The sequence below is a fragment of the Aulostomus chinensis genome, chromosome 14, assembly GCF_037954235.1.
Source record: "Aulostomus chinensis isolate RoL2024-O1b breed Wild chromosome 14, RoL_Achi_v1.0, whole genome shotgun sequence".
In the NCBI taxonomy this organism is placed as follows: domain Eukaryota; kingdom Metazoa; phylum Chordata; class Actinopteri; order Syngnathiformes; family Aulostomidae; genus Aulostomus; species Aulostomus chinensis.
The window spans coordinates 21,714,584-21,784,806 of record NC_141333.1 but is presented as its reverse complement, the minus strand read 5'-3'; the positions used below and the strand labels follow the sequence as shown (position 1 = coordinate 21,784,806).

General features: G+C 48.8%; 4 protein-coding genes across 9 annotated transcripts in view; 2 read left to right on the top strand and 2 right to left on the bottom strand.

Moving 5' to 3' along the window:
- dab1a (DAB adaptor protein 1a) overlaps positions 1 to 9,016 on the top strand; it is a 74,523-nt gene extending 65,507 nt beyond the window's left edge. For 5 of the 6 annotated variants that reach the window (XM_086224459.1, XM_086224456.1, XM_086224458.1 and 2 more), the window contains 7 exons: positions 210 to 272; positions 359 to 455; positions 1,458 to 1,864; positions 2,453 to 2,648; positions 2,728 to 2,876; positions 3,855 to 3,951; positions 6,696 to 9,016. In XM_086224459.1, the coding sequence (XP_086080585.1) occupies positions 210 to 272; positions 359 to 455; positions 1,458 to 1,864; positions 2,453 to 2,648; positions 2,728 to 2,876; positions 3,855 to 3,935 (993 nt within the window). In that variant the 3' untranslated portion in view covers positions 3,936 to 3,951; positions 6,696 to 9,016. The remainder of the gene's footprint in view (positions 1 to 209; positions 273 to 358; positions 456 to 1,457; positions 1,865 to 2,452; positions 2,649 to 2,727; positions 2,877 to 3,854; positions 3,952 to 6,695) is intronic. The other variant, XM_086224455.1, reaches the window with a different exon arrangement.
- Positions 9,017 to 25,040: 16,024 nt separating this feature from the next.
- LOC147250166 (flavin-containing monooxygenase 5-like) lies at positions 25,041 to 30,897 on the bottom strand. The gene is made up of 11 exons (XM_086224460.1): positions 30,183 to 30,897; positions 29,159 to 29,297; positions 28,871 to 29,059; positions 28,179 to 28,344; positions 27,922 to 28,064; positions 27,642 to 27,841; positions 27,357 to 27,492; positions 27,062 to 27,281; positions 26,631 to 26,703; positions 26,182 to 26,434; positions 25,041 to 26,054 (listed from the first exon to the last, which is right to left on the bottom strand). The coding sequence occupies exons 2-11, from the start codon at positions 29,288 to 29,290 to the stop codon at positions 25,905 to 25,907; spliced, it is 1,662 nt and encodes a 553-aa protein (XP_086080586.1). The 5' UTR covers positions 29,291 to 29,297; positions 30,183 to 30,897; the 3' UTR covers positions 25,041 to 25,904.
- A 1,655-nt stretch (positions 30,898 to 32,552) lies between these two features.
- Positions 32,553 to 38,053, bottom strand: plpp6 (phospholipid phosphatase 6). Its single transcript, XM_086224441.1, has 2 exons — positions 37,312 to 38,053; positions 32,553 to 35,054 (listed from the first exon to the last, which is right to left on the bottom strand). Exons 1-2 carry the CDS (start codon positions 37,805 to 37,807, stop codon positions 34,693 to 34,695), a joined length of 858 nt encoding a protein of 285 aa, XP_086080567.1. The 5' UTR covers positions 37,808 to 38,053; the 3' UTR covers positions 32,553 to 34,692.
- Positions 38,054 to 39,044: 991 nt separating this feature from the next.
- Positions 39,045 to 43,974, top strand: prdx6 (peroxiredoxin 6). Its single transcript, XM_086224442.1, has 5 exons — positions 39,045 to 39,223; positions 40,654 to 40,810; positions 41,718 to 41,861; positions 42,973 to 43,119; positions 43,665 to 43,974. The coding sequence occupies exons 1-5, from the start codon at positions 39,132 to 39,134 to the stop codon at positions 43,788 to 43,790; spliced, it is 666 nt and encodes a 221-aa protein (XP_086080568.1). The 5' UTR covers positions 39,045 to 39,131; the 3' UTR covers positions 43,791 to 43,974.
- The last annotated feature ends 26,249 nt before the right edge of the window (positions 43,975 to 70,223 follow it).

The window sequence follows — 70,223 nt, the reverse complement described above, 5'->3', positions numbered from 1 at the left end:
CGTTTCATCTCATTATCCCCTCTCTCCTCACCTCTGTTCCCCCTCTGTGTTGCTGCCACGGAACTCGGGTAGGTGCCGCCCAGCTGGTTCCCTGTTGCATGCGGTTGCGATGCATGTTGCACGGGAATGTGAACTGTCTGAGATCGTGTCAGGTTGCACGCCGGCGCCACCTTCCCTAACTGCAGCTGTATGTTGTCTGTGATTCACAGAATATCAACCAGTTAGAGATTTTTGGAGACATGTCCACACCTCCTGACATAACCTCTCCATCGGTGAGTACCTGCCACAGTTTGTCATTTACACTTAGAGCAGTGCTTCCACACCTTTCATCACTGAGCTCTGTTCACCACCTTTGCAGACCCCCGCCTCCCCCGCAAACACCCTTGACCCGTCGCAGGGCCTGCAGCCTCCCACCGAACTGTTTGCTCCCTTCAATCCTGCATCTGTGCCCTCAGGTAGGAGATTCACAGTCTGAGATGTTGTGCCATTGTTGGCCCTCTTGTTCTGGGGGGGTGGGGGATGGGTTGGGGGGGGGGGGGTAAACTGTCTGTACATCACACCAGAAGCTGACGCTGTTGCTTTCAACCACTTCAACTGCAGAAGCAGTCAAGTCTTATGATATCTGAAGGTCATAAACATGGTTCAGCAGTGATTTGTCTCAGTGTTTGGAGGACAAACTGTACCGACCCACTGCTTGAGCCTGCTTGGGCCTGCCTGAACCAGCTTGAGCCAGCTCGGGCCTGGTTGAGCCTGCTTGGGCCTGCCTGAACCAGCTTGAGCCTGCTCGGGCCTGGTTGAGCCTGCTTGGTTTCCTTCATTGTATGCACACATCTGGGCCTCTTGGAGACGGTGTAGAGACAAAGGCCAGAGGAGAGAGAGGGAAAGGTGGGGCTGTGATCAATCAAGAGGGATGGAATAGAAATGAAATGCTGATGAGGGGAGGGGAGAGAGGAGAAAGGTGGCATTGCTTGTGTGCTGAGTATGAAACTATCTGTGGCTCGCCGCCTCGGATGCTGAGGCGACTGTGGCGGTCAGAGGAAACTCTGGATGAGAGGACTGAGCGACTCCTCAGTATAGCGGGCGCTGGGGTCAACGTCCTGCTGCAGGAAACAAGCGGAGAGCAGAAGCGAAGCCCAGCGAGTGTGTAATAGAAAGAGCTTCCACTGATGAGTTTGAGTGATTTTAATGAGTGTGTGTGTCGAGCTCTGCCTTTCCATAATGACTCTGCCTCATTCTGGAGGTAATTATGAGAGTTCACCATGACTATTAAGAGACAGCACATTAGCTGCAGGCGGAGGTAGGGCAGCACTCTGGTGATGCATGGCTCTTCCCGCGCACGCACGCGTGTGTGTATATATGTGTGTGTGTGTGTGTGTGTGTGTGTGCCCTCACCTGCTCACATTAACATCAAATCTACGTATTAACAGCTGTTTGCTCTCCTCCCTAACCACATGCAGGTTATGTGACGATGGGAGCAGTTCCCTCTGGACACTGGTCCCAGCAGGCCTTTGCAGCTCAAACGCCGCTGGCCTTCGGGGTCCAGTCTCCTCTAGGTCCAGTGGCCCAGGTGCTGCCAGGGGGCCAGCCTCTCATCTGGGGTCAGGCCAATATCTTCCCTGCTACCCAGCAGCAGTGGGCCGCCATGGCAGCAGGAGCCTTCCCCCCCGCAGCCTACCTCCCTGCCCAGCCTGTGGGCACCCTGCCCGCCGCCATGTTCCAGACCCTCACTCCCGTCACGACTGTGACTCCGGCTGGCGAGACCCATTCAGCGGCTGGAGCCGGCGCTTCAGCTGCCTCTCCCTCAGCATCATCAAGTCCGCAGCACGGCGAGCGGGCGAAGAAGATGAACAAGGAGATGTTCAAGGTAGGAGGCTAGCAGTGTTGGCTACACGTGGTAACTCCAGATTCAATGAATCCAGACGGCTGCCAGCAGCCGCTGTCAATGGCACAAACGGTAGAATGGTTAGATCCACCACGCAGTCCGATGACGCTCAGGTGTTTCACCTGTCGGCAGCTGTCACGGCGCTCTGCCAGGGATCCTGACTGCTCTGCTCCAGGAACTCATCCCAGATTTTCACGTTTTGTTTTCAGGTGTTATTAAGATTCATTGACCTCACATAAACTTTTCGCTGCAGTTGTTCAAACATTTGAAACGGTTACACGGGGGCGACCTTTGTCCGTGCCATCATGTGACCCCCGTATGAGGAGAAGCAACTTGATAAAACATCTGGAACATCTGGAGTCCAGGAACAGAAGTCTCGTTGCTGGACTTGTGACCAGGTTCAGGACCTGAAGTCCCATCTGGGTTCCCTAGTGATGATGAATGTTATATTACTGATATGAATAATAAAGAGTAGGCTATCATCTGAAAAGCTCCATTGTAGCAGAGTGCTGAAGTCCTGGCCAGTAGTGGTTGTCTCTGACTAACCCCCACCCTCACCCCCACCCCCAGGATTTTCAGCTGGCGAAGCCTCCAGCTATGCCATCAAAGAAGGGTGAGCAGCCCAGCCTAGCAGGAACCTCAGAGGCATTCAGCACTTACTTCAGCCGTGTGGGCACCGCCCAGGACACGGACGACTGTGACGACTTTGACATTTCCCAAATGAATCTGACACCCGTCACCTCCACAACACCATCCACCAACTCACGTAAGCTCCACACCAGGCTTTTACACGCCGCCAGTCCGCCTTCTAGCTGCCTGTGACTCAGCTTCTCCTCCCCCGGCAGCTCCCACTCCGGCTCCCAGACAGAGCTCTCCCTCCAAGTCCTCCGCCTCCCATGTCAGCGACCCTCCCACAGATGCCACGGACCCCCCCACCGACGACTCCTTCGGGGAGGCAGAGGGCAGCCCGAGTCGCAGCGGGGAGGAAGACGCGGTGAGTTTGCCTCTTTGATGAGTCACTGCAGAGGTGTGCTGATGAAGGTGTCACTGCGTTAGCACGCCGGGCCTGGGGAGGGCCTTTAGTGCATATTTGTGTGTGGTGGTCAGCACCTGGTGGAATCCTCAGAAACATCATAGCGCTGCTGTTCCCGCCAGCAGGGCAGCATCCATCCATCACTTCTGTGCTGAGGTAGAGGAGCCGCCTGTTCTTCCTCCAGCTGTAATTAATATTTATTTTTAATTTTAGGAAGAAATGATGAAGAGATTTCTAGTGGGGGGGGGGGTCTCATCTCGTTTTTGCCAGCTCTTTGAAGAATAAGTGACCTTCCTAGACGCTTCTCCCAATTTCCCCTCCGTCTTTGTTTCTCTCAAGCTCGCCTTCGTGGTCTCTTCTCCCTGCGTCTCACTCTCCAGCCGTGAAACATTAGTTTTATGCCTCCATTCCAGCTATTATTGAAAAAAAAAGGCCCTGCTGAAAATGTCACCGGGCCTGAATAACACTCAGAGGCCTTATGCAACCCAGAGAGATGAACGTAGGTGGCGGCGCCGAGTGACTGACTGTGCTGAAAAGGTTACGGAGACAGAAGGAAGGATGGATTGGAGGCAAGAACACAGCCTCTCACAACAAGAAGTGGAAAACAAGCAGCGGATCAGACTTCAGTAAAGGAACACTGTAGATGTGTGTGTGTGTGTGTGTGTGTGTGTGTGTGTATGTGTGTGTGTGTGTGTGTGTGTGTGTGTGTGTTTATGCTTACATGTGTTTGCTACTGAGTTGAGCTGAGATCAGCTGGAGGTCTGAGGTGGGGCTCGGATGTCCCGGCTCCTCCTGCTGAGAACTGACTCTTTTTCTGCCTCTGCTTCCTACTGCTCTTGTAGTCCTGACCAGTCCTCCTTTCCTCCGCCCTTATTTCCTTCCCTATCACTTTTCTCTACGCCATCCTCTCCTCCTTCCTTCCCTTCTGCCCTTCTCTAGGCGTGTGGTTCTGGGTCGCCCTGCCCCAGTGAGACAGCTGAGCCCAGCCCAGACCAGACCAGTCCCGAGGCTGGGAGCTAGATAGCAGCAGGGCAAGGTTGGTATCGCTGCCTGCCCCCCCACTCCTCCTCCTTCACCTCCCTGCCTTCATCTGTTCTTGTCCTCCCAGTGACGCTCCATCTTCTTTCATCTGCTCCTTCTCTGGCTCCTGTGACTGCTGCAGCTCATTCCTCCTCCCGTGCGCCATGCATGCTCCAAAGACGGCATGAGTTCCACTGGTTTGACTGGGAGTGCACTGGTTTGTGTGTCATTTTTGTCAGCTGGTGATTTGTGTATTTTTCCCGCAGCCATACCTGGACTTCAGTAAGTAGACCAGGTGTCCCTGCATGTGTGAACGTCTGAACCGTCCATCACACATGACCACACCCACCATGGCGCTCTGTGCCCTCCGTGCCGCTCCCACACGTCTCACCACCACGCCAGTAGTGTCACAGCCCATCAGAAACTGAACACTTCAGCGCTTCCTTCCAGAATTTGCCAGTTTTGTGGGAAATATGCTGATGTTGGATGCTGAGTTTAATATAAACACGACGCGTGATGTCATCTTCTGCCTTTGGAGTTCTCATGTAACTCATAATGTGAACATCATTGTTCGGGGATCAGCCGACTGACACAAGCAGCTTTTATCAAACTGATGACGTTCAATTTTTCTACTTTTTCATCCTGCACTCAAACTTTCAGAAAGCTGAAGTGTGTTTGAAGCAGCACAGCAGTGAGGCGGGGGGGGGGGGGGGGCTCGCATCCACACCAACACGGCACCACAGAGCCAATTTGATCCGTGCCCCCCCACCCACTGTCCTCACCCACATGATTCCCCACAGTGGCTCCTTAATGGTGGCTGCTGGCTCTCACACGGGGAAAATGGAATGGTTTTGTTTTCATCAGCTAATACTGGGCTGCCAAGATTAATGACTGCTCCCACATAATTGGCATTAATTAAAACACAAGAAGGCTTTGAGTTCCTCCCCACTCCAGGAGGGGTGGGGGGGGGGGTGGCAGAGCGGCTCCCCCTCGCTGTTGGCCAGGATCCTCACAGTCAGTCAGAGAGCTACAGGGCAGCAGGTGCATGGCGGCCTTAAGTGGGAGGGTGGATTAGGGACCAGTGAGCGGTGGATCTGGCTGGAACTGGCTGTTTTGGCCAGAGGCTCTGAGTTTTTCCTCTGTAGTGGGTGGACGGCTTTGGTCCTGGTCCAATCACGCCGCTCCCATATGGTGTTTACCTGCCCAATCAAATCGACTGTAGACGTCTTCCCAAACACTTCTGCACCTGTCCATCCGGCCGTTTATTCCCCTGACAGGCACACCTGTGATCGATATTGTGACCAGCTGTGCTCGTATTATGGCCAAGAATGTGTGTGTGTGTGTGTGTGCGTGCGTGCGTGTGTGTGTGTGTGTGTGTGCGTGCGTGCGTGTGTGTGTGTGCACGTGTGTGTGAGTGTGTGTGTGTGTGTGCGCGCGCGCTCCTGGCCTCGGCCACCTGTCCTCCCTCTCCCACTGTGTGGCTCTGACAGACACATGTTCCGGCCAGTGAGAGTGTAAGTGTTTTTCTGGAGTGATCTCATCGTGTCCAGAGAGCGCTCCCCATCTCAGCCGTGAAATGGCCTGCTTCCACGGTTCACTGAGCAGTCTCACGTCGCCCCTCCTGCCTAGGCTCCATCACTCACTCCCCTGCTCATAAACGTCCACACGCTGGAGCCGGCCGATGCCGCACTGGCACATTCTTCATACCTTCCTTCTCTGGTGCTGGCGTGATGGAGCTGAAGGCGGTGCCCTGTTGGTTGCATGGCTCGGATGATGCGAGGTGACACTGCAGGGCCGGGGCTCTGCGGCAGCGGTTGAGCAGTGCGTCTTGCTGTCGCTGCTCGTCTCAGCCTCTCTGTCACCTCTCTCAGCGCCGCCGGCAGCTTCATTCTGCTGACTGTCTGGCCTCAGCAGCGTGAGTCCTCGCTCTGCCATCGAGAGCGTTCCTCCCAGGCCGGGTACGGCGTGGGCCGGGCCTCACATTCTGCTACGGCTCCATGGAACTCAATACCAACTGCCTCAGGTTTTATCCCATCATGCCGCTCCTCTTTTCGGCCAGTGCGGTTTCCAAGTGGGGAAGACAGAGAATGTCTCACCTCTCCAATCAAGGTTTCATCAGATGATATTCAGCAGGCGTAGGAGTGAAGGGTGGAGCCCAAACTCCACTCGCTTCTCTTCACTAAGTCCTCCAGAATCCAGCAGCAGGCAGCCGTCTCAGATCAAGCTGTCTGCATGGCAGATTGAGTGGCTGACTGTGATGATGTGCGCAATAATAACAGGCCCATTGTGAGCGACGGCAGCAGGCCTGCTGCTCTGACTGCAGGGTGTTCCATCATCCGCTGCTGTCCCCCGGCTCGGGTGGAGAGAAATACATACATGATGACTCATAACTGGTCTTTCAAGGCGCTAGTTTATATCTCTGATTCATACTGGTCCTGGAGGGATCAGACCTGCCCTGGGAGAGGATGTGCATGTGCAGTGGCAACAATAACTCAGTCACACACAAACACACACATGCAAGGGCTTCTTTAATGCTCTGAATGAGCTGAAAGGAGAAATGATCTCCAGCTGCTCAGTGTGCTACTGCCCTCTGGTGGTGGTGGAGGCGCCGGTGCGGGCGTGGTTGGCGTCAGTGTGCAGTCCGGTGGTGTTCAGCTGCTTACGTGAGAATCCATCAGGAAGTCGGGGGCTTTCTAATTATGTAACAGGCAGATGAAGAGAAGAGAGAGTGACTGCTGTGTTTGTGTCTCCTGGGAACAGAAGGAGAAGGACCCTCTCTACGCCCAGATCAACAAAGGGAAGAAATAGAGACACACAGGAAGACAGACCTGAGCAGCACTGAGAGAACAGGAGGAGAACAGAGGAGTGTGTGTGTGTGTGTGTGTGTGTGTGTGTGTGTGTGTGTGTGTGTGTGTGTGTGTGTGTGTGTGTGTGTGTGTGTGTGTGTCTGGCACATCGTCTTGCCCTGCCGAGCCTTTCTTCTTCTTCTCCTCCGGCTAACAACCTCCCAGGAGGTGCGTCCACTCCCCTTCTGTCCTCCTCCTCCTCCTTCTCCTCCCCTCGTGCTCCTCCTCCTCCTCCTCTCTGCAGTCTTTTCTCCTCTTGAGAGGAGAGAGAGAGCCCTCTCGGTCATTCACCCCAGGCAGGAGGGATATCAATCACTGAGACGGATCCAGTTCTCCCTCTACTGCACTGTCTCCTCCTCTCCTCTCTTCTCCCTGTGGCAACTCACATCCAGCCTTACAAACATAACCTGCTCCTCCCCTCTCTCCCTCTCATCCTCCCTCCCTTCTTTTCTCCATCTTTGCTTTCGCACTCTTCCCTCTGCCTCCTGTGTCTGGCCAGAGACTGTGCTGCTAAAGAGGGACTGAATCAAGCAGTGCCTCCCTGTCTCCGACAACACACGCACGCTTATCTGGATTAGAATGACCATCTTGTGTTTCAATGGAAAGAATCTGTATCAAGAAGATCCCACAGGTGGCGCCAGACTCTAATGGGCTATCAGGTACGGCCCGTTAGTGGGATCCTGGTGGGTTGGTTGGTTCCCCTCATTCTTGTGAGTGTCTGCTGGATCACTATGCAGAAACAGACTCTACTGGAGCTCCTCACTCACCAACTACACACACACACACACACACACACACACACACACACACACACAGTATACTCAGCAATCAGCCTACACACACACCCCTCTCACCCTCTCTAACATGCATACACTGTTGCCAAATGTCTCTCCTCGCAGGCAGACTCATTCAAAGGACCAGACAAACGAGGGGCGGACCCGGAGAGGGAGGTGTTGCAAGTCAGACAGATTCTGTGATTGAACTGTTCATTCTCTATAGCTTTTGTACAATACCAGTTAAGAAAAAAAGAACAAATTGAAAATTTTAATTTTAATTTTATAAGTCAATCAAGCCGCTGGGGTCAGCTCTATAGGACTTATAGAGTCAACATGGCTTTAAGGCATCTGATCGTTGGTTTGCCAAACTCATTTTGTAAATAATGATGACTACCATTTCCTCCACCGGACTTCTGGGCCATAAAATAGGAAGGCTTCCGTTATGCAAACTCGTGACATGAACCCAAGCAATAGTCGCATACGGACGGGTGACAGATTAAAGGAAAACTTGAATGGAACAGTACAGGAATGTCACGAATGCGGATCCGAGCGTTCAAGCCAGCTGATTGTTAGAGATTTCTGACCTCCACCGTCGAAGCGCCAAGTGGGGGACTGGGCAAGGACGGCGTCATCAGCTGTAGAATGTATGTCAATACGCACGCCGTCGGCCCAGTGCCTCGTGGCGGCCCTACACCTCCCTACCACACCTGCTGTCAGTTTTCCTTCAACTCGTCACCCGTCTACATGTTTCCTTTCTCCTGTTTTCCAGCCACGTTTTGTTGCCCTCTTTCTCGCTGTGATGTTCCTCTGTTCTTGTGCATGGATGTTCTAGGTCTCTGTCTTAGCCTCACTTACTAACCCTGCTGCCGACATCGCTCCACGCCCCCGCCCGTCCACCCGCCATCACAACCGATTGATGCTCCTCTTACCAATTAATAGTTTCTCTTAACCAATGCTGTTTGTCACAGCGTTGTTCTCCTGTGCCACAAACCTTAATGTCTGGATAACAACTCAGACAGCCGAGCCCCCCCCCCCCCCCCCCCAACAGCCTGACAGCTCAAGCTCCATCCGTCCGTCCGTCCGTCTGTCCGTCCGTCTGTTGGTCAGGTGAGCGTCTTGTGTGGCCTGCAGCCTCCTCTGCTTCAACTACACCAACTGTGATGCCAGTGACTCCTATTTTATGGCCAGAGTCCCCAGAGAACTCTCTCGGACGATTACGTTCGACAGCGAGGCCATGACACAAGACACTGAATAAAAGGGAAACGTTGCTGTTTGAGTACATAACATTTCTAGGCCTATTTTAACTTTACCTCAGCTAACAGTTTCTTAATGTAAATTGGCATATTATTTTTATCTTTATGAATATGACATTCTACAGTGAGTTTTTAGATGATTTTTTTGTTCTACTCTTAATTTACGTATCCCACCATGTATTACTGTTCCAAATAAACACATCCCAAATGACTGTGTGTTTGTGTGTGGATCATAATTTGGTTGTTTGTGTGTTCAGCACAAGTGAGGGAGCCTAATGGCGTGCGCCCAGCAGAGGTGACCCCCAGTGCGTCTCGGTATTTGGTTGTAATTTGATGCAGCTTTAATGGCCTGTCAGACGCGGCTTCGCTGCCAGCCTCTAATGCAAGCTGTCATGAGCTTTATTAGCAACAAAATGAAAATCAGCCCTGCGCTTGTGCTTGGTGTCCCCCTCCTTCACTTTGAAACAATCCAGGCTTCAGAAGTTCATCGCACCTTGTTAATTTCATAGTTTTTCAAATGCAATTAATTTTTAAAGAACTACTTCACCTAAATATCACCAGTGGTGGAATAAATAATTAGAAATACACAGAAAAAATACTACTAGGAGACGTCTCTATTCACAATTCCATTTAAAAAAACTACACAAGTATTTAACGTTGCATGAGCATCAAAAGTTCACATTCTACGTCAGGGTAGTGAGCGTTCAGTCCTGGAGCCACTGACCTCTGGAGGCGGCGTGTTACTGTGATTATCTGCCCCCGGCGCTGGCAGGTGTCCCGTTTGATATAAAATCATCAGGTTTTTCTGGGTAAAATCTAGTAGCTGATGGTTCAGATTAATTTAATAGAGTAACAAAAAGAACATCCATCCATCCATCTACTTCTGCTTATCCAGGGTCAGGTCATGGGGGCAGCAGCCCAAACAGAAAAAAACAGACTTCCTGCTCCCCGGCGTCTCCGTCAAGAGGCGTTCCCAGGCCTGCTGAGAGACATGGTCTCAATACTGGTTGTCTTCTCTGGAGCCTTCGGGCTTCCCCACATCCCTGATCCCTGACTGCTGCTGCTGCTGGAGGAGGCTCCAGACCTGAAGAGGCTCCAGCTGCCACCTGTAGCTCCACCTGCTCACGTCCTCGTCTGTCCATCAGTCTCTCCTCCTGTCTCCCTCTTTCCTTCTGTCTCTCTGTCCTCCTCCATTCTCTGTCTTTGTCTTCGTCTCTCTCCTGCTCTCTCTCCCCACTGATCCTGGATCTGCTCCACCTTCCTGCTGGTAAAGGAAGGTTCTGGTGGCTGCTGTTGCAGGATGTGCTTGCTGATGGAGAATTTGATGGGTGGAGGTTCATTGAAGGAGGGAGGTGCTGGACCTGCTCTACTTGGAAAGAGTCAGGACAGAACTTTGGTTTGGGTTTGGCGCCGTATAAATAAAACTGACTTGAAGTGTCCTGGGTCATCCCCGCGGCCTCCTACCGCTTGGACGAGCCTGGAACACCTCCACAGGGAGGCGTCCTCACCAGAGGCCTGAGCCACCTCATCTGACTCCTCTGGATGTGGAGGAGCAGCGGCTCTACTCTAAGCTCCTCCCGGATGACGGCGCTTCTCACCCTGTTTCTAAGGTAGAGCCCAGCACAGGAAACTCATACTGGCCGCTTTTACTCGCAATCTTGTCCTTTGTGACCCAGAGCTCATGACCGTCGGTGAGGGTAGGAACATAGATCGAGCGGCAAATTGAGAGCTTTGCCTTTCAGCTCAGCTCCCTCTCCCCCACGGCCGACCGATGCAGAGTCCGCATCACTGTAGATGCCGCACCAGTCCACCTGTCAATCCAACAATCCATCTTTTCCTCACTCGTGAGCATGACCCCAGGTACTTGAACTCCTCCACCTGGAGCAGGGTCTCATCCCCAACCTGAAGATGGCACTCCACCCCGTCCTGGGTGAGAACCATGGACTTGGACTTGCTGATTGTCATCCTGGCCGCTTTACGCTCAGCTCAGAACCGATCCAGTGAGAGCTGAAGGTCACGGTGTGATGAAGCCAGCAGGACCACATCGTCCGCAAAGAGCAGAGACCCGATCCAGCAGCCACCAAACAGAATCAACACCCCGGCTGCACCCAGAGATAAAAGTTATGAACAGAATCGGTGGCAAAGGGCAGCCCTGGTGGAGTCCAACCCTCACTGGAAACGAGTCCGACTCACTGCCGGCAACGAGGACCAAGCTCTGGCACCGGCCTGGCCGGGAGCAAACCACCCGAATCAGGTGGCCCTTTGAAATATGTAAAGTAAAAATACAAAGCATCCTGAAGTATAAATACTCGAGTAAAGTACAGATACCTTCAGACGTTACTTATTTAGATATTCAACCAAAGAACATAAAATTGTGCTGAATGTTATTAAAAGTGATGAAGCATGTGACGCTGAAGTTGTACTTACCACACCTGTCAACCCCACCCTGGTCGCTGGTGGGTGTCCCTGCCGCCGCCGGCCAACAGGAGGCACCGAGAGGCTTCACCTCTTCAGGTCGAACTCTGGAAACAGTGCTGGTGGAGAAGGAGCTTGAGCTCCAGCTAGGACCAGAACGCAGGTTTGACCAGCAGCTTCTTATTTTACAGGCCTCATCACCATGACTACCCATCATTCCCAACGTCTCTTTTTCTGGTCTGAGCCCTTTCCAGCATTTATTTAGGACCTTAAATTAAACTGTTAGTAAAACAATATTATATAGAATTAAAGTTGCAAGAGAAAACAACCAACAAAGCAAAGTAATTAAAATAAAATAAAAAAAATACAGAGTGAAAAAATGTATAGTTGTGAAATAATTTTAAATAATTGTTCATCAGGTCCAACATGTTGCTAATATTTAGATTCCAAGCGGTTGAGGGTCTCTGAGCCAGCAGCGTGAACAGGCTGGTACCAGGTGTGTCTGTGTGATGTCACCAACCAGGAGCTGCAGGTGTTGATTCACCAGAGAGACGTCAGAGAAACGTGAGGCTTCTTTCTGGTCTCAAATAGTGTTGGACCAACAAAGCAGCAAGACGAGGGTCAACACTGGTTCAGCAGCTCTATGCTGGTCTGAGCTGGAGGACCAGAGGGGCTGGACAGCCTTGCTGAGGGGGCCACTTTGTGATGGAGAGCTAAGCTAACGGTTGCTAACAAACAATGGCAATTGTTCAGTTGCTCAAGTTTCATTGTTTTGGCCTGACCTGTGCCACAAGGTTCGCATCTAGAACTTTAAATGACAAAAATCGAGCGTTAGCGTTAGTTCTGTCAGGCCATGGTAGTCAAGCGCCATTGGCTTCCCGTCTATCAATCAAACTGACCAATCAGCTGATCTACAGTTGCCCCGCATCAGCTGAGCAAATCCTTGCTTCTGATTGGCCCCTCTCAACTTAAATGTCACCCGGCCTCAAATCCTGTCCTGCTAGCTCTGGCTATGCTGCTCTGCCTGCTGTCATCGCTGCTATCGCTGCTATCGCTGCTATCGCTGCTATCTGCTGTTATTTGCTATCTGCTGCTGCTATCCGCTGCTATCTACTGCAGCCTGCTGCTGCTGCTGCTACCTGCTGCTATCTGCTGCAGCCTGCTGCTGCTGCCGCTATCTGCTGCTATCTACTGCAGCCTGCTGCTATCCGCTGCTATCTACTGCAGCCTGCTGCTGCTGCTGCTACCTGCTGCTATCTGCTGCAGCCTGCTGCTGCTGCCGCTATCTGCTGCTATCTACTGCAGCCTGCTGCTATCCGCTGCTATCTACTGCAGCCTGCTGCTGCTGCTGCTACCTGCTGCTATCTGCTGCAGCCTGCTGCTGCTGCCGCTATCTGCTGCTATCTACTGCAGCCTGCTGCTATCTGCTGCTATCTACTGCAGCCTGCTGCTGCTGCTGCTACCTGCTGCTATCTGCTGCAGCCTGCTGCTGCTGCCGCTATCTGCTGCAGCCTGCTGCTGCTGCTGTGCTGCTATTTGCTGTATAGTTGCTCCTGCTCGCAACTTGCTACCCTCCACCTCCCCTGCTCCACCTTGTCCTGTATACATGGCATAGTTCGTTCCATGTCATGTGCTGCTCTGTTCACGGGGGTATGTTTGCTCTTCCAGTCTTAAACTGGGAGAACCTTCCCTCACGCTGCTGGTCCCCTGTTTCATGGTGCTCATGAAAAATCATCAGGGGACTCCTCTGAACAGAGCCATACCACCAATTTGTTCTATAATAAACAAATCAAGCTCATTATCATCTCTTGTGTTTCTTGACATGAATGGACCTGACAGAAATGCAAATAATCCAAAAATGTATCGGATCTTTGTTTTTGTCAGTTAACGATACCTGATTTTAGATTTTCATGGTGCAGTCAGTTCTCTCAACCTACATTTCTATCTGTTTTAGACTTGGAAAATCCAAAACAGGACATCTTTGGAAGCCAAACTTGTGAACTCCTGTCTTAGAAAGACTGATTTCCTTGAAGTTGTTCTGTCACAGCTGAGGAAGAGGCAGGAAACAGGAAGGTGTAACCGGGCAGGGGGACGTGGCCCTGACAAGGACAGGCAGAGCTTAAATACAAACTCTAATGATGGCAGGCGGGGGGGACGCTGGTGGGGTCAGAGACGGGAGCAGGACAGCAACTGACGAGGACGGATTCGAGACGGATGAGACTCAGGAAGTAAAAACGAGATAAACTTCAAAATAAAACAGGAACTCACAAGTGACAAAAAAGGCAAGGAGCAAAACCATAACACAAAAGTGACAAAGTCCAAACTGAGTCCATGTCTCCAAGTCTGTCTTCGGGTGGACAAAGTCCTGACTGGGCCGTGACAGGTATTATTATTTTTATGATTATTATTATTATCATAATTTCAACTTAGTGGAGGCGGAGCAATGCAGTGTCGAAAATTCTAAATCATCAAACTGTCATGGGAGGTCAGACGCAGACTTAGAAACTTGCCTCTTGGATCAGTGTTTTATTAGAAATAAGAATCAAAACATAAAGGCGTCTCAGGGTTCTCTTCCTCCGTCTCGCCTCGTTATGAATAACAAAGCCGTAGCAGTTGTTGCTGGCACATGTGGATCCATGTCATATTTGAGACTGTAGGGAGACGAGTCACCACAGGAAGGTGCTGCAGCCTTTCCACTGGCCTCCTGCTGGGTGTAGTGAGGCCACACACACACACACACACACACACATACACACACACACTCTTCATGGTGTTAATGTGGCACCCAGCTGACGTTAGTGAGCTGCTGGCTCTTCATTTTTCAGGGTTAAACTCTATACTGTGAGAATAAGAACATTTTCTTCATGGAGTGCTGGATGTCCTGGAAGTGCTGAACTCTGAAGATTGTCATCAGTTGCTGGAGGAAAATCTGCAAAAGCTTCCAAGTAAAACCTCTACTGCCTGGAAGCTCTAACGCGCTACGCCTTTATGTCGCCATCTTGTGGGGAATTAAAAGTGAGAACCCAGGGGGGCCTTCATTTGGACGTTTCAGGCTGTTTTGCCCTGTGTGTTTATGATAACCTCACGTTTATTTTAGATTCATGTATTTATTCATTGCAGGTTAAAGTAACTTTTGTTGAAAGACACAAAGGAATGTCTGGGAGGTTTAAAGAGAAACATCTTTTTACAATATAATTTGGTTGATAATTGATGACTTTTTCTGTGGTTTATCCATTTTTGCTGTTTTCATTTTTCTATTGAACTTAGTTTTTTACATCTGTTGTTACATTTTTTTTTTTTTGATGACCGTATTTGTTTCAGACGTCTTTGGCCTTTAACAATAAAGTTTTTTTCTGTTCAATGCCACTTCATCTTGAGCTGATTCTGTACCTGTTGTACATGTGGTGTTGGGTTTGTGTCGTCAGTAGGTATACATTGTGTGTGTGTGTGTGTGTGTGTGTGTGTGTGTGTGTGAGAGACGTGGAGCTTCCTCACAGATCAAACTCTTGTGGCAGAACTCCACACAGGCCTGACTGGGACTGCAATACCACAGTTTATCTGATATACATGTTAATTATTCGAGTCAAAGACAGACATGCAAAGATGTGGGTTGTTTTTTTTTAGTAAAATGTTACTGTAATTCAGGGATAATTTCTCAGGACCAAAATAACCGGCGATGATTTGTGGGTCAAAACTTCGGCTCATCGGTCAAGTCAAGTCAATTTTATTTCTATAGCACCAAACCTCAACCAAAGTTCTCTCCTGACTCTGTCCAAGTAGAGCAGGTCCAGCACCTCCCTCCTTCAATGAACCTCCACCCAACAATTCTCCATCAGCAAGCACATCCTGCAACAGCAGCCACCAGAACCTTCCTTTACCAGCAGGAAGGTGGAGCAGATCCAGGATCAGTGGGGACAGAGAGAGAGCAGGAGAGCAGGACAGAGACAAAGACAGAGAATGGAGGAAGACGGAGAGATAGAAGGAGAGAGAGGGACAGAGATAAAGAGGGAGAGAAAGGAGGAGAGACTGATGGACAAAGACAAAGACAGAGAATGGAGGAAGACAGAGAGACAGAAGGAAAGAGGGACAGAGATAAAGAGAGAAAGGAGGAGAGACTGATGGACAGAGACAAAGACAGAGAATGGAGGAAGACAGAGAGACAGAAGGAAAGAGAGGGACAGAGATAAAGAGAGAGACAGGAGGAGAGACTGATGGACAGAGACAAAGAGAGAATGGAGGAGGACAGAGAGACAGAAGGAAAGAGAGGGACAGAGATAAAGAGAGAGAGAAAGGAGGAGAGACTGATGGACAGAGACAAAGACAGAGAATAGAGGAAGACAGAGAGACAGAACGAGAGAGAGGGACAGAGATAAAGAGAGAGAGAGAAAGGAGGAGAGACTGATGGACAGACAGGGACGTGAGCAGGTGGAGCTACGGGTGTCAGCTGGAGCCTCTTCAGGTCTGGAGCCTCCTCCAGCAGCACCAGGATCTGGGATGAGGGGAGAAGAAGAGGAGTTAGTAACACGTCTGAGGACAGGAGGAGGAGAGAGAAGCCCAGTGCATCATGGGAGATCCCCCAGCAGTCTGAGCCTATAGCAGCAGATCTAAGGGCCAGCCTAAGCAGTCCTGACTATAAGCCTGATCAACAAGGAGGTCTTAAGTCTGCTCTTAAACCTAGAGAGGGGTCTGGGTCCTGGACTGAAACTAGGAGACGGTTCTACAGGAGGGGAGCCTGATAGCTGAAGGCTCTGGCTCCATTCTACTGTTAGAACTCTAGGAACCAGCAGGAACCCTGCATCCTGGGAGTGAAGGGTTCTAGCTGGATCATAGGGGACTAGGAGCTCTGTCAGGGATGAAGGAGCCTGACTGTTGAGGACTTTGATGGTAGAAGAAGAATTTTAAATTCTGTTCTGAATCTGACAGGGAGCCATGCAGAGAAGCAGTCCAGGAGAGACCTGGTCTCTGCTACCAGTTCTAGTCAACACGTGGCGGCAGCATTCTGGACCAGCTGGAGAGTGTTTAGGGACTTATTAGTCCAGCCTGGTAGGAGGGGGGTGTAGTAATCCAGCCTGGAAGTGACAGAAGCAGGGACTAGTTTTTCTGCGTCTTCTTGAGCCAGGATGTGTCTGATCTTAGCGATGTTACGTAGATGGAAGAAGGCGTCCTGGAGATTTGTTGAATGTGGGAGTTAAAGGGTCCTGGTCTAAGAGAACTCCTAGGTTCCTTACGGTGGTGCTGGGGGCCAGGGTGGTGCCATCCAGGGTACCTGTCTCATCAGATCAGGTGGTCCTCAGGTGTTTGGGCCCAGCACAAGAACTTCAGTTTATCAGAGTTTAATAAAGGAAATGATGGTCCTCCATGTTTCCTGTCCTGCAGACAGGCCTCCAGTTTAGTCAGCTGGTTTGTTCCATGTGGATCATTGATGAGTTCAGCTGAGTGTCGTCTGCATAGCAGTGAACATTAATGGAGTGTTTCCTGATCATGTGACCTAGAGGAAGCAGGTACAGGGTGAAGAGGACTGGTCCAAGCACAGACCCTTGAGGAACACCAGAACTGACTGTAGTGGTCTCAGAGGAACCATCATTAACTAGTACCAACTGAGATGACCTAGTAAATATGACCTGAACCAGTTTAGTGTGGTTCCTTTAATACCAGTGACAGGTTCCAGTCTCTGTAGAAGGATATGGTGGTCAATGGGTGGTCACTAAGATCTAATCAGACCAGCACAGAGACCAGTCCCTCACCTGGTACCAGTAGGAGGTCACTGGTAACTCTGACTAGCTCTGTTTCTGTGCTAGCATGAACCTGGAACCTGACTGAATCCTCCAATCAGCTGTTGCTATGGAGAAGTCACACAGCTGTTTAGCAGCTGCTTCCTCCAGAACCTTGGAGAGAAAAGGAAGATGTGATGTTGGTCTGTAGTTGGTAGAACTTCTGGATCCAGGCTTGTTTTTGAGGAGGGTTTAATTCCTGCTACTTTAAAGGACTGAGGGACGGAACCAGACACCAGCGCCACATTGATCATATCTAAGAGGGAGGGGCTAACGAGGGGAGAGAGTCTTGGAGCAGCTTAGTTGGGATGGGGTCTAGGAGACAGGTGGAGGTTTAGAGGAGGACATTATTGAACTGAGCTCATGAAGGCTGATGGGAGAAAAACTATCCAAGTGTGTGTCTGGTCCTCCAGCTGCCTCTAAGGTTCTGGGTTCTCGGTGCCATGTTGTCAGCTGATGGCAGCAGGAGAAGAAGTTTCTCTCTAATCGGGAGAATTTTGTCATTAAAGAAGTCCATGAACTCTTTGCTGCCCAGGGAAACAGGACTACTTGGTTCAGCAGAGCTGTGGCTCTCGTCAGTCTGGCTCCAGGACTGAAGAGGAACCTGGGTTGTTCTTGTGTTCCTCTGTTAGTGCTGAGTAGTCGACTGCTCTGGTTCTACCAAGGGCTTTCGTATAACTTTTAAGGCTGTCTTGCCAGATGATGTGTGACTCCTCCAGTTTGGAGCAGCACCATCTTCTCTCCAGTTTCTGGGTTTTTTGTTTAAGGAGTCTAGAAGAGAGAGAAATGCAGCTTCCAGACTGTCGTTATCAACATCCACATAAACACTACAATCATGACTTGATCTGATTTGAGAACTAAACTGATAGAAACTCTGAGAATTCAGATCAGGATTCAGAGTCAGGACCAGGAGGACGGTCCTCAATGATAAAGAAGAGCGGTTGTATTGTTTTCCAGGCTGGAGGAGACAAACTGAGAATCAGGCTCTCAAATGAATTGAAACTTGTTTTGGGTTTGGGATTTATTACTGAACTTTTGTCAAAAATGGCAGCAACGCCACCTCCTGGGCCAGAGCCTGGAGGAATGTGAGTGTTCCTGTGACTGGAGGAGTGGATTCATTCAGACTAACATCCTCATCCTCACCAGCCAGGCTTCAGTGAGACAGAGCAGGTCAATGCAACTGTCAGATATCAGTTCATTTACCAATTCAAGATCGAAGCGAAGTAAAATCTGGTCAACTGGACGTAAGTTTATCTTGAAGACGTTTCACCTCTCATCCAAGAGGCTTCTTCAGTTCTAGTGAAGAGTGTGGAAACTCCAGCTTATAAACCTATGTGGGAGTGGTCAGTGCTATTGTGGTGGAGACGACCCTCCCGAGACTCACCTGGCCTCCCCAAACGACAGTCGTTGTGAGGTGTCAGGGAGTTTCAGGGGTGGTCGTTAGGGGGTTTCACCGACCACTCAGATGCTAATGGGCTGTGCTGGCAGCAGCCGTTCCACATGGGTCTTTCAGCTGAGCTCTTTGGGGAAGCTTTGAAAGGACTTGGTTGTAAATAGGTGAAAGGAAATGAGCTCAGCCAGCGGTTGAATGACGACGTGCGGCTAAACATGTGGTCGCTGGTCCGATAAGGCAGGGGTCCAGAGACACTACGGTGTCCGACATCGTCTTCTCAAATGTACACACCGGCTCAGTATTAATTTTGGTGACCTCCGACCAGCGTAGTCGGATGTCATTACCGCTGACGTGGATAATGATTACCGCCAACATGAATAACAATTTTACCATATTTGCGTTTACTTTTAGCCAGCAGTTTTAAATTTGACTCGACGTCGCCCCCTCTGGCCCCTGGAATGCACTTCACTATGGTTGCCGGTGTCGCTAATTTCACGTTTCTCAGAAGGGAACTTCCAATTACCAGAGTAGATTTCTCGGCAGGTGTGTTGCTGAGTGGGGAGAACCTATTAGAGAGGTGAAGCGGTGGTTTGTCGCTGACAGCAGGCTTCTGCTTCGGACTATGCTTCCTTCGGACAGTCACCCAGCCGCCCTGGTTTCCCGGCTGCTCGGGAGCTGCCGGGGGAACGCTAGTTGGGGCTAAGCTAAGACGGTCATCACCAGCTAACAGGGACTGGCTAGCTCCAGCGGCTAATTGATTGGATCCATCGGTGTGGATCTGCAGCAGGTCCAGTTCGACCTCGCTAAGCCTCGCCTCCAACACTACAAACAAACTACATTTACGTACTTATCAGTACCACTACAGGAGGCTGAGGAGGAACTGAACAGTGGCCCACTGAGCAGGAGAGAGGAGAGCGAGAGGGGGAAGCCATCGCTAGCTTAGAGGGGAGAGTTTACAAGAAAGAAAGACTGTCGTTTTAAGACAGATGGTCTTTAAATTTAGGCCAAATAAAGCAAATAGATATGTAGTTTGGGAAAGTTATTTGTCAAAGAATAAGGAATTAGCGGGGATGATCACACTTAAACTATCACAGCAAGCAATGCACTACGTTCAGCAATGTACAAACAGGAAGTGAGGTCACACGCTTACTGCAACGCAGGTAGAGGCAACTGTGTGATTGACATGTCAGTGCAAGGCCCATTAAGGCCTATTTTACTGTAAACACTGAGGCTGCCAGCTGTTGGAAATAAAAAGACAACCACATGGCATTCATGTCAAGCTCTTGGCTCTGCTGTTGAGATAATTACTGCACCGCTAATAGCTGTCCTTGCTTCACCTGGCTGGAGGTCAACAAAACAGCTCATCATTGAGGATCCAGCATGTCAAACTCTTTGGCAAAAGTCTCAAGGCGACCTGCAGAGACGAGTCACGGCTTGATGCACTGGAAAGAGTTGTGTAACTGATGGTGCAAAAGAAAATCGAGATGTTTGTGATCGTGAGGTTAAAATGGGTCAACTGTGCCTTGGCAGGAACTCAGACAGTCTGTGGTGGTATTTGGAGTTCAGTGCTCTTTCAGGGTGACAGGTGCTGTTGCGCCCAGCGATGGCGTCACGTGTGGCGGACGATCACGAGTGGACTTCCTGCCGGTCACCCAGGCGCCTTGAAGCGTGCTGAGGAACCTGCCTGTCAGGCAGAGCAGTGAGAATTCATGGAGCGACAGGTGGCTTGAGATATTCCAGCAGGAAACACAACAGCAATAAAACGATTTTATTCAAATGGGTGACCTGACAAGAAAGGAGCGACAACGTTTCCCTCCCCTTCTCTCCGACCTCTGCAAATTTACTCCACCACCGCTGCTCTCATCCCTCTGCAGGCTTCTGCCTCTCAGAGAATGAGTTTTACGCATGAACAAGAAGGACAAACTACCCCACTTGAATCCCCAGCTGCACTGAATTACACCGTAAGTTTGACAGCATGTTGGAGAGAAACGTGTTCACTGACCTGGAATGTGTGACGGGTGAGGCAGCACGGGTGTAGCCGCCTGTACTCAGAGAGGTTCGGCTCTCTCATATTCCTGCAATCACAACTGTGAAACGAGTAAACATTTTAAAGTGGCTCGGTTTGCTCCGTACTGATGTGGTTCAACTAGCAGTTCAGATCTGATGCCCCCTCACGCCTCACAAGGGGCTTCACTCAAAGTCCTTCTGCATGCATGCATGCCCCCCCCCCCCCAAGAGTGTCATCATGTCAGGAGGGGAACTTTGGTTATGATAAGGAGCTCTAAGCAGCAGGCCAAACCCAGCAGAGGGGGCTCTTCAAAGGGGGGCAGCCGGAGTCCTGGCCTGTAGAGCTATAACTTGGACCATGAATATGTGCTAGCGTGTGGCTACATGAGACGGTTGCCAAGGTGATTACACATCATCACACTGAACATAGAAGAAGTGTGATGATGTGTAATATATGGATACACTTGCATTCAGTTCTTGGGAGTGTTTTTAGCGTACCACTTTGAGAAAAGACTGACTTTATTTGCATGATAAAGTTTACCTGAAACTAAACGCATCTCAGCAGGTGGTTGGGTGGTCAGCCGGCTTTGGAATGACTCTGAACCGCGTCTGTGGAGCTGCTGGTCGTGATCAGGTGCTGGGTCGCTCTGGCTCAGGTGACATCTCCCTGCCATGTCCACTGCACAAGCAGCAGGATCTTTGTCTTCCTGCAGTGACGCCAGAATCATTTCTGATGAGGCGATGTGCTGCATCACAATTGCGACAAAAGCCTAAATCCCACCAACACTCACCTTGACCCTCATCAACAAGGAGCAGAAGATCTGCTGCACCTGTAAACCGACGTCCACTCTGGGCAGTAGACATTCGCCGGCTGATATCCTGCATAAAATATCATTCTGCTACCTGATCAAATTATGAGAGGAGTTCATTATCAGTGAACCTTTGGTTGCATACTTGAAGAAAGAGCTTTTTTGTTTACTTTAAACAAACAGACAACAGCAAAAATATGTTTGAGGAGTTGTGCACCGACGCTCGCGGAAGGGGGCTGAGCTTCTTCATGCTACAACATGAGGGGGTGCCGGAGGACGGCTCTATGACTTCAGGCTTCAGGCTCTTGTCACGCAACCATACCCTGGCCTGATGTCAGCATCAGCTAACAGCTCACTCACACAAGCTTCCCAGAGTGAACAGGGATTCATCCATGAAGAGAAAATAATAATAATAATAATAATAATAATAATACATTTTATTTAAGGCGCCTTTCAGGACACTCAAGGTCGCCGTACAAGGTTAAAAACAGGGCAAACAGTGCAAAACAGTGCAAAGCAAACAAGCAAAATTAAAAAAGCAACAATCATTTTGGAGCAGAGCAAACTACACAGATTCATAGGCCTGTCTGAAGAGGTGGGTTTTGAGGTGTGATTTAAAAGAGTCTATGGATTCAGAGTTTCTGAGGTCAGGGGGGAGTCAGTTCCAGAGGTGGGTGGCCGAGCGGCTGAAGGCTCGTGCCCCCATGGTGGAGAGACGGGCTGAAGGAACGGTTAGGCTGAGGGAAGAGGCAGACCTAAGAGATCGGGTTGGGATATTGATGTGGAGAAGATCAGACAGGTATGGAGGGGCGAGGTTGTGGATGGACTTGAAGGTGTGGAGGAGGATTTTCTAGTCAATGCGGAATTTGATGGGGAGCCAGTTGAGTTTGTGTAGAACAGGGGTGATGTGACAGATGGCAGGGGTTTTTGTAACTATGCGGGCGGCAGCGTTCTGGACCAGTTGGAGTTTACGGAGGAGTTTGTGCGGGAGACCAAACAGGAGGGAGTTACACAGACAGTTGTCTGTGTCTGGGAGATGGAAAATGCCTCCCAAAAGCCCGATAGCTTCCGTCGAAGGACCACAGCTCGTCCCTGAAGAACTTGTGACATCTGACGCATGCTGTTGAGCGATAGAACATTTCGGAGGCCAGCGACCCGCACAAGGCGCACCTGCAGGAGCAATAATCCTGCTGTTTAATCGGCACACTGGAATCCTCTTGGTAAGGACTCACCAACCAGGAGTTTGACGCTTGGTGAAGAAAAAAAAGAGAGACAGACACCTTTTGCATGAATACAACTCTTAAAAATTAGGATTTGTGTTGTGTTCTGTTCCGTTTCGCTGCGTTTTAGTAAAAATGGAAGGTGATTGATTACAAAATTGAAGGCGTAAATCCCAGCTTGGACGTGCACATCTGACAGTAAATGCTAATTAAAAATGTTAATGACAGTCAGCATTTTCACACCAATGCACGCTTGCAATAACAATTAAACTGCAGCATCTCACACAACTTTTAAATCCATTGGCAAATTCAACTATTTGTTTTGAAGATTTATCTGTCTGACACTCCAGCGCAGAGTAAAATGTATAAATCATTACTGCAACACTTTACGCTGCTCGTATCTCTGAAGAAAGGGAGAGAACTAAGCTCTGCCATGCTCTGCCATGTCAAATGTCCCTGAATGCTGCCATGAGTAAATGACTCACTAGAGACAGAACGTTTTCAAAGCATGTCAAGGTGCCTGTTTCCTCGGGGAGGGGCGATCCTGCCGGGGCAAAACCATGCCTAGCATTGCTCAAGTGTGAAATTGGTGCCTGCTCCTTGCCAGCACCTCCTCTCAGTAACTGGATCCTGAAGTCGTTGATCGCAAGCAAGTTCTCATGAACTCAGCTGTTGCGTATCAACTAACCAGTCATGCAACAATGAAGTAGAGGACAGAGACGACACGCTGCCTAAGTCCTCCAGCAGAGGGTTGGACAAAGTGACCAAAAAGGAGAAAAGGTTCTGCTGGACAAACACTCACATAACCAGACGTGTTTATTCAGAGGTGCTCTGGTGGTCTTGAGGCTCATGTCTTCCCTTCAAGGAGAGGAAAGTGTGACTGAGGAATGGAACACATCTGCTCTGCTTCTTTTCATGAGGGAACCTGCTCAGCAGCACGTCTGGAGGTCCAGATACCGGCACTAGTCGTCCTGACTGACGCTGGCAAGCAGACGATGGGTTGAGGAAGGACTAATGATGTGGAAAGCCTACCTTTTCCTCCAGTTAAAGGGGAGGTTCACTTTTTTGGACATTTGGCCTCATTTCCAGCTCACCCAGGGTACTACCAAGTCTCTGGAGACAGTTTCCGACCCATTTGGTCTGGTCCTTCTGCTGACGCGATCTGCAATGCTAATGCTAGTGCAAGAGGATAAGATCCCATTAGCCTGCCATTTAAATACCATCTTACACGCTCCACAGCACATTCCAGGCTGCTGAAATAAAACTCCAGACTATCAGTTAAAATGTGAATGTTGATAGAATAATTATGGATTGAAAACTTTTACATTATGTTTGGGTTACAATCTTAGATGGACGACTGGCCAATGGGTCCTGCGGGTTTGGGTTTCTTCTTCCAGTTGATCTTGTCAATGGCGAATCGTGTTTCCAGAACTCCCTTGTTTAGAAGGGGAGTGAAGTCCTTGTGTTCGGTGATCCAGACTGGGACTGGTGTCACCGGGTCACGAGAGTCACTATCCCAGGATACATCCAGTTCTTGAAAACTTCTGTCAAGCTCGAGTTGTTGCATTTGAGGGATGAACAAATCGCATTCCTTACAACCTAAGCATTCATCTGCTGTGGCCATAATTGGACATTTTTTTGCAGTCACACCAAATGTCTCTGGTTGTCCTGTCCCTTTCTGCTTCAGTAACAACGGCGTCAGTGACGGATGCACTTTCTCCTGCGCTGGCATCCATGTCCAAAAAAGTGAACCTCCCCTTTGAAGCAAGTCTTCACCATAAAGTGTATTCTGCCTTTCAGGCTCTTACTCAGAGGTGTTGAGCTCACAAAGACATTTCTTCCACTGCTGCATAATTTGTTTGTGACAGAAAGAGCCAGCGACACATATTTAGCTTGGCTTGAAGCCCGTGACCACAACTACAAAGACAGCAAGCGTGAAACAAAGAACCTCCTCTTTCTCCAACGTCTGCTCACTCATCCAGCGACACTTTGACCTGACTCAGGCATGTTCTAGCTCACCTACGAGCACCAACACAGTCTTTGACTCGCAAAATGGGTTCAGAAACTGGAAGAGAGCAACTTTTGTTGATCGGTTTGCCAGAAATCACCAAAACTGCAGAATCCAAAGTTGGTAAAGAATGTAAAGTTATATCTGAAAAAGGATGAATGAATGAATGTAAGTTGGCTTGAACACTGCTATATTGGGGAAGTGTTTATTTTTATTTGTTTAGAAATTCTTTGGCTTTTTTTTTTTTTGCTTGAATGATTGTACCTGATCCAAGATTCATGATTCAAGCTAAAGATTTTGAATCCTAAAATGTGTATTTGTTTTTTTCCCTCTGATTGAATGTGCCCCTTCGACGAAACCTTGGTTCCACACTGGCCCCCCCACTGAAATACGTCTGGAACCGCCACTGGACCTGAGCACTCGTTGATGTCAGTCTGTTTTTAGGTGGAAGTGCTTGTGGATTACTGAGCATCCAGCCGGATAAAGAAGACATGAATTATACTGCACCATGACCTGGAGAAATGAGACACTTTAGGACGGAGTTGTTGTTTGTTCCCGGTGGCGATGGAGCGCCATTAACTTCAAGCAATTAGATGAATTTGTTTTGTTTATTTTTGTTTATTTGGAGAGAGGGACAGTTTGCACCGCAACATTAATTACTCAGAGGGAATAAAAAAGATGGATGCACCAGATTCAGCAGATGGCTGATTTCCATCTGGAGTCCTTGAGCACAACACAGTACAAATACAAAGTTCAGTATGAAAGACAGAGTAAAGCAGCACTGCACCTCTACACAAGGCTGGTCAGTGGTTGGAAGACGATTGTTATTTCAGAAGGAGTGAGTACCGAAGAGCTGTTTAATAATATTGTTTCTTAAACAGAACAGAAACATCATATTCATGGTTATGAAATGTTAAATATGGTGCATAGAGGAATGGTTGGCTTAGTAGCCAGTAACAGACAATAAAGAAATCACAAAACAGTGCAAAGACAATCAGGTCATGTCTCCCCGGAGACCCCGACCTGCACGCTGGCTGTCAATCCACGTCGCTGTCATTTTTAATTATGGGCAACATACTGGACAAATTTGTTTGTAGCACGTTAAGGCAGTTTCTAACCATCACTGGCAGCGAACGCTTTATTCTATATCAACATGTTGATTATGAAATGCAGGATTTATTTCCTCTAACGGGGTCTGGCTGGAGCTCCCTGGCTGGGACAGCGTCACTCTAAAACCTCTCTGAATAAACACATTTTTCCATTTCACATGAACACCCTTTTTAGGGGAATAAAACCTTGGGCTATACTTAGACTAGACTAGAAGCCTTAGACTAGACCTGGATAGATTCAGCATGAACCATTGAGCAACTCAGACTGACCCCTGGATGATTATTACCAAAATGACAACCCAAGAATAAATGAGTGAGAGTTCTCAAGAGATCAACTCTGTGGTGCGACTGATGCAGCCTGTTCACACCATCTGCAGACGGAGGTTGGACATGAAGTTGGGGATGGCTGTGGGGTTGCGAACATGGATGTAGAGGACAGTGGCTCCTCCAGCCACGATGCTCAGACTCAGTTTGATCAGGCGGCCGGTGCTGGAGGATTCCTCTTCATCCAGCTGGAAGAGACGGATGGGTAAAGTTGAGGTCAGAGTGCTGCGACGCTGCCCCCCACGGTCAGATAACGGGGCACATTAGAATCTATCGATGGAACACAAAGTACAAGACAAAGGATTCATGTCCCACCTGTCTGGTTTTCAAGGGCTGGTACATGCGGTCAAACTGGGTGAAGATGGCCCGGCGAGCGCCATCCCATTTCCCCGGCCCCATCAACCGGTACTGGTAGGCTGTGAGAGGTCCCCACAGAACCCTCTTAAATAATGGATAGTCGGTGAAGAGGAGCCAGGGCAAACTCGGCCGCACTCCTATCTCTCCAGCTAGTTCATCCATGTAGGACACAAAGTCCACTTGAAGAGGCGTCAACTTTGACACGATGTAGCTACAAGGAGGAGACGAGAGCGCATGCAGTCACGAATGCTTCACAAACTTCCCTATCCATGGTGTGTTTGCTATGTGTGATTGAAACATCGACATTTGGAGGCTTTTGATTGTTGCCAGAGGTTTAAAAGGTTGTCAGGTGATGTACAGTGTTGAGGTGGAGCTCCAAACAAGGTGATTAATAATGAAATCTCTACTTTTTCTCAATGCTCTTGGTGTCCATCTCAACAGCCTTGATCATGGCCTGGTTGGAGGGCAGCTTTTTCAGTCCTGCAGAGTAAAAGAGAGAAAGCCTCAGTCCAAACGTCACAAGTCCATCTCACAGTCCTTACATGTTCTCAGATTCAGCATGATTTTCCCTCTGTTTTAGTTTTCTTCTTGTTCTTTCTCGAATTCCCCAGTTGGAGGTTCTACATTTGGACTGGTATATGTGACAACACTTCATGTATTTTGAGGTTTTATTTGTCTTTGTTGGATGATTTCTCATCCAGAGCGGCTGGTTTTGTTTTCTTGTGTTAACCAACCTTGGAACTGTTTTTACCAACTTGTGTCAACATCTGGATTTTGCTCCTTCTGTTAAAACCTTCGATCACATTAACAAAATCATAGAATCTGATTGTGGTCTCACCTTTGAAGACACGTGTCACCCAACGGGCCTGCATTTCAGCTTGAGGCATAATGGCTCCAAGGGCATGGATAAAACCCACCACAGCCAGAGTGGGATGCTCCAGGTTTGGGGAGAAGACGTGCTTGTACAGACCCACGCGGTGCCCAGACCTGTACATGGCACTGCTTGGCAAGAAAGGGAAGTCGTAGTTGTAGCCAGTAGCAAACACAATCGTATCCACCTGCAACAAAACAAATCAGTGTACAGTTAAACGTATCTTGCCATTAAAGGGGACTCTGGTCCTAAGAGTTCTAACCTTCTCCACAACACTGCCGTCACTAAACACCACAGTGGAACCGCGGATCTCCTTGACATTTGGCTTAACAATAACCGCCCCAGACAGAATCTTCAAAGGCAGGTCGTCGTTGATCACTGGGACCTGACTGAAAAGCCTGTCGAGGAAAACAATCAAGAAATGATCAAAACAAAACCACTGCCTGCAGTGACTGATCTCATTGCTTGGCTCGTTCACCAGCGACTGAATGGTAATTCAGCTTAGTATCAAATCAGAACGTGGGAATTAGAAGAGGTTTGGTTCTACCTGTGTTTGGGTTTGAGGGCATACATGGTGTGGTCATACATGGCATTGAGTTTCTTCTCGCCAAACCAGTTGAAGAAGTTCATTGGGAACAGCTGGAACAAGATGTGGACAAAGCGTGTGTTGTACTTCATGTCCACTGGGAGGCCGTTGTCAGACACCTGACGGATGACCCAGGCCCCGCGCCGAGTGCTCAAATAAACCTGCAGAGCCCAGAGTAGAAAGGCATGACTGGATGCTTGTGTGAAAAAGATCAAGTTTCCATTTGAAAGGACTTCCCAACCTGTTCTGCAACTCTGCTCGTCTCCACAGCAATGTCACCGCCAGAGTTACCGATGCCGATGACCACCACTCGTTTCCCGTACATGTCTTCAGGCCCCTTGTAGTCCCAGCTGTGGAAGTATCGTCCTTCAAAGGTGTCAATTCCTGCAACGCAGCAGACTATTGTGTACCTCTGTGCTGATTCAGCTGTTGCGGTCGCGTGCCTGGTCATCCAAAGCGGCCGCCTAAAGAAGCAAGCTTGAGCAAGTGTGTGTGTACCTGGGAAGTCTTTGAGTGGCAGGTTAGGGTAGGTGTAGTGACCTGCACAGCACATCACTGCATCGAAGACATGCTTCTCCTCCACTCCGTCTCTGTTCTCAGTCACCACCTCCCATTGACCCGTGCGAGAAAAATCGGGTCTTTGTCTGACGGTCTTCACGGAGGTCTGAGACATGGACATACAGCACAGGATTTACAGACATCTTTCCCCAGCTACCTCTCCAAACAAGAACAATGTATGTTTCCTCGACGTCAGCAAGGGTGTGCCACAGGGTTCTGTTTTTGGACCGATCCTCTTTACTCTTAATAACAGGAGTCCAAACATAAACACGTGTACACCTTTATACTGACGAAGCTGCTCCCCTTTGTTGCCCTGGTAACTAAATGTGTCCACTTCTTCTCACATTACTGCTTAATCCAAATAAAAGCAAGGCTACGCTCATTTCCAACAATAAGAATGCACCTACAGTACAGTCTCACAATTAATTTCCTAAAAATTCCCCCTGCTGATTTTGGACACTTGTCTTTCAATCCTCATCCACCATCCTTGGCACTGAGATTAACAACTGGAAAAAAAAACCCCAATGTATTCTTACCCTGTCCCCAAAACCTGGAACCCTCCACAGCTGTGATATGATTACAGTTTATATTTTTATAAAAATGAGCCTTATATTCCTTGTAAATCGTGTTACCTGGAAGCGAATATGTTGCAGCAATTTGAAGTGTTCTGCATACATCCTGAAGTAATTAAGGATCTTTGAGTGGTGCATGTAGTTGGGGTAATTGGCGGGAATCGGGAAGTCACTGTAGCACATCATCTCCTTGGAGATGTTGATGGTGAGGGACCGGTAGATGCTGGCCCTGTTGGGCTCCGACACCTCCTGCATAAAAGAGATTTCCAATCATAGAATATATGGTTTTCCAAAAACCTTAAAAAGCACAAAATAGAAACCTGCACTTTTTCTGGAATATTTGCTCACCTTGAACTTCCAGAGTCCACCCATGTCGTCACTGCTTTCAAAGCAGGTTGGAACCATGCCCTCCTCCAGGCAGGCCTTGACGCTGGTCAGACCCGATGGGCCGGCTCCGATCACCGCAACTCTGTGCACCATGACTGAGCTGCAGCAGCAGCGTCACGAAATGTCAGAACAGAATGAAGAGAGTGGTGAGGTCACACATCTCAGTGGAAGCAGTCAGGCAGTGACATGGAGAGGGGGTTGATTTATCACGACCAAGCGCACGAATCCCGCGTCTAACGGAGGCACAGACGCAGTCGGATACGAGTTCATTTTAAAGCCTCACATTAGATTCGATCATGCAAAATGGAAATACAAAGAAAAACATACAAGACAGGAGTTTTTGCACGTGCAGTGATATCAGTGACTTGTGTAGCTTTATGCTATTTTGTGTCATGAATTTTTGAGCAGTTTCAGTCAGAACATCCAATTACAGCCATTTCCTTTGAGACCTTCAAACATGTTGCAGGTCTGCCAGCCCGACATGCTGGCTCACCCCTCCTGGCTCGTCCAAACATGCAGCTTGTTGACGGGACCAGGATCTGCTTTTATCAACAGTTTCTATGAATAACCACTTTTACTTTCCGGTGTTTTAAATGGAAGCTGTAAATCATAAGATCATATTTCTGACTGCATGCATTAAAAAGTAGTAATTCATTATCAAGCACTTATATCAGTCCAGCTTTGTAACATTTTCTCAACCCCAAATCCTGTGACTGGATATTAATGTGCAGATATCTGATATTTTCAAAGTGCCAGGAACCTTCTCAGGGATTTACTGCAGGAATATGCACAGGACAGTAAACCTCACAAACTCCCTGCACAGCAGCACTGGAGCTGCCACCTCTGCAGGGGAGGACAGCAGAGGCCAGTGCACCAGCAGTCTTCCTCCCATCCGTGCAAATTCCCACAAGCAGCCGGTCTGGCAGGGAGAGGTCTGTGGGACCTGACGAGGCCACCTGGACAACTGGAGAGCCGTCTTTCTTACCTTGATCCTGGCGTGTCGGCGGTTGCTGCGCTCCAGGTGGGACCAACAGGATCGAAGCAGGTACTTTTATACTGAGAAGGAGGCTGAGGACCTTTTATGGTCCCGCCCCCAAGAGCCAAATTCTGGTAAAGCTGAAATCCAGCGGGTTTAACTTGGACTGAGGTTCATGCCCTCAGAGTTCAACCAGGTGGGAGGAATTTGTGCTGATGAGGAAGTATTGAGCAACGATGGTACACATCATCCATTCATCCATCCATCCCTCATCCATTCATCTTTCAATCATGAGACAACAATTTCAGATTTATCCCCATTTAATTCAAAATAATAGGTTCAATCAAATCATTCAGGAATGGTTGCAATTTTATTCAGATGCAGTGAACGTAACACAGTGTTTTCTTGTGACCATACAGGTGTGTGTTTGTGTGTGTGTGTGTGTGTGTGTGAGAGTGTGTGTGTGTGTGTGTGTGTGTATACATTAAGACAGAAGAATAAGGTCTATACAGTAAGTAAATAAGTACAGTGTATTTGATAATATTCAACAGGCAGAACTGACTGCTGTGAAAGTTATTGATGCTGGCTTCACGTCAGTTTTCTGACAAACTTTTTTTGGCAAAGAACAAGCAAAAATATTTCATTAATAGAATCGTTTTCTCAATGTAAACAGCAGATGTGGAATGTGCAACATCGGATTATCGATCAGTTGGGTATATACGTGTATATATACACGTATTTATGTATACGTGTATATATACACGTATTTATGTATACGTGTATATATACACGTATTTATGTATACGTGTATATATACACGTATTTATGTATACGTGTATATATACACGTATTTATGTATACGTGTATATATACACGTATTTATGTATACGTGTATATATACACGTATTTATGTATACGTGTATATATACACGTATTTATGTATACGTGTATATATACACGTATTTATGTATACGTGTATATATACACGTAAATATATGTATACGTGTATATATACACACGTAAATATGTGTATACATATACATACACGTAAATATATGTATACTATATACAAACGACAATATACAAGTTTATATACACACATATATACATACATGTATATATACACACACATACATGTATATATACACACACATACATGTATATACACACATATATACATACATGTATATATACACACATACATGTATATATACACACATACATGTATATATACATATATATACACATATATATACATATATATACATATATATACACATATATATACACATGTATGTGTATATATACATATATATACACATGTATGTGTATATATACACACACTCATATAAACATCTATGTATATATACATAGATGTACATACACATATATGTAGATATATATGTAGATATACACATATGTGTATATATACACACACTCATATAAACATCTATGTATATATACATAGATGTACATACACATATATGTAGATATATATGTAGATATACACATATGTGTATATATACACATATATATACACATGTGTATATATACACATATGTATGTATACACACATATGTATATACACATATGTATATACACACACATATGTATATACACATATGTATATACATACACATATGTATATATATACACATATGTATATATATACACATATGTATATATATATATACATATGTATATGTATATACACATATGTATATACATACACATATGTATATACACATATGTATATATACACACATGTATATATACATATATACACATATGTATATATACACACACATGTATATATACACATATGTATATATACATATATATGTATATACACATGTATATATACACATATATATGTATATACACGTGTATATACATATATATACACACACACATACACTCATATATACATATGCTGTATATGCACATACATATATACGTTTTTATATACACGAGTATATATATGCATGTATGTATATATAATTGTGAAGTGTCTGGAATCCCCTGTTTCTCACACGTCCACTCAGTTTCAACTTGCAGTTTACAAACGAAACCACAGACCAACCAGGATCTTGATAACTGCCGTCTCTCAGTGTCCAGCATGAGGAGACGGATCACAGCTGGGTAGCGTAGTAAAAGGCTGGAAGCTCCAGCTGCTCTCTGATCGTATCACCTGCTCATTGGTCAATTACTGCAGAACGAGAGCATGTGAGAGGTCAATCAAACAGTGGAGGTGAGCTGGGCCCCTGGGAACACTCTGTTCCATCACGGCGCCATCACCCCACATATCAGATGTGGTCTCAGCGAGGTCACACGAGGACACTCATTGTCTGCTCGTGTCGATCACACCCTTTAGGCATGCTGTCTGATTGTGTAATACATTCACACAGAAACCAGATATCTGGGTGCACCTGTGTGTGTGTGTGTGTGTGTGTGTGTGTGTGTGTGTGTGTGTGGTACACTTGTACAGCAGAAGTGAAACCGCTGCGACCTGACAGACTGGTTGGGTCATTCCTAGGGTTGTTCTTAGTCGCAGTGTCGTGCATCTCCTGTTCCTAGAGCCTTGTTGTCATAGCGACGCCTGATAATAACTGCAGACACTGGTCAGTTGTTAAAATGTATGGGCGCCGCTCTGATAGCCAGTGTTTATATCAGCCCAAATTTGCACATCACTTCATCTTTGATCATCATATTTTGCCTATGACAAGGAAACAGTGTGTGTGTGTGTGTGTGTGTGAGTCAATGACCAATAATCATTGTGTAATGATGTATTCAAGATACATACAAACACAAGATCAGAGATCTACCTGAGGACACACACAATCATATAATCAAGGTAATCTCTGTGTTAATGCCATGAATCTGATTTTTCTGGTTGTAAAGCGTCAGGTTGGTGCTTCGGGAGCCTCGGCGCCACGTCGCCCGGCCCGGCACGCACAGGTGAACAGCCTCTAGGTTACAACTTCTTCACGGCTGTCGTCATTCTGACGTTTGATATCAGGATCTGAGCCTGACATTTAGTCACCGAGTGATAAATCTCTGCATCTGCTGCCAAGACAGCGTGGACAAATGAACCCTGACCTCCCTGACACACACACACACACACACACACACACACACACACACACACACACACCAAACGGGGTCAAATACATGCAGGACATCCATAAACCCACAGGAGCTCCTTCAAGTCCAAACAATGATTTTCAAAACTCTTTAAGATCGAACACGTTGATGCAGCAAACGCTGGCGTCGTCACATCGCCGCTACAATCATGCCGCAGCAGACGGGTGTCACATCATCCTCCCCTCTAGAGTTCCAAATCCCAGTCAGTCAGGAAATAACCAGAGTGAAGACTTGTTCAAACTGTTCAGCAGGTAAAGGTGACCCCTGGCATAGGCTCGCCGTGTCGTAAACCGAGGGGAAAAACCCCTGACCACTGATCACATGATCAACGACATCATTAATAAGGTGCAAGTGTATGATTGCTGCCGTTCTTCTTCTTCACATTAGTACGTTTGATTTGGTCGAATGACGGTTGATGACGGCGCATGAAGGCGTGGATGCGTGTGCTCGTGTGAGAGGGTGCTGCAGCATCATGTGACTAGAGGTGAGTACTACACACCTAACAACTACACCTGACCCCGTGCAGTACGCAGGTGAGTAGCAGGTGGTAGTGAGTCCAGGGGAAATACTACGACCAGGCTGAGTGCTGTCGGTCCAAGTCGTGAGGACCAAGACCAGAATGAATCTGGTCTTTGTTAGAGAAGAGTCGACGCAACCAGAAGATTCACACAAAACTGACCATACGGCTGGAGTCCTGGACTGGACCCAACTTGGACCAGGCCTGGACTGAGCCTGGACCCAACTATAACCAGGCCTGAACTGGGCCTGGACCCAGCCTGTATCCTGCTTGGGCGACTGGGCCTGGACTGGGCTTTTTTTTGTGGGCACGGAGAGAGAAAAAAATTACAAAATTCACATTTTGAGGCCAAAAAAAAACCCAAACCCAGAAAATAAACATAATAATTTTCAAATGTGACCATTTAATGACTGCAAAGAAGCTGCAAGGTCAACTGGTGCCCCCAGTTTCTTTAATTCATGGCCACAAAACCAAGAAAATGAGCAAATTGAGGGGACAGACGACCGATGACGACTTCTCAATATGAATCTAATAGCCTCTCGCTCTCTGGCCGTCCAGACTTCAGACCTGGCAGGATTCGCTGTATCTGAAGGGACGGAGGGAGACGCCGCGGAGGGGCCTCGTGGGGGAGGGGGTCGTGACTTCCCTGGCACCATGAATACAAGCTGAAATGATCTGGACTTCATGTTGTATTCAGGCTGGTGCAGCTCAGGTGAGGAGGGGCGAACGGGTCCCTCCCACCGGTTCTGACTCAAAGGTTGCTGTGTGTGATCGTGTGCTCTCCTCTAGTCACAGAACAATCCCCTACCATGTTTGTCCCACAGACAGAAAGAGACGGGCCGGGCCGCGCCCCCTGCCTCACTGTCCTAGCAGCCCCTGGAGCGTCTGAGGCGAGAGCCACAGCATCTCCACCAGGTTGTACTGGCAGTAGCCCATCCAGAACCCGAAAACCACGTCAGTCACGTTGTGCCTCCCCAGCATCACTCGACTCAGCCCCACCATCCCGACCCACAGCAGGACCAGGACCCTCAGCGGGGCGGCCAGCACCAAGTGTGCCAGCAGGAACCGCCCACACATGGCGGCTCGAGTGGCATGGCCGGAAGGAAAAGAGTAGCGGTCGACGGAGAAGGTGGCGAACATGTCCATACGGTTATGAGCTGGCCTTCGCCGACGCACCACTGCCTTAACAACGCCGACCAGGACCAGGTCCAGGAGCAGGCCTGGGGTGGGCGAGAGGGAGGAGACGAGGAGAAGAAGAGCAGTGAGGACACAGAATTCAAGAACAGAAACACAAGGCGCTGCTGTCCTGTGACACACGAGTCTACACGCCAGACTGAAGGCAGGGCAGTTTTCTCTGTAGCCTGTTTCCACCACCAGTTTGTCTCCAGGCTTCATGGCATCATAACAACATCCTCTGCCCTCAGAGCCTCACATCGACTGAGGAGAAACTCCATAGAAAACCTTTAACAGGGAAAAATGGGAGAAACCTCAGGGTGAGGAGGGGAGGAGGATCCCTCACCAGGAGGGACAGACGTGCAGGAGATGTTGTTACAGCAAAAGCTAAAGCAGAGGAAGAGTCGCATCCGTCGTCCTCATGTAGCTTAAAAGCTTCAGTCCACGGGTGTCAGGCTGGTCCAGTGGGGGCCGTGTGGCTGCAGGTCTTCATTCCAACCAAGCAAAAGCAAAACCTGATCGAATCAGGACCAGTTTACGTCTGACACCCCTGCTCTAGTTGTAGGATGTGGGAGCCCTTTACTCTGGCGCCCTCTAGTGGAAGGATCGAGACTCACAGCCTCAGTCAGTCAAACATCTCACGCTACATGCATGTTCCTCGAGGAACATGCATGTAGCGTGTTAGGGTGATGACGTCTATTCTCAAAAGAACGCCTTGAGTAATGACTTCTATGCAAACTTTCAAAATAGGAACAGTTAAACACAACAAATAAATCAAATCCCAGGCTTATGAATATGGACATCCTGAGAACCAGATCCTGCGCTGTAGTACCGCGTGGTTCCCTCCCCTCAACTGTTCTGGGCTCGCTACCAAACAATGCTCGCCATTACGCCGCTGCTCTGAGGTCACTGGAGCTTGCTGAAGCTTCACCATGCCAGATGTTCTCAAACATGTCCCTGACGCCATGTTTGGAGTCACCAGTTCCCACCCCCTCCGGCGGTGAACGGCTGCAAACGGCGGGGTTTTGGGTGACCTCAGCCTTTAAACACCCGTTGGTCCTCCTTAAAATCTGGACCGCCACACAGAATCAAAGATTACGACCAAGAATCCGTGATTTGGTGTTTCTAGAAAAACGATCTACGACTTGAAGTTCCTGAAATCCTTCCAGTACCTGTGCGTCTGTCCGTCAGTCTGCAGTCACGTGTATATGGGGGGCGAGGAGGCGGGGCTTCAAACTCCTGAGTCAGTTACGTCACCACGCACAGGCAGGATTTAGTTCCAGCGTTAAAACCAGAGACAGCAGGACCAGAATCCAGACTGGATTAGGCTGGGAGGCCGAGTGAGTGAGTGAGTGAATGTAGTGAGTGAGTGAGTGAAGAGTGAGTGAATGTAGTGAGTGAGTGAGTGAAGAGTGAGTGAGTGAGTGAGTGAGTGAGTGAAGAGTGAGTGAATGTAGTGAGTGAGTGAGTGAAGAGTGAGTGAGTGAGTGAGTGAGTGAGTGAGTGAGTGAGTGAGTGAGTGAGTGAAGAGTGAGTGAATGTAGTGAGTGAGTGAAGAGTGAGTGAGTGAGTGAGTGAGTGAGTGAAGAGTGAGTGAATGTAGTGAGTGAGTGAAGAGTGAGTGAGTGAGTGAGTGAGTGAGTGAGTGAAGAGTGAGTGAATGTAGTGAGTGAGTGAAGAGTGAGTGAGTGAAGAGTGAGTGAATGTAGTGAGTGAGTGAAGAGTGAGTGAGTGAGTGAGTGAGTGAAGAGTGAGTGAGTTAAGAGTGAGTGAGTGAGAGAAGAGTGAGTGAGTGAATGTAGTGACTGAGTGAGTGAAGAGTGAGTGAGTGAAGAGTGAGTGAGTGAATGTAGTGAGTGAGTGAGTGAAGAGTGAGTGAGTGAAGAGTGAGTGAGTGAAGAGTGAGTGAGTGAATGTAGTGAGTGAGTGAAGAGTGAGTGAGTGAGTGAAGAGTGAGTGAGTGAATGTAGTGAGTGAGTGAGTGAAGAGTGAGTGAGTGAAGAGTGAATGAGTGAAGAGTGAGTGAGTGAATGTAGTGAGTGAGTGAGTGAAGAGTGAGTGAGTGAAGAGTGAGTGAGTGAGTGAAGAGTGAGTGAATGTAGTGAGTGAGTGAGTGAAGAGTGAGTGAGTGAAGAGTGAGTGAGTGAAGAGTGAGTGAGTGAGTGAATGTAGTGAGTGAGTGAGTGAGTGAAGAGTGAGTGAGTGTATTGAGTGAGTGAAGAGTGAGTGAGTGAAGAGTGAGTGAATGTATTGAGTGAGTGAAGAGTGAGTGAGTGAAGGTAGTGAGTGAGTGAGGCATCTTACCGATGAGCAAGTTCAGCATCACCTCCTGCCCCGCGGCGCTGTCGCTCTTGTAGAGGCAGTAGGCGGTGCCCGCCAGCCAGGGGATGCCGTGCCCCGAGATCTCGATCAGCTTCATTAGGGGCCGCATGCTCCCCCAGGACGAGTCCTCGCAGGCGCACACCCCCACCCGCTTGGACAGCCACAGGTCGATGGCGAGCAGCGAGCTGAGCGCGACGCGGAGGAAGGAGGGGTTGAGCCGGATGCCGTCCTCCTCCGACGCGCCCTGGCCGCCGGCCGAGCCGGTGGAGGAGTTGGAGCCCCGGCGCCGAGTGGGGCTCTCCGAGGCTCGCAGCCGCGCGGCGGCGGGGTCGGAGCCCTGCCGCTGCAGCAGGTGCGGCGGCGGCGAGGAGCGGCTCAGCGGCTTCGTTAGGGAGCTGAACTCGTAGCGGCCGTTGGAGCTGCCGAGCACCGGGCTCCCGCCTCCGCGCCCCGGGTTCTTGGCTTTGGGGGAGGGCATGGTGCCTACTGGGGCGGACGGTCGCTGAGGCGGCGGAACACCGCAGTGGAGGGTCCGCAGTGTCGTGACGGTTCTTCCGTGGTGGCTCGTCTACGTTTGGCGATTCACTGCACGTCCGGGACATCCGCCATCTTTGTTGTTCTGGCCGCAAAGCGACTTGGGAAGTTGTGTTTTAATAAACCTTACGTCATTGGTGCGAAGTCGACAGATCGAAGTTTCACCGTCGGAGATCGACGGGAGGGCGGTTCACTAACGTTTGTCACGCAGAGGAAGCTGGTTTAGGGTCACACGCGCGCGCACACCTTTTGCTTTACTAAAATTTCCTTTTCAGTTTTTTAAAAATTTAGTTAATAAATCGATAGATGGATGGATGGATGGATAGATAGATAGATGATAGATAGATAGATAGATAGATAGATAGATAGATAGATAGATAGATAGATAGATAGATAGATGATCGATAGATGGATAGATGATAGATAGATAGATAGATAGATGGATGGATAGATGGATGGATTGATAGATAGATAGATAGATAGATAGATAGATGATAGATAGATAGACAGATAGATAGATAGATAGATAGATAGATGGATAGATAGAAGAAAGTGTAGAATCTTTGTTGAGTATCTTCCTATCCTGAACAATAATCACGGGATATAAAAGATCAAATTGAAAAGTTCATAATTGAAGAAGAAAAGAACAGGGGTGGTACTAAGTACTAAGAAGTAGTCAAACAATAATACTTCAAATATTTTATTTAGTATGAATACATGTTGATTTGCATTAAATACGAGCATAGTTTGGTTCAGAAATGGCTTTCATGGATGAACCCTTTCCTGCACCCCTAAATCCTAAACTCCACTTCTCTGCTCCTGTGGGTCGAAGAGACGTTGTCCTTGATATGAGTCAGTACCTGTGCTCACCACAGGAGAGGACTCAAGTTAGTTCTTAGGTATCCTGACCCTGACCAACACTCCAAAACCTCCCTGGAGACCAGCATGTGTTCTGTGGTTCCGGTGCCAGGGTTCCGGGAGGTTCACTTGATCTCAGCCCGCCTCATTGATGGAACGGCGGAAGGACACGGAGACACCCGAGTGCAGTGACGGATGTGTCCAGTAGGAGGAAGAAGCCCGCGTGCATGACGCCGAGCGCAGTTAAAATCACAACAACGAAGAAGAAGAATGCGGGCGGTCCATAGACATAGCGTATTACGTCTGCGCCTTGGCCGCGCCCCTTCCGGGTTCACGCATGAGGCGCAGTCATAACCCACCTCCTGCGACTCAGTCATTTCTCGTGTGAGGACCAGAGGGAAGAGGCGACCATGCCGGGACTCCTGCTCGGAGACACGTTCCCCAACTTCGAGGCCGACACCACCGTCGGCAGGATCAGGTTCCACGAGTTCCTGGGCGACTCGTAAGTGCGCAGTCACACACACGCACACACACACGCGCAGGTGCTGCGCAGCTACGCTTGTCAGCTCACCTGCGTTCTCACCTTCGCTGGAACTTTAACTCGGAGCTCAGAATGACGTCGCGGTGCATCAGGACGCTCCAGAAGTCCTGACTCGGTTCGTGTCGCAGTGGCTCGGATAGGTTACAAAACCGCGCGCGCGCACGCACGCACGCGCGCCGCCGCACTGGTTGATTTGGGTGTTTGTGGCAGTGGACGTCGATCAGGTCTGAATCCACCAGGATCCAGTTGCTCCCTGAGATCTGGGAGGAAACAGGGTTGGAGTGCTTTGGTCCTCTTTGTTCCTGCGGTCACCTGATGAGGAGGACAAGGCCGCCTGTGTGAGAGCCCCCCGCTGCACCCCAGCGCTGTTGCATAACAGCAGAGGGAAATGCAGCAACACACACACACACACACACACACACACACAGGCAACATGTTGGACTGTGAGGATTTTCTGAATTTCTGTGGTCCATGATGAAAGCTGTCTTTGGGACATGTCACAGGTAGGCGGGTAGAACCCGAAGGGTCCGAAGCTTCCGTCTGACCCTGCTGACCATTGCCCTTTGACCCAGAAGGCTGCTGACGCAGTGAGAGAACCTCCAGTAGAGTGTGGTCCTGCTGGCAAGCCTCCGCCCACTCATTTGCATAAATACTTCCATATGTTTGGGGTCCTGAGCTGCCGGCATCTGTGGCGGCCCCGGGTCCAGTGCTGCTGGCAGCCTAGTGGTGGCAGGTTGGTCTGCTGCCACAGAGGAGGTTTAGTTTCTTCATGGTCAGTGGCAACGGAGCGGAGGAGGAGGTTTGAAGGCTGTGACATGAATCCAAACCTAAATGTTCAGAGGTGCTGGACGACTGGGAGGAGGTGTTTGTCTGGTGCTCTCAGGTGTGTCCAGGGCGCCGTACACAGTGACGTGATGTCAGAGATAGACGGCGGTGAAAGCAGCTCCAATCAGTCCGGCACCGTGTCCTGTGCATGTTTGTTCTCTCTGTGGTCGCAGCTTCCGTCTCGAGGTCTGTGAGCAGCAACCTGCTTCCTGTCATGTGATCCCACATTACAACACCCTAAAGATAACAAGTCATGTGACCCAGAGACTCGTGATCCAGAGGACAATGGTGCTTTCAGAGACTCGCCGAGTTCCAGTGGTTCTGACTCTGGTCAGTCGCGCTGTGTGAGCTCGGGCCGGCCCGGTCGTCCCGGTTCAGAGGCGCCAGCTGCTCCTTCTGCAGTTTCCTCTGGAGGAGAGTTTTTGTCAGTCAGCCATTTCTTCCTCTGCTCTTAATAGGTGACTGAGGTCACGTCAGGTGTGTCTTTGTGTGGATGAGCTGAACTAAACCGGTCCTGAACAAAGCACCTGGTCATTAACCAGAGCTGCTGCCTCCTCTGTCTGCAGATGGGGGATTCTGTTCTCCCACCCGAGGGACTTCACTCCCGTCTGCACCACTGAGCTCGCTTGCGCCGCCAAGATCAGCAGTGAGTTCCAGAAACGAAGCGTGAAGATGATCGCCCTGTCCATCGACAGCGTGGACGACCACAACAGCTGGAGCAAGGTGCGCCACACACACTCACAGCCGCCGCCGTGACAGTTTCAGATGTTTCTCATCAGATTTTATTTATCGGGCCCGATTTTGTGTTTCTGCTCTGTGAACCCGACCCTCTGACTGGTCTGAGTTCAGCTGCAGGAGAAACCGGTTCCACACGTGTATAAACGCACCAACTGTGCAGCTGTTCATGTAGAACACGGGCCGCTGCACATGCGTGTGGAAGGAGGACTGGAGATAAAGTTGAAGAACTGAGTGTCCTCGAGTGTTTCAGTGTAGAAGCGAGGCCTCAGAGGTGGAGGAGCTCATCAGGTGCTAGCGCTGCTGCAGCTAATCCACTTAGCGGATTCGTTGACTGAGAGACGATTAATGGCAGACTATTTTGGTGATGGGTTCATGGTTTCAGTCCAAAAGACCAAAAACGGGTTGAATCTTAGATGTAAGAATTTGATGCGGTTTTGTAATCCATGACAGAAAAGACGAGTCTTTGAGTTCTTGGCCTGCTGGAGGAAAGACGCCATTTGATCACATTTGAAGTCGAGAATCAATCAATCAATCAATCAATCAAACATCCTGATGGATTGATGATAAAAGGAATCGTTCGCTGCAGCCTCCCTGATTGGGACCTTCCATGGCTGCTTCGTACGTCTGTGTGATGTGAAGGCCACTGACCGCTGGCGAAGGGCGTGTCCCGCTCATCAGGGCTCCCCCAACACAAATGGGTGTTTTGGTTTTCATCTTGTAAGGAACTGTTCAGGACACCATGAGGGGGCGGTTCTGTGTCTTATGCAGCACTTTGGCATTCGAACTCTCCAGGTGAAGCAGTGCAGGGATGGACGTGACGTTCTCCCTGCAGCGCAGCCAGCAATGACTCAAGTCACGTGACCTTTCTCTCGCTCACTCTTTCCCTCTGTAGGATGTGATGGCGTTCAGCGGCCAGAGTGAAGGTGCTCTGCCCTTCCCCATCATCGCTGACCATGACAGGAAGTTGGCGACACAGCTGGGCATGTTGGACCCCGATGAGCTGGACCAGGGTGGGATCCCCCTCACTGCCCGCTGCGTGAGCCACCCACCCTCCTCTTACACCTACAAACACACAATGGTTACACACTGCGCTGTTGTGTGGTCCGAGAGTCCCTCGCAGGATCCGCTGGTGGAGATCAGGGGTATCCAGTTCAAACTCGAATGGGTCCAGTTTTTTTAAAAAGTCTTCAAGCTTGGGTCCGGAGGCCTAGCGCAGTTTTTTATGAGCACTGATTTCCCTGCGAGGCGACGCCTGCGTGCTAGCCAGCAGTGGCGGTGTGCGTCATGACTCAGAGGCGTGTTTAGCCAGGGGAGGTGGACTTCATGCTGCTGTATCAGTGTCTGGTCCACTATGAACTTCAGATCAAATGAAGTAGCCCACATCTCAATCATGCTTCAACAGGATTTATGGTATTGGTGTTTTCCACATTAACATTAAACATCCTGTCCAGCAGGGGGCCCCACAGGTCTTAAAGTGCATTCAGTAATACAACAACACTTACCAGTCATTTCTCCATCAACATCAAACACGTGGCAAAATCCTTTCTGTTTCAAGTTAGCATTTTGCTATTCAGCTGCACTTAACAATACAAAATAAAAGCTGAGAGCTTGATGAAAGACCTGTGCTCCTTCAAAATAAAATGCTGAACTCAGCAGGCTCTGTGCTGCCGTCCACTCGTCTTTAAATGTGCGTTCTCACCGTCTACCTTTCTCCACTTCAGCACGCCATCCTTGTCTTCAACCACGAACTGAATGACTTTTCTTTCCTTCCCCTCTCAACTCACGCTCACTGTTCCCTTCTGTCAGTGTTGAGTCTGCCGGCCCCCCAGAGCTCGCGCTGCAGAGCGCGGGCGTCGGCTGACGTCGCTGGTATCAGTACTGGGACAAAAACATGGCCTCCCATCAGTGGTCTGTTATTTAATGTGTTTCATGTTTTTAGAAACATCAGCTGTTAAAATCACTTGGTCACAACTTTTTTATTCATGATTATTTATTTATTTATTACTTATGTCTGGGTCCGGCGGTGACGTCTGGTGGGTGCGGATCCGGACTGCGGGCCGCCTGTTGGCAACTGCTGGTATAGATGAATGCCAGAAGGACAAACGGTCGCGTTGTGGCTGACCTGTTGACTTGTTGCCCTCCCTCAGGTGTTCGTGATCGGCCCGGATAAGAAGCTGAAGCTGTCCATCCTCTACCCGGCCACCACTGGGAGGAACTTTGACGAGTTGCTCCGAGTCATCGACTCGCTGCAGCTCACTGCACAGAAAAAAGTCGCCACACCTGTCGACTGGAAGGTAAACTGGGTTGTCACATCGACTGGAGGGATTTTCTGACTAACGCCAAGTTTTAAGTGGTCGGAGTGTGTCTACCTGGGCAGACGGGGCCGCACCGTTCCTGCTGTGGTTCTTATTCTAAAGATCTGACGTCACAAATTCTTTTTGTTTCAACCAAAACTTTAAAAAACTCCTTTTTAAAAACAAACAACAACAAAAACGCACCAGCGGCACTCGCTGTTTGAGGCTTTCATCCTAACTTGGACTTTGCCATCATGTGACCAGCCTGTCACAGGGTCACAAACCGTCAGGTGAGGACTTTGGTGCAGGTAACATGTTGACAGTGCCCTCTGTTGGAATCAAGTTTGATAGCATCACAAACCTGCCTTTTTTCACTGAACTGTGACTTCTGGGTGCCAAGACCAGAGACCCTCTGCTACTGGGTCCTTGCTGGGTCCTTGCTGGGTCCTTACTGGGTCGTACTACTTGCTGCAGAGGGAGATGTCACCCTCTAGTTCTTGATCTTGATCAAATGTAAAACGCGTCCTTTCTCTGGTGTCTTCCAGCCCGGTGACAAAGTCATGGTCATTCCGAGTCTGTCTGACGCCGAGGCTGCTGAGCTCTTCCCCAATGGTGTGACCACTAAAGAAGTGCCTTCTGGGAAGAAGTACCTGCGTTACACTCAACCCTGAATGCTAACTGAAGATGACACTCTTCTGTAGTTTACAGCTCGATGTCAAGTCATATGTAGAACTCACCAGAAGCATCAATGTCCTTCACTAGTTTAGTTTTCACTTGGTTCAGTCTGAGTCATGTAGCGTTCTTCTGCAGTGCCTTGTTAACCTTCCTGGAATAAACCAACTTTTTGAGAGTTTCTTTGAATCGGGTACTTTTGCCTCTGCTAGGACTGACTGTACCACGAGGTGTCACTGTAGAACCTGAAATAACAGAATCAGTGCTGCAGTTGCTTTGACCTGTCAGTAGGTGGCGTGACGTGCTCATTTGTAGTGGGAGGGAGTGGCAGCAAATGAACTGAAATGACCACTTTATTTACACCACCAGCCGGAGAGACACTGGTGTTCATGTTCAGTGTCTGAGCTCCGCTGACCTCCGGAGGACTGAAGCTCCTCAGCCTCTCCTCCTCCAGCTGTTTTGCCAACTCAGACCTTTTTCAAACCTCCTATTAAACAGTGGTAATGTAGATGAAACCTTCCAGCTGTGCCACCCAAGAGGATTTAGGCAGAACTCAGAAGGCCTGGAGTAGCGACGGGGCCGTAACTCAGGCGAAGGCGCTTCTGTCAAGCCTTTATTTAGAATATAATAAACACACATTTATCTTAACTGAGCAAGTACACACAAAACCATGTGTATACATTTATGAAGCATCTCTCACAGAGTGGCCAGAGTCACATGGCCGAGGGTCATATTACTCAAAGTAGTCAGACTGAAGGTGAACACTGCTCTCTCTCACTCACACACACACACACACACACACACACACACACAGAGGGACGCACGGCCTTGCATTCACTCCTGAGTCAGGAATGCTGAGGTCAAAGAGAAAAGATGGGATTCCCTTTGAATGTGGAGGGAGGCTCCGTGTCAGCGGAGCCAGATAAAATATCTGCTGCTCCTCCTCCTTTTCTCTCCTTTCATCTACACAATGTGAGCAGGAATGTTACTTTGTTCCTGGTTCATCTCTGTTTCTCCCTCAGTAAAAGTCAATTCAGCAGCGCCGTGTGTCCGTTCATTTTATGTGTCAGTTAGTTTGCAGATCTTACATCTCAGGTAGAGGCGGTCCCCAGAGGTAGCATCAGGTAACTCCTGCACTCATTCCTCGTTCCTGTCGCCGGTGGCCATTTTGTCCTCAAGAGTCGTCCAAAATAACAGACGCACCGTACTGATCAAATGCATTTCTCAAATTCCAGACTACAATAGCTTGCACCAGAGCCTGAGAAGTGCTTTGGGTGTTGGACACTGGCTTAACTGCCTGTTACACCCCCCCCCCCCCCCCCCCCATCTGTCACCCTTCACTGGCAACTGAGCCAACTCACCCCAACGCTACATGTAACACAACACCAGGCCGGGCCAGATTTCACAGGGCAAAACACAAACACAATACCAGCTGCTGGTCTCCCTCTTTCTTTCTACTACTCTTTTTTCCCCCGCCATCACTCTGCTGATAGGAGACATAAATACTGCTCTGAAGGAGCGGCCTTCCACCGAACTCGTCTTATCTCTGGGGAGATATTTTCCTCCCAGACACGCCAGGCTCCAGCTCTCCTGCCAAGTGATAACCAGGCAGAACTACGCACCAGCTACACAAGCGCTGGACCGGGAGCTGCAGCAGGAACGTTCAGGACTGAGCTGAAGTTCTCTTGCTTGGTTTCTGGGTGGAACCCGAAAAATATGGATATCACCTGTGTGAAGGAGGAATATCAAGCTACAGCCGCTTCGCTTAATATAACTTAGACTGAAAATAGGAGGAAATAAACATCACGGCTAGGGTTGCTAACTCCATGGCATGGAAGTAAGGACAGGGGCAGAGCCGGGCGGGGGTGACGGGGGCAGTTTCATGACCATTATGACAAATACACACTGAATTTGATCCTATTTTATTCTGTATGAACAATATGCAAAGTGCTTTCACCATACTTTAGAACACAAATGAAACAAATCTGAATAAAATTTGAATAAAACATAAACAAGTAAACGTGTAGAACGTGAAACAACAAGCGACTACGAATGTTCTTTGGAATCTGGCAATCGGAGCAGAATCAAGCCTTGTTCCTTTTCTTTTTTCCCACTCACTCCTGTACTTTTTGCCAGCGTTTCTGTCTTTTCCTTTGCTACAGTCTGTCACCGTCACCCAGGCTGCTTTGTCATGGTCGTCCGTTGTCTTCTGGTTCTTCTTCCCAAGCAACCGTAGCTCCACCAATGAGACGAGCAGGATTGAGTAGTGTCATACTGGTGTGTGAGTGCGCTGTCAGCTCAGCGCTCACAGACGAAAGGAGGGTCTGGGAATAACTTTACTATAAGTTTTCATATAAAGCACTAATGCCATTGACATTTTACAGACTTTTTTTGATTCTCAGGGTAATACGGGACAAAGTGAATCCCTTTTTTTCGTCTCAATACGGGACGCATACTTTTGTTTCTAAATACGGGGCGGTTGGCAACCCTAATCAGGGTGAAGCACAAAAGTAATAGAATTCAACTGCTAGCTAACTGATTAACACGATATATAATATTTGTTTACTGACTGTACAAAACCCAAAGTGTAAAACTGTCAATATGTGGTTTGGCATACCAACATCATGTAGTAGAAGATCCAGAAGGCCTCTGCACCTGGCCAAATACTGATAACAACACTGGCTCATGGGTTTTGAACACAAGATATAGAAGTGCATTCATGCAGCTGGGAAGTGGGGAATGTTGCCATCAGGAAAGGTTCCCCTTTAGTATTCACATAATGACAAGAAACTCCAACCTGCTCTACTCCTGCTGTCAGAGTACAGAAAAGTAGAAAACCTCAGCACAAATGCTCAGGACGTCAGAATTTCAGTTCAGAGTTCCATCAGTTGCGGTACAAAAGAACATTGTAAGGTCTCGTTGACATCACAAGCTAACCAGCTAACGAGTCCAACCTCCGTTTTAATAAAAAGGGACTTATTAAGCCTCAGAAACACTGTCATGTCAAGTGACGTCAAACATTCTCTCAAAAACTTTCCTAATGGGATATTTAGATTTTGACAGGCGTTCTCCCACCTCGGAGGTCGGAAGTTTCCCACTTACCAGTTGCTCATGAACACAGTCAAATATTCTTTAAAGGTCTTTGGGGGTGCTGGGATTTGGTTAGCTTTGGACAGAGCGAGGCTAACTGTTTCCCCTCGTTCCAGTCTTTGCTGAATCATAAACTAGACATGGACTGGATTAAAGACCAGCAATGGATCTTTAGCTTAAAGCTAATGGAGACTGAAAGCTTCCAGCAGCAAAACTGCCCAAAAACGTCCGTTTACAGGCTCTAACGCTTACCATCTGGTATATTCAACATTTTCTCAATCCAAGCTTATGCTCAGTATTCCACCAAGACTTTGAATTGAGCAAAAATTAATTACAAACTTGAACACACTTTGGCGCTATCATGAAGCGCAGGGAGTTGCAAGCTAGCTGTAGCCATTGCATATGCTGGCTACTTGTGTCTGCCACGACCATCAACAAGCACCAGAGCGTTTGTGCGTTGCTGACCATACGGCGGATCAAGAAGACGTGGATCAGACTGGACAATGACCTCAGGACTTTTCACCGCCTGGGGCTGAGAAAGCTCACACACTGGCACATTCTACAGTGGGGTAACCCTGAATTTAGCCCAGGGCTTGCTGGCGCTGCTCCAGAGCAGGCTTAGCCCAGAGTTTTCAAGGTCATCCCCTGAAAATTAACTAACAGCTGCCAGTGTAAAACAGGGCTAAGGAGAGGAGTGGAATTTGAGTCGGTGTTTTGTTGTCCAACCACATCCTTTGATATGTCAACCAGTATGCATGTGCTTTGTGTCCACATTCCTGTTTCCAGGAAGCAGGTGCTGGTAACAGCTCACGCTAGCAAGCCAGCTAACTCAGCACAGCAATGCCATGTCCGGGGAAGAATTCTAACGCTCACACTGATGGCAGGCTGAAGGGCTCCTGAGTTTGTGGTCTGTTCAAGATAAACGCGACAGAACACGGCGGAACAGAAAGGTTTTTCCTGATTTTCATCAATGCTAGCTGAGGCGGGTCCATCAAGACGCTAGCATGACTAAAAGAAAAGCCCAAAAATGTGAGGAGGAATGTAAGGATGTTCAGAATAATACGAATAATGACACATCCTCCCAGGCTGTATATATGTATCTATATGTAATATTTTAATGTTATGGACGCTGTAGCGAGAGACCGTCATCACGGGCAGCGGTGTGAAACCGTTAGCACCGGTTTAGGTTCAGCCTTGGTTAATAATTTGTATGGGAAAAGGGGCAAAGTCAGCTGAGGTTCAACTCTTAGCCCTGGGTGAAGAGTTTGCCGTGTGACATGCTCTCTTGTCAGTTTGTGAAAGAATGTCTTCGGGCAGTTTTGGTATTGTTTTCTTGCTGTAGCCACAAAGCACTATTAGCTTCAAGCTACATATGCGTGGCTGGCTCTATCCGCATCCTGGAGTCATGAAGAAGTGATGCAGGGGGATAAAAAAAGGCTTCATAAGCTCAAGACTCCTATTTTTGACTACTTGAAAGGCAAAATCTCCTTTTGAGTGAAGTATCGCTTTAATCGTACTTCCCAAAAGTGGCACTGTTTTGTTAAACATGTTGCAGACCTTTTAGGTGCTGTGTTGAAAGACTTGGTATGTATGTATGTATGTTTCTGTGTTTATTCATGAGCATGTGTTTGCGATGGAAGAGGTCAGTCTTCCCAGTCCTGTGTGCCAGGCATTGACTTCATCACCTGACGCTGCCTGTGACCTGCAGGTTAACAAGCCAGAGACCACAGGAGCTACACAACACACACACACACACTCATGCCTGAGGACGTACACACACGCAGAGCCATGGCTTGATGCTTTCCAGACGTGCCTTCACACTCTCCCTCCCACTTGGCCTGGCACTTTCGCCCTCCCCACTCTCCACATCTCTAACACGACATGCACAAACACACACAATCACCTCCCCTCTCTCAACAGCCCCTTCTTATCAAAGTTTTTGCTTCAGCTTCCCGTTCCCATGCGCAGACAAAATAGCGCACAGTGCCAAAGTCCTTGTCTTTGTTTCTGCCTTGCTCACGGCCCTCTTCAGTCCCCCTAGTGATCCACTTAGGGGCTGAATCTGCTGTTGAAACCAGTTTCCGTGAACAGGCCTACCAAGTAAAGCCAGCGGGAGCGATAGGTGAAGAGACAGACGAACAGACAAAAGGTCAGACGGCGCTGACCTCAGGGTTTGACCCTCCTAACTAAACCGCGGACCGAAGAACATTTCACCGCACAAACAAACGCGTACACACAAGATGACGCCATGGAGGTGTACGATTGTTTCGATGGTAGCTCATAAATACAACATCCAGACAGGCTATTATTGCTGAGCAGGTTGGGGCCAGTTAGCGCTCCGTTCCAACAGGGTGATGAATGAGAAGGTAAAAGTGCAATCACTCTCCATGCTTATCTTTATCTCTTTCTATCAATATTGCTGTCTTTCTCTCCCTTTTTGCTCCCTCTCTCTCTCTCTATTAGAGACACATTGATCATCGGCTGCTGGCATATCACCTGAGTAATGGCTAAGGGTGTCTGGGCTCTAAAAGAACCCCAGAACAGTGCCAAGAGCTTCATCACGGTGACAAGGCAAATGGCTGCTCACCTAATAAAGTGTGCGTCTGTATGTGTGTGATCATAACACAGCGCCATTAAGCACAACCCAGTATGAACCGCAGACCACCAGCACTAAGGTGCAGCACCACTGAACCACTTTGGGTCCTCAATCATGTGTTCAGCAAGTGTGTCAGTTTCATCGTTTACAAGGAGGGCAAGTACACATCTGCATCTTTAGTTCTTCAGGCTATTTTAAAGGGGTCACTTTTAAAGAACAAAAGAACAGAACAGAATACAACTTTACTGTGGTTGAAAGGTTGACACTCCTACAGCTCAACAACATGAAAACCGACAAGCAGAGGAACCAGAGCTACTGACTCACGTCTCTGGACGGGCCAGTGTGGCAGTCGGGTCTGGCTTCCATCACAGGCGACTCAGGCCGTTATTGAGGACCGTCCTCCTGGTCCTGACTCTGAATTCTGATCTGAATTCTCAGAGTTTCTATCAGTTTAGTTCTCAAATCAGATCAAGTCATGATTGTAGGTGACTTCAGTATTCATGTGGATGTTGACAACGACAGTCTGGAAGCTGCATTTCTCTCTCTTCTAGACTCAACTGGTGTCCATCAGTCTGTCCATGAACCCCCTCACTGTCACAACCACACCTCCACCTCCTCCTAACATGTGGAACTGAAGTTGAGCATCTAGTTGTGTTTCCACAGAACGCTTTTATCAGACCACCAATCAATCACTTTGGAATTTGTACTGATCAGCTACACTCCACTCAGGAAAACTGTAGTTTCCAGATGTTTGTCTGATCAGGCCACACCTGGATTTAAGGAAGTGGTTCCATTGGTGCTAAATTCAGTGTCATGTCCCATTGTAACAGAGGACGCTGTTGTCCACCTTAGTCCCTCCCAAACTGATCCTTTTATCCATAGAGCAGCAGGCACCTTAGCAACAACTCTGGACTCTACTGGCCCACTAAAGAAGAAAACTATGAATCCAAGGAAACAAGCACCTTGGTACGGTTCTGGAACCTGACAGCTTCAACAAGAAACCAGAAACTGGAGAGAAGATGGTGCTGCTCCAAACTGGAGGAGTCACATGTAGTCTGGCAAGATGGCCTTAGAACCTAGAAGAAAGCCCTTGGTAGAACCAGAGCAGCCGACTACTCAGAACTAATAGAGGAACACAAGAACAACCCAGGTTCCTCTTCAGTCCTGGAGCCAGACTGACAGAGAGCCACAGCTCTACTGAACCAAGTAGTCCTGTTTCCCTGGGCAGCAAAGAGTTCATGGACTTCTTTAATGACAAAATTCTCCTGATTAGAGAGAAACTTCTTCTCCTGCTGCCATCAGCTTACAACATGGCACCGAGAACCCAGAACCTTAGAGGCAGCTGGAGGACCAGACACACACTTGGATAGTTTTTCTCCCATCAGCCTTCATGAGCTCAGTTCAGTAATGTCCTCCTCTAAACCTCCACCTGTCTCCTAGACCCCATCCCAACTAAGCTGCTCCATGACTCTCTCCCTCGTTAGCCCCTCCCTCTTAGATATGATCAATGTGGCGCTGGTATCTGGTTCCGTCCCTCAGTCCTTTAAAGTAGCAGGAATTAAACCCTCCTCAAAAACAAGCCTGGATCCAGAAGTTCTACCAACTACAGACCAACATCACATCTTCCTTTTCTCTCCAAGGTTCTGGAGGAAGCAGTTGCTAAACAGCTCTGTGACTTCTCTATGGCGTCAAATTTAAAAGTCCAGCAGGAGTGTGTATTACGCTCCACACGCACATTGAACCTCCCATGTGCACAATTCAGTGACCACAAACGCTACTCTTTACTGCAGGCACAACAGTCAACAAATGCGCGCATGAGTTGCAGCTGTCTGTGCTCTCGGTGCATCGATCTGCTCGCTCGTAGATCTGCTCCTGCACGCTCGTGTGAAACACTGGAAAAACCAAGTGCAGAAAAAAGCACAGAAACAATCATTTGTCTATGATTGGCCATGTTTCCACAATCTCTGCCCCGTGACCCTGGTTGCCGTGGCTACCATAACTAAAACATGGATGTATCGAGCTAACGCGGCTGAGTCGGAGTTTGGTGAAACATGCATGTTTCAAAGAAAACAATCATAAAACTCGTACTCACCAAACTCCGACTCAGCCACGTTAGCTGGATGTGTTTGAATTCAGTCTTACAAAGAAAGCAAGTTGATAGAATAGTTTACCTGGAGTTGACTGTTGTAATGCTTAGCTTAGCATAAAGACAGGAAATGAGGGAACGCATCAGTCCGCATGTTTTCAGAGGGTAACAGAATCCAGCTACCAGGACCCGTAAAGCTCCCTCATTAATAATTCATGTGTGTTTGGTGTTAAGGTGGCCCGGTGGAGCAGTGGTCCTCACTGTGGCCCCCCAGCAAGAAGGTTGTGGGTGGAGCCCCGGCTGGAGCACGGGGTCTTTCTGGGTGAGTCTCCATGTTCTCCCTGTTCCTGCTGGGTTCTCTGTGGTACTCCAGCTTCCTCCACAGTCCAAAGACATCAAGAGGGACCAGGTTAATCCAGACTCTAAATTGACCGTAGGCGTGGCTGGGAGAGCCAATGGTTGTCTGTCTCTATGTGTTGGCCCTGCCATGGACTGGTGACCTGTCCAGGGGGAAGGCTGCTGGGATAGGCTCCACCCCCACCACCCTCAACAGGAGAAGAGGGAGAACATGGAGGGATGGATGATGGAGGGATGGATGATGGATGATGGATGGATGGATGGATGGATGGGTGGGTGGATGGGTGGGAGGATGGATGGATGGATGGGTGGGAGGATGGATGGATGGGTGGATGGATGGATGGATGGTGTTTGATTCCATCATCATGGGGCTCTGCCTGTCTTGCACCCAACCCCCTTCAAACCTGTGCAGGTGAGATCAGATATCAAACGCTGTACTGAAGCATCTGATTGACAGTCCAGGTTCCACCTCAATCAAGGGAGGAATGCTTTTTAAAAAAAAGATTCAATGAATACAAAGCAGTAGAATTTGTTTGCTACATGGCAGCGTCAGCAGGATCTGACTGAAGCTCCCCTGTTCAACCACTCACAGAAATCTGACCTGGACATCAGAGCAAAGCAGGCCCAGAGGCTGAAGACATGCTAGGAGAGAGGAGCGTTAACAAAATAAAGCAGAGTGGTAAAAAGATAGAGACCCTACAATTACAAAACCCTGATGCTGTGTGTCACTCGATGTGTTCTTTTCCTCTGGTTTATTTCTCTAAAAGTAGAGGGCAGCACAAGTTAGAGGTCAGAGGGAAAGGAGCTGTGAAACCCTGTCACTTGGGGAAGTAGAGTAGTGTGTGTGTGTGTGTTTGTATGTATGTGCGTGTGTGTGTGTGTTGAAGGTGATGCAGAATAGAAGGGGGCAACATATCCGTGAGGGCAGTGGAGGTGAGGAACCAGAAGAAACTGGAAGGGAGCAGAGAGAAGGGAGGTTGAAACAAGAGAGGTGACATGGCGTCGCCATGGCAACTGTTTAGGGTTTGGATGATTTTCTTTAACCATAATGGGCTTGTTTGGAGCATAATGAAACCAGTCTGGCTTTCCTGGCTCTCTCAGCCATGGTCTCTCTCAAACACACACACACACACACATGTTTCACTTTAGTACTTGTTTATATTCATCTAACAGTGGGGGAGCAGAGCCACGGTTAACTATCAATTAAAGCGATGATCATAAAACAAGGGATAGTAAATAAACAGAGCCAAGCCAACATTAAAACAGGCTGCAGGAACACGGACCCACATACGTGTGCAGGGAGGGAAGCTGCATTCAAAGAAAACTCAGCAGCAACACAGATGCAAACCACCAAGTCTTTGTTTAGCAGCTTAACATCTTAGAAAGTATATATATAAACACACACACACACACACACATATATATATATATATATATGTGTGTGTGTGTGTGTGTGTGTTTGTGTGTGTAGCTTCTCCACACAGGAACCAGGAGTTTTCTGTGTTACTGCTTTCGATAAGTCTGCTTCTAAACCTTTGCGTATTAATGGCATTTTAAACCAGTATACGTTACACATGCAGAGTAATAAGTGACTGTGTGTGTGTGTGTTAAAAAGTTGGGAGGTGTGTGTATGAGTGTGCAATGGTGTGTGTATGTTAATGTGTCCTCTGTCTGCGTATAATGAGCTCCCCTGGGCCTCCCTCACCTCACAGCCCTCCCTCCCTGCCGCACCGCTCCCACTACTCTGCTGCTTTTCCCCGAACTTGGCCCTATTAACCCCTCGCTTCCCCCTGCATGTTTACTTAGGTACCACGTGGCGGATAGGAAAGGTGAGATCGTACAGATGTTTATTTAAATAGGTTGAAGGATTTGAGGGGAAGCAATCACAAGAAGGAGCCATTTCTTGCTCAGGCACCAAACGACGAGACAGCAGCTTAGACATCGGATCAGTGGCTTCACACCTATGACTGACCTAGTGGCCACGGCGCTGAGCTCCACCACAACAACCCTGAACACGCAGCTGCAGAGGCTCGCCGCCTCCAGCCCGCCCCCAAACCTTTATGGGGTCATTGGTCAGGAGCTGCCCTTTACTGGTGTGAAGCCCACCTGAGGCTCAAACACAGACATCACTCTCCCTGCTGGCCCGCTTCTCTTCACCTTTCGCTGACTTTTGCTCCTTTTTGCTTATACCAAGATGTTAAAAAAACAAACAAACAAAAAACTCAAGACGTTTCTGGTACGAGAAGGTCACGAAAGAAGGCTGGTGACCTTTGTTCATCACATCTGAGAGACATTTGCATCTTATGCTAAAGTCCTCTTTATATGTGGCACCTGAGTTTGGCAGCAAACCAAAAGGCAAAGATGTGCTGCCGGTTCCTGGATGATGGTGACGTCTACCTGACTCAGCGGGGGCGGGATGGAGCCACAGTGAGATTTGTCTTGGTAACCTTTAATATTTATAGCTCTCTCAAAGGTCTGTTGTATGAATGCTAATCCAGTGTTTGTTTTAGGGTCTTTGGGATGGGATAAAGTGACTGGACCTCAAACACTGACCCAGACACTCTCTGGCTCCCTGCCTTACTCCTGATTTATTCAACTGAAATAGGATATCGCAGATCCCTCTAAATGTCACAGATATCCCACAGGGTCACGCTCAAAAAAAAAAAAGGAAATGTAGTTAAGCAAAAAGTGTTTATGGACAATCTGATTATGTGTTTCAGCCTCTGTACTCTGATTTGGATGCCGAAGCAACAGTGAGTTGTGCATAGAGCCGGCTAAGATGATTAGGGTGCATCAGGTAGGGAACTGGCTTTGACAGGGTTTGTGCGGCTTACGTTGGGGGACTCGGCCTTAGATTAGGAGCGTGATCTCAGCAGGGATTTCCCTGCCGCATGACTCACTCTGCCTGCTCTGCTATCATCTGCACCCAATACTTTGTCCTCCTCAGTGCTAGTTAGAGGTGCTATTTAGGCCTCGTATAGTTGGATTAGAGTCACGTCAGGCCACTGGCCTCGAGGCGATGACATCACAGCCTAGTTTCCAAGGGATTTTGATGTAAAATGCATGCAATCTCTCCCTTTCTCTGTCTCTGTGAGAACAATGAGGCTGCCCGTGGATTACTGGAGGGAAGGGCAAGCTATTCTGGAAGTGACAGACCTCCTGAAAAGGAGTACTTGCCTGCAGTGGCTGTGCAAGCAGATGGAACCAGAAAGATAAACAGAAAGAGAAATTCTGCCTGTCAGAAGTTGTGTTTTCATTTAATTCTCTGGTCAATTTTAAGGGGGAATGTGGACACATCTCAAAATAAGAAAATCTGTATTGGAGTGAATGAGACGGGCAGTGTTGCGCACGTCTGTGGCTATCAGTCAGAGTCAAAATGCCCTTCAGTCGGACAAGTTGTACTGTTCTTAATAATCAGTGTTCGACGTGTTGCTGCTTTCCAGAGATGACGTCAGAGTTTGGGAACGTCCATGAAGACGACGGTGGGGGAAGCAGCTGCTCGCGTCACGCGAGGTAAAGATTTGCTAAGTCAAACGTTTTCCTCTTCAGTTCTACATTTGAAGCCACCTCACGTGAGTGTGTGAGCTTTTTTTTTACAATTTAGTTATTCCCTTGAAGCTTTTCTAATGCGATGCTTAAATGCACATCAGAATACGTTGATGGGAACCCGCCCATGGGTCTAAAAGACACTGATGGAGAGAGACAGACAGCAGAGCGAGAACGGGGGACGCCAGTAAGAAAGAGAACGAGGTGGATGGAGGTGAAAGGCAGACAGAAAAATCTCAGGTCTTTTCAAGTGCTGCCCGGCGTTGGTCAAGTCTCAGAGCTGCTGCCAGGTGCAGTTCTCAGTGCCACCCCAGCACAGTGCGTCTTTGTAAATGTGGGTCTCGCAGGAGCTCCAGGCCATTCCAGCTGGCTCCCTCCCAGCCAGGTTTTCTCATGCTGCGTCGCTGACAATCAGCCACGGTGGGCTATGGTGGATGCTGGGGAATTTTCAGCATGCTGTCTCTTTTTCTTTCCAATGTAGCAACTAAAATCTACTTGATACCATTTGGAGGATAAACTGGGCAAAGCTGCAGAGGACTGCTCCAGCAGTTTAACGGCAAACACAGCTCTCTAAATAGAGGTCTTTGTTTTATAGCATTCACTGTGGTTACTACTCTGCTGGGAGCCTTAAACACAGCAGAAACAATACTTGTACTATATACCACATTCAATAGTCTTATATACCAACGCTAGCACACTGCTGAACGCCCCAGCCTGGCAGCCTGCACTGCTCAACACTCTATCTAATCATGAGGACCCTCATTTCTCTACTGGAGAAGCTTGAATGCTGTTGTTATTCTACGGACATCACAAGTTCCTGAGGAACTTTCATATTCAAACCTCTATCTTTCCGTCACAAAGGGCACGGTTCCACGGGCTCACTTCGGCTCAGTACGGGTGTGTTTCCACCAGCACTGGAACCACGTCAGCGTGGGTGGACTCACCGGCCAAGAGTGACAACAACAACAATGGAGGACATGGAGGCGGCGTGATGCCTGCTGCTCATCAGGGGTTTTTGCTTAAACTAAGAGTGAGGGAGGACAGACAGGCGAGGCTTCAAGCGGCGAAACAGAACGCCCAAGAAAAGAATAAGAGACTTCACCGAGCCATGACCAGGATTCCACCGAGGCCAGGATGATAGGAAGTAGACAACCTAAGTGGGTGAGTTACCCAATCAGCACCCCGCTCTGTGTTTACGTGACATTTTAGTCCCTGCTCGGCTCGCTTGGAACCCAGCGGAGCAGGGACCTAAAGGTAACGGTTAGTACCGTGTTGGTACAAACCGACGTGACCCAAGCCGAAGTGAGCCAGTGGAAACGCACCCTAAGTGGCCAATAATCTGATATCAACAGTGGATCACATACAGGAATTACTTGTGTGAGAAGAACCATCAGCCCACGACCGTGAGTCCTGCGGGCCTCGGCAGCGGGTTGCTGGTTTGGTTCTGTCTCCTCTCGTGAGCCTGCTTCCAGCTGCAGCTCCTGGATGGTAAACTGATTTAGCTACACGAGAGGAGCATTTAGCAGCTAAGGAGCCAGCCATTTCCCTTAAGAGTTGGTAAGACCAAGAACCATTAATCCCTGCAGGGGCCGTATGGTGGAAATAAAATATTGAATGGAAATGAATAGGCCTATAAACCAAAGGAGCCCGTTGTAAAACTGTGTGTGAGGATTGTTCAACCAAGTGCACAGATGCACAAATGGATTATCGGTGCAGATCGTTTCTGACTTTCTCTTTGCACATAAAACGCAGATGGAAGTCGTTTTTTAATATTTAAATTCCTTGTATGAAAACAAAATAGAACTTTTTTAACAACTGGCCTTTCAAATTGCTCCAAAAACATTTCTTTCCCTCCTGCATCACCTCTTTATGATTCCAGTGCAGAAAGAGCCAGCCACGTATATTTAGCTTTACGCTAACGGAGGCTGACAGCTAACAACAGCTAAAGCAACAAACAGATTTTGTTAACAAACTCTCAAGGGCATCATCCACATCTCCTTCCCCTGGTCAGCGACCTCCAGAGCTCGTAAGCTGATGTTTTTGGACAGCTTAGCTGTTGTTTGTGGTTGGTGACCGTGCGCCGCTATGAGCTTCAAGCTAATGTCCCTTCTGCAGTCTGGAGTTCACATTCTGCAGAGCTGAAACAAAGTCATCTGAACAATATGAAGAGGTGACAGGTTCTCTGTCCGTGTCTCCAGGAATCAAAAGGCCCACAAGGGGCCCGGGGCTGCCGGGTGTCTGGGGCCAGGGTTGGAGCCTCGCCTCAGTATCTTTCCCCTCAATTCCATCGCATCTCTTATCCGTGTCCTGTCGTTTACTTCGAGCCTGACGTGACCCCGGCTTCGCCATCATCTGCAACATCCATCACTCACTAATATGCAGTTTCTCTGTGTGTTGTGTTGCGGGGTGCGGGGGGGGGGGGGGGTGACCATAAATCACAGCTTAAAAGCAGGGAGGCACCAAGATGTTTAACTACAACTGTCCAGTTCCTCCTCCATTCCTCCTCTTCTTCTTCTTCAGTCAGATGGACAGATAAGAGCAGACAATGCGCTTCTTTCAACACAGGCACGGAGGACAGACTGATGAAAACACACACACACAAGAAGGCTTGTGGAGATCCCTGTGACAGGCACATCTCCACAAGTGTGTTATCATCTCTTTTTATGAGTCTGACAGGAAGTCGTCCCGTACTCTAAATTACACGTCTCCGTGTCCCCAGTCCTGTCTGCGCAATAAAATATCACCCCTTTACCGTCCCTCTGTAAAACAAAGCCTTTACATTTTATGGCCACAGGAGCAGGTTATTGCAGGTACACGTGCAGACATCTGTGTCTCTGCTCCGTGATGAGATGTTTGTGATGGAGGAGTGTGTATAAAACAAGCAGACAGCTGAAAGGGCACGTTGCCACTTGGCGCTTCGCCATTTTCCATTTAAAGGCCCATCCTTTCGCCTCCGCTCCACCCTGCACGCATCAGCTCGGTGTTATTCCCCTCTTGCTTTTCTTTAACAGTCGCTTTTAGAGTGTTTATGCATCGAGGTACCCTGATGTGAGTGTGTGGGCAGATTTTCTCAGAGCAAGAAAGCTTCTCTGTTTGGGCGATCAGATTCTCATCAGCAGAGAGGAGAGGAGGGGGGAGGAGGGGGAGGAGGGGGAGGACAGATGTGGTGGGAGAAGGAGCAGTGGGAAAGATTACCGGGACAGCTGCAGGCGGAGCAGCTACTCTTACAATAGTTGGGCAGAAGTTCAACTTCCAGCTCCGTACCACCCCTCTGCTCCTCTGGCGGCTGATTTTCTCCACACAAACGTTGCAGAATCAAACATTTTCAAGTCTTTTCGCCTCCAGTTGAATTTCTGTCTCTGTCTTCTTCCTTCATACCCCCCCCCCCATTTGACATTTCCTGAAACCGCACTCTTAAACTGGGCCTGCAGTCGGTTTGTGAAGGTCAGGTTTTATGTGACAGCCAGTGGGAGGGGGGGGGGGGGGGGACTGTTTAAACTGGCCTCACTCCACCAGTCCTCCATAACACGATGTCATAATGAGAGAGAGACCGCACAGGCGTGGGGAACTGGGACGCCATCATCGTGATGTAAACAAGAAGACGGGGTCCTCAGATGTGGTTACCTGAACGTCACCTCAGCGGCCATCAAGGCGGCTGATTAGTCGATGCAGCTTTGATGAGCGTCCCAACAGTTTATCTCAAACTCCCTCTCTTGCCCCACATTTCGAGAGTTCTTTCTGATCTGCCTCCCCTTGTCACAGTCACATTTGTTGACGGACTGTCCCTGCACACTGTTCTTCACCGGTCTGCTCCCACTTTCGTCCTTGTTTACATTCTTTTTGTCCTGATATTTTTGTAGAGTTGCCTTAGAAGACTGAATGCAGCCTCACACGTGTGTGTGTGTGTGTGTGTGTGTGTGTGTGTGTGTGTGTGTGTAACATCTGTCTGTACACAAAAGATTCTCACAAAGGACAAGAAACCTCTGCTTAGACTCTCCCTCACACACACACACACACACACACACACACACACCAATCCCCCGGTGGAAACTTGATCTCCTTCATAGTTCCAGTTCAAACACCAATGTCTGAGAAATGGAGGCTTGGCAGGTCAAACACAAACGGCAGCAAAGCCTAATGAACTTTGTGGGAAAAGAAGAAAAGACATTAGCAGCCGGTGTGTGTGTGTGTGTGTGTGTGTGTGTGTGTGTGTGTGTGTGTGTGTGTGTGGGAGAGAGCGAGAGAAGAGCAGGTTCCCAGAACGCCGCCTTGCTTTGAAAAGTGCTGGCTATTTAGAGAAGGAGAAAGCAACAGAGAGGCGCCATCGTAGAAACTGACATGCTTCTGTTTAGGCGGTGTTGCAGTCGGTTCGGCTGGTGTCACGCTTTCATCATCCATCAGCATCGCCAAGCACCGACCAGCACTGCACGGGACGCTTGACAGACGCTGGGATGGTGCGCGCTCACTGCAGCGTAGCACCGTTATCATCACGTCACACGACTGAAATTAGCAGTTTGTTTTCATTTCAAATGCACTCGTTTCTCCACAAAGCTCTAATGGGGGGGGGGGGGTACAGAACAAAAGGGAAAGGACAGTGCAGCAGACACACACACACACACACACACACATGTCCCATCTAATCTCTTTTCAAGGTGTAGGATCTTGCTGCTTTTTAATATTCCAAATGTAGACTAAAGTTCAGGACATCATTCATGTTTATTCCCCTCCATCAGCTGAAGGGCTCTGCTCTGGCAGGTAGGCAGCCTCTCGCTTGCTGGAGCGGTCCGAGCTTGCCAAGCTATAATAGCAGCAATAAAAATCACCTCCAGAACCAGCTCAGATGCCGGCCATATGGTGGCGAGTTTAACAAGGACAAACTGCACCTCCTCACAGCTGCCTGCTCTCGGGGGTGCAGTCCTCCCCTCTCTCTGCCTCTTCTTCTGCGTTTCCCTCCTCGCGTATCCAAACGCTTTGTCCACATTCAAAGTCACCCTCCATTTCAGCTTCAACACTGTCAATCCCTTAAAAGCTTTGTCGAAAATTTCAGAGATGTTTTTTATGTTTAAAGGGTTTCTGGTATTTTTCTACTTGGGGATATTTTTGTGTTTGGGTTGAAATGTTGGCTCAGGACGAGGAGACTGAGCGGCAACACGAGGGAGGACTCGTCCAGGACCAGTGTTTGCTTTTGCCACCAGCAGGTTCGTCTTTTTACTTGAACGTGTTCAATGCCAACGTTTATCAAATTGATTTCAAAAGTCACTCATGAATATTTGAGTGGATTCGTTGACATCTGAACCAATATTCGGTTCTGGAGGTGAGCTGATCTCCACGTGGATGCGGGTTTGTGATTCTGACGTCCGTCAGGAGCAGAGAGACACGGTGGGAGACGGACAGAAGACGGAGACGCAGCTGTGAAGAGGAGGACCTGCTATTGTTTTGCTGATCCATCCAGCAGCGACGAGACTTCAGCTCTACATCCGTGACTCCTCCCCTTCTGAATGAGACATTCTTTCAAACTGGCCAAAACAAACTGGAAGAAACAGCCAGACCAGAGAGACCAAGGGAAACGATCCATCCAGTAAGTAAGCGAGCACGAAGCCTCGTCCGTCTCTGGAGGGATGCTCTCTTTGATGCTAACAGCTCGGGCCTGCGGGTAGAGCAGCAGCCAGATCAAACCTCCAGATCCCGATCGACCACATGGCCCATCGGACGTGTTCCTCAAATCAAATTTATCTCCAATCAAATAATTTTCTGTCCTCGGTTGTTTACACGATCAGACCTTTTGTGTTGTGACGTATCTGCGAGACACAAACATCATGGCGCCTGTATCCATGGAGAAGCAGCATGAGAATGATGCAGCAGCCTCCCTGAAACCCAACTTGAGCCTCTTGAACATTCAGGCTGACTCGTCTGCAGAAGCCTGAACCACCTGGAATGTGTTCAGACTGTCCAGTGGCGACAATCTGGATGTGATAATAATCCCGTTTGGGCCACAGAGGTGAATGGCGCCTGTGTCGGTACAGGACGCGAAGTCTGTGAAGATCCAAACTGTTAAAGACGCAAACCGAGGTTCAGTTAAAACATGAATGGAATTCTTCTGCTCACACAAGGAAACAAAGAATGACTCGCCAGCTCCGTCATCGCGGATCAAGCGCATGCTGGGGGTGATTTACTTCACCGTGATGCGCCAAACAAAATAAACCAAACCCTAACCTCAAAACCACGACACAGGCTGCATCGCTGCTTCCCTCAAACATACAGCAACGATGCTGGAAGGCTCCTGGCTAACATTTAGCTACAACAATGATGTCTCCTCTCTGAGTAGCAGCTCCTCCACTGTGCTCTCGGCAAGCCTGGTTGTGTCGCAGTCAGCTGCAGCGTTTCATTGAGCTTGAGACAAAGACAACAGCACCTTGAGCCTCCACTGACTGGCAGTGTCTCTACCTCAGTCAACAGCCCCCCCCCCCCCCCCCCCCCGGGCCCCCTTTCCTCCCAGCCAGGCTTCAGGTCTGCCGCCCTGTCATTAGCTCTGAGTTTTAATTAACAGACACACCTGTCACCACACTGCGCTCTCTCTCTCTCTCTCTGTCTCTCACACACACACACAGACACACACACACACACACACACAGCAGGTCATCCTGGGCACACTGGGGAATTCCTGCTAAAGCTCCGCTGCACATGAGATTATGTAGCCGGCGTGTAGAAGTTGATCCTGTCAGTGGAGGTTTTAGCTCTGCTGAAAGTGTTCACTGCACGTTGGAGCCGAGCTACCCTACGACTTTCTGTGTGTTTGTACATGAGACCTGATGAGTGAAAGAGCGAGAGCGCTTGTGTGTGTGTGTGTGTGTGTGTGTGTGTGGGGGGGGGGGTGATGCTAATGGAGACATCTGTGGGATTGAGACAGGGTGCCCAGAAAGTGAGCAGCAGCAGGTTTGTTGGTTGCCTGCCATGCTAACAAGCAGAGTTAAAAGCCCCAGAGTGACATCCCTGTTAGAGGCTAATGGAGCTGAGACAGCTGAGACCCTGACATACACACACACACACACTCACACACACACACACACCCACCATTAAAAGACCACCACGCCCAAGAACAACCAAGTGACTCCCCTCTGAGCTTGACCGCCTGTCTTCAGCTTCATCCCTTCTGTCCTCCATCCCTGTAGTTAAAGATCTTTATGGGTGAGGGTGTGGCACAGGGCTGGGGTGATTGGATGGGCTCTCATGCAATCAGCCATCCCTGGAGGTAACAGAAGGTCAAGGACTCTCATTTTTCATCTCAGCCAATTACCCTCCCATTCCAGCCCAGCTTTCCTCCATCTCTTTGTTCCGTCCCTCTGCCTGCTGCGCCTCCTTCCAGTCCTGTAATTGCACACACATGCAACCAAACACACACATGAAGTGTCCTTCAAATTTCAAATGATGAACTGTCTTACAGAAAAAGGAAATTCCTCTCGCAGTACCATTTGTCTCCCTCCAGATATCCTCCCAGCAGCTGGCGTCAGGCCTGTGTCTCCTGGGCTGGAGTAGACTGCTAGAATGGGTGGTGGTGGAGGGGTCTCTGTTGTCTCTGAACGTCTGACACTATGGGCCGGTTGTGTATTTGGGTGACCCTGGGGTACAGTCCAGAGGGGACACACTTGGTCAAGGCCTGACCTTCCAGTGCTCTGTGGTATTCCAAGTATGTAGCAGGAAACAAGCCAAACATCTATCTGTCCACATAAAAGGAGCGAGTGTGTGCCTGCGGGCCAGGATGCGGAGGGCCAGCGTGGACCAGAGAGGTGGACGCCTGCTGCTGCTGCCAAATGAGTGTGTGCTGGGAGGCAGGGTAGGCGGGGGGTGATTCTGGCAATTACTCCTAAGAGGGACTACAATTAACCCTTAGCTTCTCTACGACCCTCTCATTCACATACTTAACCCCTCCCAGGGTTCAGAGGGCAACAGGCTCTAAGTGGCCTGTGGGTCTCTCACCGAGCAAATGAATCTGAAGGAAACTGCCTCAATCGGCTCGAACAAGACAAATGTCCTCTTATAGTTTATGTTCTACAGTCAGATCCTTAAAATAATGGACTACAATACAGATTCACTTCAACCACAAAGTCTGACGAGGACACAACATGGCGGTGAAGCTACAGTTACTTGGAACAACGACGCCAAGGAACACGTCTGTTTGGACACTGTTGGAAAACAATGTTTCATTCATTATCTAAGGGAAATGTTCTGAGTTTTTTTCTAAAGACTGAAAAATGTCAAATGAGAAGCTAACATGCCGTTAAACTCCCCTTTCTTCCCATTATTATGTCAGAACATACAGTAGATGGTGAAGAGTGAGTCAATAATCGCTCCACAATAACTGATGTTTCCTCCCAACATCCACGAACCAGCTGTAAGCCAGTGGGATTTACTGACTCCCTCCTCCTCCTCCTCCTCCTCCTCCTCCTCCTCTTCCACAGTGATTCCAGGGTGATTAGTGTACCTGTGCCACACACAGGGAATCACAGTTTGGGTTCGTCTTCCACGAACACCCCCTGGCTCCGAGTGAAGAAGACTGGAGCCAGACTGCCTGTAGTGGGCCCCCCGAGAGGCCAGAGGGGGGAGCGGAGGTCTAGAGTGTGCTGGAGGTTGCGGGGGGATGATGTGTCAAGCAGACATGCAACAGTCGACTGCAGGGTTTGATGGAGAGTCGACACATCTGCACAAAGCATTTCTCTCATTAGTCACACAGGGTTGTTTGTCTTACGTGACACTGATAGGGCTTCATTGTGCACACACGCACAATGACACACTCCGCTTTGAAAGAATGCAGGTTCTTCACAGCGTGCGAGTCCTTTAATACGGTCCATGCATGTCTTGCCTGGACATAAATGCGCGGACCGTTAATTAAACGCAGAGTCAACAACAGTGAGAGAGCAGAAGAAAGAGAAGGTCCTACCATGTTTGAAAGACGCTGTCAGCACCGATTCTGAGACGAGACGAGCAAAAGACAACAAAAACACAGCTGCTAGTGTGAGGCGAGAGGACGCAGTCTCAGGTTAGAGCAGGGAAACACAGGTCCCGGTCAGGAAGGGAGCTGCTGCTTCCACTCTGCTGAGAACGTCTGCATCACATCTCCCGTAGTTTTGTTCATGACGTTTGTCCTGCATCTCACAGGTAGAGCAGTGTTGCCGTCCCTGGTAATGAAGATGCTGGTGTTCCATCGTTCTCCTAACACGCTTGATTCTTTTCTTCCCGTCCACTCCTCCAGCTCCTATCATAGCAGGTCACAAGTACACGTTTCATCGCTGACTTTGTGTTTCAGCATGTTGTCCTGGTTTGTGTCTCCACAGCTTTGATTCTGCGGGTGCTGAAGGACTGAGACGACCACGGTCCACAGAGCCGAGGCTCCCACAGGGAGACACTTGCAAACAACACGTCACATAAAGACTAAGAGCTGCTGAGATAACGAGATTTGGGGGTTTTATTCATCAAGACTATGAAAAGAAAGGGCAGCCGAGTCGCTGCTCCTCTCCTCGCTCAGCCTGGCAGGAGCAGCGAGTCCACAGCAGGTCATTGTTTAAACCACACCGACGTAAGAACAGTCTTCATCCCTGTTGGCCTGTCATTTGCACAGCAAGCAGTTCTGCTGGGGGGTCATTATGTTGTGTACAATCACATGCACACATGTTGGCACATGTGAACATCCAGATGCACACGTGCAGAGCAACCGCACACACACACACGCCTCCCTAGTTCGGTCTCAACATCCCTTCTTGACTTCAACTTGAAGGTCCCTTGAAAATTAAATCTTTGAATAAGGACAAAGACTCAGATCGCCCCTGAGGACAAAAGCGTTACGATACCAACGCCATCATCGCTGACAGTCACCAACTGCAGGTTCATGTTCATATAAAGAAGTGTCGTGATGTCAAAAAACAGAACAGAATCCTGGATCTGTGCACGCATTCTTCTTGGCTCATGAACATGAGCCTGGTAGTTTTAGTGTAAACCTGCTAACGCTGCAGCTAACGGTACCAGCTGGTCCAGAGACAGAATCATACTGGCTTCAACAGCTTCACGCGCGTTCCTCAGGCCCAAAAGAACGCAGACAGAAAGTTCTTGAGGTTACAAGATGAAACCGTGTGGCTTCATTTCAGCTTCTCAGACCTCATGGGTGAAGAACTGTCAACGTAGTTTTTATACTTACATTTTTACTTTTAAACGTTACCACAAATCCACACCTTGACTCTAACACACTCAATACGTTCAGTTTTATAAGAAAAAGTAGGTCTCAATTTTCTGCTAATGTTTGATTTTTGTTTCTCAAGGAGGCTGCAGGCCCAGCAAACGCGTGAATTTCATCTTCAGTTGTTGTTTTGACTCATCCCTCCATCCACCTTCGATACCACATACCCATTAAGGGTCCTGGGGGGGTGGAGCCTATCCCAGCTGACATTGGGTGAGAGGTGGGGCTCACCCTGGACGGGCTACCAGTCCATCACAGGGCAGGTTTTGACTCATAATGTTGAAAAAGGCGACTGTTCGCCAGTGCTGAGGTGCCGGGCCTCTTCGGACCGTTCACCTTTCTCGACTGTCTGTGAGTACAACCGTGAATATCTCTTCACCTGAAGGACCTTGAACTTTCACCCGCTGACCTGTCCCCACCTGACCCCAGACGATGGAAGAGCGAAAAAAAGGGGGGGGGGGGGGTACATTGAAATCTCACACTGGATACAGGTGATATTTCTGATGTCCTGAGTGGCCTTTCTCTCTTTCTCCAGCTGTCCGTCTTCCATCCCTCTCTCTGAGCGGTGGGGCCGCGGTCCAGTTTCATGGGCTTAAATTGAATCAGGAAAATCAACTCCACCTTCATCTTCATCGTTAATGAAAGAGGTGGAGGGATTTTAAGGTGCTGCTTTGCCCTGTTTTCTTTAGAAAGGTCTCGCTGTTCTGGGAAGGAAGCCTAGAGGAGTGGATTAGCTAAAACCCAGAGGAAGGAAGAAACAGATATGTCAGAGCAGATTGCGATTGGCTCACACTCTCCCATCGCCGGGACGGAGAGGTGTTATAGGAGCTCTAAGGAGGTTATTTCCTCCCAGCCCTGAATCAAACAGGACCAGAGAGAGGAGGGAAGGAGGAAAATCGAAAACACATTTTCACCCTTTGCCCTGACATATGGAACTTGTATTTGGGGTGTTTTCTTTTCATCTGGCGGTGACGGGCTGAGGGTTCTCTGCAGGGTCCCCTCTGCCCTCTCTTCCCAGGAGGGCTGTGCTGACCCGATTAACAACCAGGACACCCACTCGCTGAGAACAACAGCACCTTCTCAGCTCCGTGCTGAGGCCCCCGTGCTGAGTCCAGCTCGCCACCACGTCACCACTCGGCTAAGTGGCCGATGTCACACTGGACACTCAAAGACCCCGCAGTCTGAACTCAGGTGGCTGCTGGAGGCTCAAATCCACGTCACTACAACTGCAATCAATGGAGCAGAAATTAGAGGGAATCCCCCCCCCAGCAGAACCTCAGCGAGGAACATGTTTGGTGACTGGATAACCAACTTTATTCACCCTTAGTTCAGAGTGAGGGAGAAGCTGTGAGAGAGATTCAAACGTGAACCACCATCCTCCAGCAGACGTCACACCTGTTCAAGCCACCTCAGGTCTGCTTTCTAAAGCCATTGTTTCCCATCTCTCTCTCTCTCACACACACACACACACACATCGAATTGAGAGATTTTCCTTCCCCCTCAAGTGTCAGAAGCCTACCACAGCAGCAGTCCACCCACACGGGGCTCTGGTGGGCTCCATCTCAGGGACGGGATCCCCTCTCCCACTCTGCTCTTACGTCACGCTCCTTATGACATTCAAATACACCCACAGGTTTCATACGCGGTTGGACGGGTTTGTGTGTTTCTCTCTCACAGAAGGTAGAAAAAGAAAATGTAGAATCCAGATCTTTCCAAAAGAAGAATAATAAGATTAAGGATCATTTAAACAGTCGCTGTTCATCAAATCAGATGATGGGACAGGACGTCTATCAGCGCCTGGACACTATTCATTATTAATTAAACATCTATCAGGGAGCTGTCTGTCATTTGAAAACCAGGACGATGCAGGGCCTAGAACTGATGGGCCTGAATCCAGAGCCAGAGCTCTGAGCAGCTGCTGGTGAAGAACTGAGTCTACAAGCGGGTCTAAACAAACGTGGTTGGTTCTGTCTCGGCTGAACCACTCGTTTCTTGAAAAACGTTCCCTCGCTCTCATGGAGAGGGATGACAAAAATGACTCATTCGCCATCAGCTTTCACCAGAGAGATCAGTCAGAGCCACTCATCAGGGGCCTGTTGTCATTACCACGCCGACACTCCCCCTGGGATCGGCCCACAGAAGATGGTCCCAACCCGTACAGGTCTTAGTTCTGGTCCTGAAAACGTCTAGACCGGGCAGTTAGTGCCACCTGCTGCAGCTACAGGAGAGGAGACATCAGCCACTGTTCTCCTGGTCCACGCCGACACTGGCGTCTCAACTGTGACTGGACAGCGGCTCCACTTCATACGGCGCTGCTTTCGTGATGCTAGTGACATCAGTGCAAATGACCACATGTGAGCGCGATGAAGGCGAGCCAGCGCTGAAGTATGACGTGACGACGGTGGCACTTGTGAGCCTCCAGCTCCTCATTCTGGAGGCCTGTTAGCTAAAGCGATGACGGAGGAGGAGGTGTCTCCTGGAGGTGTAGCAGTTGTGTGATATTATCAGCTGCACTGTTGGTCTCCGTTGTTTGAATGAATGAATTCAGATTATCTTGTCCAAGTGTCTCTGGTGTACTGTTTCGTTAAGGGCGTCATCAGTCAGCTGACGAGCGCCTAACAGCAGCGCTGCTTTCACTTCAAACGAACAGAATATCTGCAAACAACCCGCTGCCTCTCACCTCCACACACATTTACCAGCCACAAGGGAGCTCCGGTGTGGGAGAAGTTAAATATCAGCTAACCACAGCGCGACCCTACCAACCGACTCTTGCAGCAACAGCCTTGGTGCTGCGGCCAAACCACGGTGGTGGTGGGAGGTGTCAGTGGGGGTGAACTAGTTGGGAATCCCTCTCTGTCTGATCAGAAGAGGTGTGGTGAGCTGGATGGGAAACAGATGAGTGCACGGGCGGAGCCTCGGCAGACGAAGCTGCAGAGCGCCGCAGTTGCTGCTGCAGAGGTGGACAGAAAGTGCAACCCTAAAGGTCAAAGGTTTCCTCACTTTTACAGTTTTTCTGTAGACTACAGCAAAACTCCAGATATGAAAAGAGGTAGAAGTGGAAGTTTCACAATAAAGAGTTTTACTGCAAACAATTCCTGTCATTGGAAGCAGCCAAAACCAGTGCGAGGCTTCACCGTCTCGCATCGTTCGAAGGTAAATCCCTGCACCAGCGGGCGTCGTGGTGATTTAACGACAAGCAAGAATGAACATGAAACCGCTGATAACTGCACCTGAGAGGCCAGATCCCTGGCCGACACACGCCTCCACTAGGTCATGTGACTTTCGGCCTCTCATGTGACATCCGGCTGCCAGCTGGGTGAAGCCACCGAGGGTTCGAGGCTTATTGAATGGGAGGAGTCATACTGAGAAGAAGAATTCACCCTGCTAACTTCCAGTAAAACTAACTGGTGTAAATGCTCAGCCATTTTGACGGTTTGTTTGTCTTCTGGGAAAAAGAACTTGACCTTCAGCAAAGGCGTGGGTGCCGCCCGACTCTGTTCACTTGGTTTATGGGAACTCAGAAAGAAAACACATCCAAAAAGGTTTGAATGCTGCGACTGGAATTGCGTGTTCTCTTTTCTTGGAATTGTCTCACGATCGCTAACGTATTCACAACATGGCCCTGACTGATTGGCTCTGTTGTTCTGATTGCATGATTAGAAGGTTGAAATTACTGAGGTAACGGTGATAGAAATATAAGAACATGAAATAGTTCCTTGCAGACGAAAGCTACTGAACCGAACTCAGTTTCATTTTCTTCATCCTGTTGATATTTTAACGTCAGGTCCATAAGGAGCTTTGAGTTGTCGTAGAAATGAAGTCTCATTCATTTCTTTAGGAGATGCTTTTCAAAGAAATATTAAAAGGATTCTTTTTGGCAGGAACCCCAAAGCAGCAGAGGCTCCTGCTCCTCTGTCAGAGCGGGATGTTCCTGATCAGTGGTTACTAACCTGAATGAATGAGAACCTGTAGGAACGGTGTCGTTGTTGTGTGTCTGTTGTGAGCTGCTGCCACTCTGAGCCGCCTCTCGAGGAGGAAGTGTGTCGCTCAGGCTGCTTATCTGAAACTGATTCTAGAAACACTTGCCAACATGTAGAACCCTGGGTCTCTTTAGTCACAGTCTCACACACACACAAACACACACACACACACACACACACGGAGAGAAAGAAAAGGAGAAAAATAGCATGAGTCATGCTGTCTGTTAAAAATTCCATAATTACACACCCTCCAGTCAATATTGTGTGTTGTTGGGAGCAAACTCCTTCCTGATAAAGCTTGCACAGACGTCTGGGTCTCAACGTTCCGATGGAAAACCCTGAAGGCTGAAACGTTTTCTTTCCAGCCTCGGAGCTCCTCCCAGCTGCACCTGATGGCTTTTCCTCCTCCGCAGCGTCCAGACGACCACGCCAGGAGTCAGACTGGAACACAAACACAGGCAGGAGAGTCGATGTTGGCAGGTGGATGGAGAAGGGGGGGGGGGGTGAATTGTACATTGGGTGGAGGAGTGGAGATTGAAAGAGTCGCGGTGA

Bases quoted from the DNA above. Each gene is read 5' to 3' on its own strand.
- prdx6 (XM_086224442.1), top strand. From the start codon at position 39,132: ATGCCGGGACTCCTGCTCGGAGACACGTTCCCCAACTTCGAGGCCGAC. The intron at 40,811-41,717 runs GTGCGCCACACA...TTCCCTCTGTAG, and splicing joins ACCACAACAGCTGGAGCAAG to GATGTGATGGCGTTCAGCGG. The intron at 43,120-43,664 runs GTAAACTGGGTT...GGTGTCTTCCAG, and splicing joins CCACACCTGTCGACTGGAAG to CCCGGTGACAAAGTCATGGT.
- LOC147250166 (XM_086224460.1), bottom strand. From the start codon at position 29,290: ATGGTGCACAGAGTTGCGGTGATCGGAGCCGGCCCATCGGGTCTGACC. The intron at 28,065-28,178 runs GTACACACACAC...GCTGCGTTGCAG, and splicing joins GCCACTCAAAGACTTCCCAG to GAATTGACACCTTTGAAGGA. The intron at 27,282-27,356 runs GTTAGAACTCTT...GTTTTGTTGCAG, and splicing joins ACGGCAGTGTTGTGGAGAAG to GTGGATACGATTGTGTTTGC.
- plpp6 (XM_086224441.1), bottom strand. From the start codon at position 37,807: ATGCCCTCCCCCAAAGCCAAGAACCCGGGGCGCGGAGGCGGGAGCCCG. The intron at 35,055-37,311 runs GTAAGATGCCTC...CGCCCACCCCAG, and splicing joins GATGCTGAACTTGCTCATCG to GCCTGCTCCTGGACCTGGTC.